We start from the raw sequence: 72,089 nt of genomic DNA, 5'->3' as shown, positions 1-72,089 counted from the left end.
TCGCTGAAACGCCGCCGGCCAGCTCCTCCTCCTGCGTGCTAGGACTCCGAAGCCGAGCTCCCTACACATGGAAGTATCATTATTGTTTGTTTAGTTCAACCGAAGAAAAAATCACATGAAAGAATTCCATGAGTTAGAACTAGTGTTAAGTATCATTAGCTCCCTACACATGGAAGTATCATTATTGTTTGTTGAGCTTCATACCGCAACATTCTATCCTAGAAACTTTATGTTGTTTGACAGTACTACTTGGCAATGAGCAACTGAATTAGATTTAATCTATATCGTTTGGAAGCGGCAGCATAAGACTATCTAGTGATAATCAGAGACATCAATGTTAACAAACAAGCTCTGAATACAATGTGTACCTCAGGTTGCTTGTTTTAAGTTAAAAAAATATTGAGAGACAGTACTAACAAAGTATATGGGGTATAATTAAGCTGCTTAGCCTAGAGACAGTACTAACAAATTCAGAAGCACGGACACTCCAACACAAACAAATTCAGAACACAAGCTCAAGTACTCCAACAGTTTATGCTACAAAGAGAGAAGAGAGGATGTACCGAGAAGAGAGGATGTTTGACACCGCCATCTTCTCCTGCACAACCTCTCTGTGCATCAGGTTTAATAATAACACCTCTTTGCAGCTGCAAATACACACAACAGAAAAACAATTACTGCAGGCCACTGAAAAACCGGATGGACTCATTCAAGATTGATCAACAAAATAAGAATATCATCTAAGTCTAAGGCATGGTGGAGGAACTCTAGGTAGTTCTCGCTGTGTGTGTATACCTGAAGCGGAGAAGTAAGCTGCGCATGGATGCAAGGCTGTGGTGGAATCTCCTCTCCATCAAGGCTGACGATGGGAGGGAGGCGGTGAGGCGGGCTGTGCAGGCGAAGGCCACTGCAGCGGCGCCCTTCTCGTTCTCACCCGCTTCAACGGACGAGACAGCTCGACATACGCCTCCGTTCCCAAGCTATCGCTGCAGATCTAGCAAACAGATCTAGCAAACCTGCCCACCTCCATGCCTGTCGGGAGGCAGCAGCTCGCGGAGGAGCTCAGGAGGAATAAGAAGCTCCTCCGCGTCTCCCTGTCACAAAATTACGTTTTAAATAACCAATATTTCTATCATTGCAGGTAACAACAAGAACTTGTAGAATTTGCAAGTAACAAAACAATCAAATGGAAAATTGCCTAGCTACTCTGATGGTACTGAGCTATAATCACACACAAAACTATGATAATCGGGTGTCATTCCAATCACAAGGAGTGTCAGGAGCATGCCATAAACAAACACCAGAGATAGTAGTACAATACTTAGGATGAAAGAGGATATTACTACTATGCATATACTAATTCATCTTTTTTGCCTCCCAAGTAAAAAGCTACATAATTAATTAAATGAGGTGTCATGATTCTGAAACCCTGCAGAATTTTCAAGTTAAGAAAAAAATCTACAACAAAACAAATCTTCTAACTATATATATGGTAATTATTTTTATCAAAGTATTCCTGTCAACAGAGTTAAAGTAGATGAGGTACATGCCAGTATGAACAATGTAAAAGACCCTAGACGGACATACAGGGAAAAGGTACACGAAGAACTCGAGCCATTCCAATTTCCATGACACCCAAGAAGCCCCATACACGAACAACTGCCACAATCAGAACCAATCTACAAATCACTATTGACCACAAGCGGGCAAATACTATTTGCATCACAGGCAAGCATCACACCCAGTCCCCAATTGACGCCGCACGTTTAATCACTGCCGCCCTCAGCTCCTCAATCGCCTGGATGCAGAGCAAGAACCCTAAACCTAGAGAGGGGAATGGGGAGGTGGGAGGAAGAGCAGCTTACCGGCGAGAGGATTCTGTAGTGGGCGAGGAACGATGGTGATGCGGAGGCGCCGTCACTGCCGCCACCGGTGACGCCAAGGTCACCTCCTGGTCGCGCCGCCAAGTTCTCTCGGGGTAGACCTGCAAGGGAACTTAGATGAGACCACCGTGAGATCCACCGAATCGGGCGGAGTGGAGCAACTGAAGATGATAGGAGGAAAGTCTGACCTAGGTCGTGGGGAAGCAGCGAGCAAAGTTGGCGAGCTCCTGGTGGCTCCCCTTCCGCGGCTTGGCGATGATGCGGTAGGCGCCGACCCGGCGGAACCGCGACGGCCGCCGTCGCCTTCGTCCCCAGCTCCGAGCGTGCAAGCAGGTGGCTCCGTCGCCGGATCTAGAGGCCCAGCCGACGGACGGTGAAGACCGCGGTCGCCGGGGACGGGGGCGGCGTCGGCGACCCGCCTTGGAGTGAGCTTGGCCGTCAGCGGCCGCGGGCCGCGCTTGGATGCGCCCGTTCTTTGCCTTGCTGCTCCGGACCTCAGGCAGAGCTCTGCGGCCAAGGGGGAGAGGTCGACGGCGGGGAGGAAGGGAGATCGAAGGAGGTGGCGCGCAGGGTGGGGTTGGGTGAGGGAGGAGGGGAGGCGGCGCTAGGAGTTGGGTGAGGGGAATCGTCCCTTGGCGCGACGGAATCGGCCAGAACGGCGGCGAATCGGAACCTGTGGGGAGGGAGCGTGTCCGCGTGGGGAAGGAGGAGGATGAGACGGGGGCTCGTGGTCTCCTTTTCCCCTGGGTCATCTTTATCCCAGGCGAAAACAAATCATAGACGCCGGCGATAATTTTGGCCCAAATGGCCCACATGACCCCACTTTTCCCCCGGCCCATGCGAATTGATTTCGCCGGCGGTAATTACATTACCCCCGGCATCTTCAAAACCAAACCGCCGGCGGTAAGGGGAGGCCCATCCGGGTGCTCTCGGCCCAACTTACCCCCGGCGGTTGCATTTCCTACTCGCCAGCGGTAAGTGCCTTATCCCTGGCGACTACATATCAACTCGCCAGCGGTAACGCGAGGAGGGCCTAAAATGTCTTACCGCCGGCCACTTCAAATCGTACTCGCCGGCGGTAAGGAGTGCTGCTATAAGCCTTTCCCTAGTAGTGACCTGCCTGGGACGAAGGGGCTCTGATGATCTGAAACCAACACTGGAAGGATCACTTTAAGTCTGTTAGTAACAACCTTTGATGCAATCTTGTACAACACGTTACAAAGACTGATGGGTCTAAAATTCTTTAGGTGTTTTGGGTTCGTTACCTTGGGAATAAGAACAACATCCGAATCGCAGAAACATTCTGGAATATCTTCACCCATCAAAAAACCCCTGACATCTGAGCATATATCATCCTTCAAAAAGGTCCAATGCTTTTGATAGAATAAGGCAGGGTAGCCGTCAGGATCGGGAGATTTAGTAGCTCCCATCTGGAACAGAGCTGTTTTGATTTCTTTCTCAGAACGAGGCTTAGTCAGCTCAACATTCATATCAGACGTGACTTTGCCTGGAATGGCCGCCAGAACATCATCGGGATTGTAAGGTTCGGCGGTAAAAAGATTACCATAAAAGTACTTCGCCATAACCTTGATTCATGCATGTCCTCACATCGGGACCCATCCTCCCGGGTAAGAGCACGAATCATGTTCGTGCACCGAAAGAGCCAATGCGCGGGCATGGAAGAAGGCTGTATTCCTATCACCCTCACGAAGCCACTCCACCCGAGATCGTTGTCGAGCCATAATTTCTTCCCGTTCGAATAATTCACACAGCCGCCTTTCCAAATTGCTGGCAGTTGTTGACATATTGGCTCGCCAGGGAGAGGTACGTAAGTTTCTTAGCTGCCGCTCCAACTTCTTTATCTTTGCTTGGACTGAGCCAAAACTAGCATAGCTCCAACTTTGAAGGGAACTAGCAACCGACTGGAGTTTAGCGCATGTAGAGTGCAGCGACCTTGGTCCATCGTCGACATTTGTCCATGCCTGCTCGAGAGTTTGACATGGTAGTAGATCTAGGCAAGGCTAAGGAAGTAAGGCCATCTCCAGCGGGGCGACCCAAACCGCGCTCGCGCATCCGGATGGGTCCAACCGGACAAAAACGCGGCCCAGCGCGCGGACCCATCCCTAAAACAGAATACAACCCACAACCAGTTCGACGATTTGTCAGGCGAGTGCGCGCCGTCATCTATGGAGGCAGCGACCATGATGCAGGCCCCTCCGTCTTACCCGCCGACGATGCCGACCACCAAGCAATATCCGTCGACCTAGCAGGCTCTCCCGCCACCACCCCCACCACCTCCCATTGACATAGAGGAGGACACCACTGGCCATCCTAGCACCATGACCATCGACCAGGAGCCGTTGTTCGGTGACGAGCTCACACAAGCCACAACTGCATAAGCTTGAGGTCGTCGGCTTATCAAAAGAACCAGCAACTACACGCAGCTGGAGGACAAAATGATCGTCAGGGATGGTTGGCCATTGGGAAAGATCCATTGACATGTGCTGAGCAGAAGTGGACCGCATTCTGGCGCCGGATCCATGACTACTTCCATGAGCATCGCCGGTACGGGGAGGAGAAATTTGATAGCGACCACAACGAGTGCTCCCTCCAAAAGAGGTGGGGAACAATTCAAACGGAATGCAACAAGTTTCAGGCGGTGTATGATCACGTGAAGCGGATTCCCGTTAGCGGCATCAACACGAAGGACTTGGTATAGTTCTTAACCTCAACATGTTCTTTCGTTGTTTGTACATATATTTGTCATTGTTGTCTCGCTTTGCTCTAGGTGTGGCAAGCTTTGGATTTCTTCAAATCGACGAATGAAGGAAGCACCTTTGGGTTCTCTCATTGTTGGAAGGAACTCAAGGTCACCCCAAGTTCCAGGAGGAGTACGAGGGGTACATGGCGAGCTTTGTTGACAGCATGACTGCCAAAGATGCCATGTTCATTGACCTGGATGGTGGCCAGCCTTGCAGTAGCTCTGCTTCTCGTGCAAGCCGTCCTCGAGCCCACAAGGCAACCAAGGCCGACATGAAGCGTGATGCTTCGGCCATGCATTTGGTCAGAATCTTGAAGGAGATGTATGTTGACAAAGAGGTGTCCACGGAAAAGAGGGATGAAAGGAGGCGCCGGGAGAAGGAAGAGGACATGAAGACATACTTCGATGTCCAGAAAAGGAAGCTTGAGATTGAAGAGGTCAAGATCAGGACGAAGGCTAGGGAAACTGAGCTCAAAGAGAAAGAATTGGACCTCATTGCAGCGGCAAGGGCCAAAGAGGTGGATCTGAAGGAGAAAAAAGTTGAGCCAAAACGGCAAGCCGAGGACCACATGATCATGACCGCCGACTTTGCCGCCATGAACGAGGCGAAGAGAGCTTGGTTCGAGAAGAAGAAAAAAGAGATCCTAGAGCGCATAAATTGAGTTAACAATCTCAATTTGTAATTTTTATATTTGTTCAAACTATGACACATTTCATTTTTTTGTCTTGCTACATTTTATTTGATATTATTCTATATATTTTTAGATATTATTTATAAATCTGTGTGGCCAAATGGCCTATTTCCCAAAGAAATAGATCAAATGGCCAAATGGGTGGCCACTACGTTGGGCGCAGCGTGCGACCTAAACGGACACTCGGACTTGGGGAGCTGTCCGTGCGGCCACCCAAACGGCCCAAAACAGATGGCCTAGCGCGTCCATTTGGGTCGCCGCATTGGAGATGTCCTAAGAGCATGCACAATGGAGACACACCAACATTCCTTTAGACTTTCCACATGATTTTTTTGCTTAGTTCAATGAAAGAGAATGACGGAAAGAGTGTTGCTTTCCCTTAACTAAAAGATGGTCTGTGAGATTCTCAATTTTAACGACAATCCCTCTTTGCAACCGTGCATTCCCACCACCGAGTTAAACCCTTGCCTCCATGAGGATCATCCGTGCGCCCTTGCCCTACCTCCAAGTCCTTAACGTCCATTGATGCATGGTCGATCTGGTGCGAGCTTGCCGCCCTCTCTCCGTTGGAGCACGGCAGCGACCTGTATCTCGTCCATTCGGGCAATTAATTTGACGGTAGCAGTAGGAACCATGATCTCAAAGAGAATGTGCTTCTAGCGGCCAGCAATCGGGAACCCTAATATGTCCGGACATTCAACAGACCAACACCATCAGCTAGAGAGAGTTGCTGAGAGCACGCTGATAGATTTCTCCTATGTTGTATCGTCATACGTTGCCCTCTCCTCTCTCGGTTTCTCTTCATGTGACCCTCCCGAGAGTCCTCCATCTATCCCTATCTCTCCTAATTTTTGAATCCTCCAGAGAGGATGCCATGGAGCCGATGCTAGTTCTCTCCATGAGGGCGGGGTAGCGAAGACCACCAGCAGCACCTACGGCAGGCGCCGACAAGCTTCTCCTCGGTACATCCCCGCCGCCATTCATGATCTATGGCAAGCTCCTCCCGCCCATTCCCCTCCCGCTGGCCGCGGCCGTCACCGCCACCCCATCTTGGTCGCCCCCGTCATCCACGTGAGTTGCACATAAATCTTGGAAGGCAAGATATTTTATCTGCAACCGTCCATGGATCACTTTGTTTCAACGATTCGAGGATATAATATCTATAACCGCGATACTCTAAGGTGGAGTAAAGCTACAAATTGTTTTATGCACAACCCGGTATTTGTTGAAAGCAGTTGTATTAAATTTCCTGCAAATTCGAGGTCTAGGCGATAAAAAAGGTTGTACATCTAGCAACATATTTTCGATTTGAATTTGATAGGATAAACCTAGAAAAGGTGATGGATTATTTATGTGGATCGAGCCTTGGGACAACATTTGCGGAGCGTGAGTCGAGACTGATGATCTCCTCAGTCTTGTGTGGCGTTGAGCTACGTGCAAGCCGTTTCATGTGCGTGGCAGAGTGTTTGGTGAGAACTGAGAAGAAGAGTGGGTGATGCGCCTCCAGTCCGTCTGCCCAGGGAGAGGGCGATATCAAGGTCAAGGCGGGGCAGTCCGCATCCTCCCCTCGAGAGGAAGGCGGCATGTTGGGGGAAGTCGTCCATCTCACATGACAATAAAGGGAGCTGGTCGGCGTGCAGACGGCACAAACAGGATGAGGGCGAGGAGAGCTGGAGGCGGCATCCGGTTTAAGGGCACCTTAGGGTGATGAGGTGGCGGCGCGATTGGATTGAGAGGGAGAGGTGCAACGACATCAAGATGGTTGTGACTTGTGAGATTTTTTTTTTCTCGGGAGTGACATAAAAGGAACTGTATTGATTCCAGTTATACTCCCTCCAGTCTTGAGGAGAAAGTGTGCGGTGATTAAGGAGACGATCCACACACGATGAAATTAGTAAGGCGAAATTATGTATTCTTTCCTTTTTTAGCCAGGTTGGCCTGAAAAATTACACCATAAAATTGTTGTAACCTGGGCTGCCGAAAACGAGGCATTATGAAGCTGGAGCCTCCAATTACATATTGTAGTATGAGTAGCATTTTGACAACAGATCAACGGATCAGCAGTCACATAATGTGCATAGGAAGTATCAGTATAGTAGTACTATATTTTGCAGAATCACAAAAAAAGTACTATATTTTGCAAGAAATCCTGCATGGCTCGTGTCTCTTTTTTTTTGAACATACATGGCTCGTGTCTTGGTCGAGTCCAACACAGCAGTTAGCTCTTGGTCGTCCGGACATCCCACCGAACTCATTTTGTACTGCTCTGATGGTCGAAGTCTTATCGGAAACAAATTAAATCACACCCGCGCCGCTTCCCTCAAAAAAGAATATCACAACCGCGCCAAATATTCGGCTGTGTCCTAGACTCCTAGCCCAAAGAAATTCCAGATGGACTCCAACTCCCTTCATAATTTCCTCAGCGCAAAGACTGCACAGAGTTGATTTTGGGCAGCACAAAGACAACCCCAATCATCAAAGGAATTAGCTAGTTCTTCGGAGAATCGAAGTACGTTGGTCGCACGAAACATGACGTCTAAGGAAACCGGCGACGACGCCGTCGTCTTCGGAGACGAGTTCGTGGCCGACGAGATCCTCGCGCGTCTGCCGTTCCGCTGCGCCGCGCGCTGCACCGCGCTCTCCAAGCGCTTCCGGCAGCTCCTCGTCAGCCCGCACTTCTGGCTCCGACACCGCCGTCTCGGCGCGCCGCCGGAGCTCCCGCACGTCGCTCGCCTCTACCGCCACTTTAGCTGCAAGACCTTCGATTTCCATGTGGCAGGCCGCGCGTTCGCCATGAAGCACACCCTCCAAGTCGAGCACCGCAGCTTTTACGCCAGCACGTGCAACGGGTTAGTCCTCGTATCCAGCACCTCCAGAGGGCAGTCGTCCGTCGACTGCGTCGTCTTCAACCCGGCCACCAGGGAGGAGGCACGCCTGTCCTTGCCGTTGCCGCACCCTCAAAACAAGCGCGTGGAGCGCTACGTCTTGGGGTTTGGGTACGGGCCATCGAGCAAGGTCTACAAAGCTCTCATCAAGGAGGATGACACATGGTTGATGGTGGTATCGTTGGATGGTAGCGACGGTGGCCAAGAACCGAGGAAGGTGTTCTCATGCAGCGACCACGACGGCGGCTTTGCATGTAATCACAGTCTAGACACGGGCGACGGAAAAGTGTACTTCCTTACCTATACAATCTACTTTACCGGCGAGGACGAACAACAAGTGGACAACTGGGAGGCGACGGCGGTGCTCGCTTTCGACGTCGACCACGAGGTCGTCACCAGCATTGCCGTCCCGGAAGGGCGGGAGAACATCCATTTGGAAAAGATGTTGGAGATACGTGGCCGCCCCTGCATCTTCGAATACGAACGCAAGGGCCAGGACACCGTGATCTGGTTACTCACTACAGATCACATGTGGGAGAAGCTATACATTCTGGTCAAGGAAGCTGACTCTCCGTTTTGCGATTCTCTGGTGGGCGCCTGGGACTGCGGAGGTGGCCTTCTGTTTGCTATGTTTACAACTAGCGGTGCCTACCTGTACAATCTCCACCAGCCTGCTGCAGTGGAAGAAGAAGGAGGCGGCAAGAGGCTGCTGGCTCTGAGCTCAATGCCAATCGAATACAAGTGGCCAGACCAATTCAATAATATATGGCTTGGTAATCCGACCAATCTATTGGATTACCAGCCGACGCTCATATCACCGGCGAATATCTTCGGTGATGCTTGCATCTCTGGCCGTCCGCGTGAGAGTGTTGCACTCACGCATGACTTGGATGGTTTGTTCTTTGAGATGACAAAGAAATTCATCGTAGATCCGGCGATGCAGATGCTCTCTAATTTGCACGAAGCTGGTGGACTTATCGATTCGGAAAGAATAGGTGCGGGACCTCTCACAGAATAGCAAGGGGAGGAATAATTAATTACCTCATTCCCCCATATTCATTCCGAGATCTAGCACAAGAATTGAATGATTGATCATATTGTTATCATTTTGATAGACGCACCACAGTTCTGGGGCTTTTATCATTTTGCTACACGGATCCAGTTTAATGTCGATATTTGCATACCAAATCTTGGCTACATCGTATGTAATTGGTATCGCTGAATTTGTATTGAAAAAAACACTTTTTAATGATGCTAAGTTTATTTCAAGAATTTTTATACATTTTAAGTAATTCTTAGTCAAAGAAAAAATACGCAAAACGAGGGCGCCTTATTCTGCATTTAATTTCATGTGGGAAGTAAATAAAAGACATGGATTCTAAAATGTGTATTGGAATTCCAATCTGTTTTCACTACTGGACCTTTCGTGACGAGTTCTTCGAAATTAAATCTCATTTGTATATCTTTCGATAAACTTTTCCCCCAAAAAGTAACTTTAGTATTGAGAGTTTGAGACCAACAATTTTGTATTCGAAGTTGCTTACACTATTTTAGTTCTTCTAAGTAAGAACAGGGTTATCTAAGACTACAACTTACTACTCCTACCTTCCGTCCCGATTTATTATTCATATGCGTATCTCTAGATCATCAATTTAACCAATTTAGTGTATATTAAAAACATATCATTATTTTTTAAATGTTGTACTTTGTAATGGTATAATTATTACGTTAAATAATTTATATTATATACATCAAATTCATAATCTAGGGATACACACATGATTAATAAACTGGGAAAAGTATAGGGTAACTGTAAACTTCTAAGTAAGTTCTTCCCCGATCGAAACCAACAATTGCTTCAGAAACAACAGACTTGAATGGTTTTAAACAGGGTCATTGACAAGGAGATGATCACCACGCCATGACACCGTCACCACCGTGATACCATTGCACAGAAACTACATCATGCTGTTACAAGGATTGGCTCCGACCACAACCCACTCCTGCTGGACAGTGGGGAGGCAGTGAGGTGTCCACCACCACGGTTCTTCTTCCAGACCTGGTGGTTTAGTGTCCACGGCTTCGGGGAGCTTGTGGCGTCTAAACTCAACCACTTTCTGCTTGACTTTGGTCCGCATCGGGATGCGCAAGCCGACGGTGTTGGAGCTACTGCGGTCGGTACCGCCCTGGTCGTTGTAGTAGGACGAACTGCTTGCGGGTACCTCGCTCGTGGCATAGCATGCCACGACATAGGAACCACATGGATGCTGCTCTACTCGATACATGTCCACGTCAAGGGTCAAATTTCCCCATCGGGAGAACCGAAGATTGAATCCCGGCGGTGGCCATGGCTGCCACGGCTGCCCACGTGGCTGATTTTTCACCGGCACCACAACCGAAGATAAATCGGAGCCACCGCATTGCGGAGGCCGCCGGCTTTGAACACATGAACCATCCGCGAGTTCCTTGCATCCATAGAACAAGTGGTGAAGCAACATTATGATTAGATAACTTAAGTGTTCCGGGGACAGCATAACAGACATGCATAAAGCATGATCAGACCATCCAAAAACTATATATTTCTGAATCCAAGTGATGAATTGAAGGCTTGAAGCATCGTATGCATCCATAGAACTGAAAATGATGGTATAATCCATTTTTCTCACTAATTGCCCAACTTCCATATAATCCCTAGGGAGACTACTGTAATTATCTAATTCATTCGGTAACCTTTAATAATAGAGAAACATTTCAAACATTTAAGGATTATGGATGCATAATAAACTTTACGAGGACGAAGCATAATAGAGGATTATGGATGCATAATAAACGCCTACCTCCAGAGGAACTCTCTCTCTCTCTCTTTTCTCGATTTCTTCCATCTCTGCAAACCAAACTGCTGGGCATCATGATTGCTGGTGTTTCCTAACAGTTACATACTGTAAGCAAATGCCTGATCCATGAAAACCACACAAAAACGATAAAGATGAGCATCACAAAACAAGGGTCCAGTCTCGTAAAATCCTCTTAAGATGCATATCTATACACGGATCGGAGCTCTCTCACGGCCACGGATCTTTTTATGCATGGAATTTACAAGCGACAAGAAACAAAAAGCAGATCGATCCTACATACTCTAAAAGAAAATCAGCTGATCATGCGTACCTATGGTTGACGACGGTCACGAATCCACCACAAGTCTCTGAATCTTCTTGGTGGTGGCGGCACAGGTCAAGCGAGCATGGCGGCCTCCTCTAACACTCCCCAATGCACCCTTCACTCTAGGTGGCGCCGAAGCCAGTGAAGCGAGCATGGCGGCCTCCTCTCCTCTCCTCTCCTCTCCTCTCCACTAGTGGAGAAGTGGCCTTTGGACCCAAGCAAATGACCCACTGCTGAACCAAACCGGGTCCAATGCCCCCATTGGACCCGGTTCGTTTCTGCCCAGGACGACCCCACCCGCTGGCGCCTGTCCTGTAGCGGCCTTTGGACCCGGTTTGTATGACAAACCGGGTCCAAAGGTCCACCCGCAGGGCGCGCCAGGCCGTGTCAGCCTGGGGAACCCTTTAGTCCCGGTTTGTATGACAAACCGGGTCCAAAGGCCCCGTCTGGCTATATAACCTTGCCCCTGCCCAAGTGTGAGCCACACTTAGCCATTTTTTCACTATCTTCACAAGAGGGTGTATTGCTCTCCTCTCTTCTTCACATGCACAAGAGGTGTTTGATGAAATGCTTAAGAGGATTTGCCACTTGAGTTTACACAAATCAAGCCACACTTAACTTGCTTTTTTCTTCTTCATCGAGGTTAACAACTTTATCCTTTTCATCTGCAATTGATAAAATGCATGTGTATATATACATCGTGATGTTCTGTAATGGTTTTGATCAGCTTAATTATATCATGCAGATGAATCGGCAATGGATGTACATTGACCGACGGTTTGACGAGTTCACTGCGGGCCTGGATAATTTTATGGCCGTGGCGGAGGCAAACAAACATGGTGGCTTCATGTATTGTCCATGTGTGGACTGCAAGAATACCGTAAATTACGCTCGCTCGAGTCTCATTCACAGCCACCTTCTCGCGATCCGGTTTCATGCCCGATTACTATTGTTGGACCAAGCACGGAGAAATAGGGGTTATGATGGAAGACAATGACGAAGAGGAAGAGGATGATGACGGTTATCCCAATTTCCCTGAATACGATGATATCTGCAGAAGGCAATGAAGACAATGAAGTAGAAGATCAAGAGGCACCAGATGAGCCTGCGATGATGATCTTGGCCGGGCCATTGCTGATGCAAGGAGAGAATGTGAAACTGAAAAGGAAAGGTTGGCCTTCGACAAGATGATAGAAGATCACAACAAATTGTTATACCCAACTTGCGAAGATGGCCATAAAAAGCTAGGCGACACTGGAATTGTTGCAATGGAAGGCGAGAACGGTGTCACCGACTCAGGATTTGGAAAGTTGCTTGACAATAATTAAGAGGAAGCTTCCAAGGGGTAACGAATTGCCCGCCAGTACGTACGAAGCGAAGAAGATTGTCTGCCCTCTAGGATTAGATGTGCAAAAGATACATGCATGCATTAATGACTGCATCCTCTACCGCGATGAGTACGAGAATTTGGATGCATGTCCGGTGTGCACTTTGCATTGCGGTATAAGATCAGACGAGATGACCCTGGTGATGTTGAGGGCGAGCGCCCCGGGAAGAGGGTTCTGCCAAGGTTATGTGGTATGCTCCTATAATACCACGGCTGAAACGCTTGTTCGTAAATAAAGAGCATGCTAGGTTGTTGCGATGGCACAAAGAAGACCGTAAGAAAGACGTGATGTTGAGGCACCTGCTGATGGCTCCCAATGGAGAAAAATCGATAGAGAGTTCCCAAACTTTGCACAGATGCAAGGAACTTACGGTTTGGTCTCGGTCTGAGATGGCATGAATCCTTTTGGAGAGCAGAGCTGCAGCCATAGCACTGGCTTTGTGACTCTTTGTATATATAACCTTCCTCCTTGGTTGTGCATGAAGCGGAAGTTCATTATGATGCCGGTGCTCATACAAGGCCCGAAGCAACCCGGGAACGACATTGATGTGTACCTGAAGCCATTAGTCGAAGAACTTCTACAGCTGTGGTCCCTAGCAGGTGTACGTGTGTGGGACGAGCACAAGCAGGAGGAATTTGACCTAAGAGCGATGCTTTTCGTAACCATCAATGACTGGCCTGCTCTTGGTAACATTTCAGGACAGTCAAACAAGGGATACAATGCATGCACACACTGTTTACATGAGCTCGAAGGTGATTATTTGGAAAAAGGTCGAAGGTCGTGTACACGGGGCATCTTCGATTTCTTAGGCTTACCCATCCCGTAAGAAAGAAAGGCAAGCATTACAACGGTGAGGCTGATCACCGGAGGAAGCCTCCCCATCGTGATGGTGTTGATATATTTGGTATGGTCAAGGATCTAGATGTAATATTTGGAAAGGGTCTGGCGGACGGTGCGTTCCGAATGACGATGCCGGACACGCGCCCATGTGGAAGAAGAAATCTATATTTTGGGATCTACCCTATTGGGAAGTCTTAGAGGTCCGCTCTTCAATCGATGTGATGCACGTGACGAAGAATCTTTGCGTGAACCTGCTAGGCTTTACGGGTGTGTACGGGAAGACAAAAGATACACCAGAAGCACGGGAGGACCAGCAACGTTGGAAAGACCCCAAAAAGCTGCATGAGAGAGTTAAAGGACGTCATTTATCCAGCTACGCTCTTACAAAAGCAGAGAAGGAAATATTTTTTGAATGTCTTAGCAGTATCAAGGTCCCGTCTGGCTTCTCCTCCAATATAAAGGGAATAATAAATATGGAGAAGAAAACATTCCAGAACCTAAAGTCTCATGACTGTCACGTGATAATGACACAATTGCTTCCGATTGCATTGAGGGGGCTTCTACCGGAAAATGTTCGACTGCCCATTGTGAAGCTATGTGCATTCCTCAATGCAATTTCTCAGAAGGTAATAAATCCAGAAATTCTACCGAGGTTGCGTAATGATGTGGTCCAATGTCTCGTTAGTTTTGAGCTGGTGTTCCCACCATCCTTCTTCAATATTATGACACATCTCCTCGTTCACCTGGTCGATGAGATTTCCATTCTCGGTCCTGTGTTTCTACACAATATGTTCCCCTTCGAGAGGTTCATGGGAGTCTTGAAGAAATATGTTCATAACCGTGCTAGGCCGTAAGGAAGCATCTCCAAGGGCTATGGAACAGAGGAGGTCATTGAATTCTGTGTTGACTTTATTCCTGACCTTAAGCCGATTGGTGTTCCTGAATCGCGGCATGAAGGGAGACTAAGTGGAAAAGGCACGCTAGGAAGGAAATCAATGATATGTAGGGACGGGATTTCTTTGACTCAAGCACACTACACAGTCCTACAAAGTTCCACATTGGTGGCTCCGTATATCGGTGACCACAAGAACTGGCTACGCTCCCCGAGAACCCGGGCGATCGAACGATTGGATTAGACGTGAACACATGTCGACTTTCGGCGGTTGGTTGCAAAAACATCTCCTGAATAACGAACATATTGAAGATCAGTTGTACTTGCTGGCCCAGACACCATCTTCGACTGTAGTGACTTTCCAAGGGTACGAGATAAATGGGAATACATTTTACACGATCGCCCAAGATAAAAAGAGCACCAACCAAAACAGTGGTGTCCGCTTTGATGCAATAATGAATGAAGGCCCAAATGACACATATTATGGTTACATAGAGGATATATGGGAACTTGAGTATGGACCTTCTTTTAAGGTCCCTTTGTTTAGGTGCAAATGGGTCAACAAAACAGGAGGCGGGGTTCAGGTAGACAAGTTGTATGGAATGACAACAGTGGATCTCAACAATCTTGGGTATAGAGACGAACCATTCGTCCTAGCCAAGGATGTGGCCCAGGTTTTCTATGTGAAGGATATGTCTACCAAACCAAGAAAAAGGAAACATAAGGAAACAAATACATCAAACGATGAGCCAAAGCGCCACATAGTTCTTTCTGGAAAAAGAAACATCGTGGGAGTGGAGGACAAGACAGACATGTCAGAAGATTATAATCAGTTTGATGAAATTCCACCCTTCAGAGTGAACATTGATCCAAGCATCAAGTTAAATGATGAAGATGCTCCATGGTTACGGCCGAAGAAGATTAATTAAATGATGAAGATGCTCCATCATCAAGTTAATTGAAGAATGTTCATGGCACAAATGAGTATCTCAACATGGCAATCAATTTCCCATTTATTTTTGTGTAATCATGTAACTGTATGTAAGATATTAAAAGTGGAGATGCGCCACGGGAGATTTCCCAACCCTTTCCCCAACACTGTTAGATGAGATGTAGTCGTTCAGGGGCTTGGCAAGGCGTATCGATGCTCTACATGCTTTATCTCATCGAGCAGTGCGTCCACCCATGCGTTCTTATCCTGCCGACATCTTTAGTCCCGGTTGTACCCACCAGCCGGGACTAAAGGTTACCCACACGTCCTTATCCCACCGACAGTTTTGTTAGATGACACAAAAAAGGATCTTTAGTCCCGGTTGTACCCACCAGCCGGGACTAAAGGTTACCCACACGTCCTTATCCCACCGACAGTTTTTGGCGCCACTGCGTTCCCGCCTATTTTTCTTCCCGCGCTTTCCACTGCTTCCCGCCTCCGTCCTCCCGCCATTTTTTCACTATATATATGTTGGCTTGGCCTCCATTTACATATCACATCTAGACTCATATCTGCAAACCTCATCACCAGGTCACATGGCTTCCATCGTATCTCTAACCCTCCGGGAGGCGGAGGCGCTTTGCGCGTCGAACTACCCCTGCCCGCCGGGCTACCGCGTCCCTACCGGCTGGTTGCTGAGCGTCGGAGGGGTACCGGTCCCTCCTGTCCCTCTAGGTGTGGCGCGCGAGATGGCCATCACGAACCACTACTACTTCGAGCTCACGCCAGAGCAGCGGAGGAATCCCCAGTGGCATCCCGACTACAGCCCGACTTGGGAGAGCTTCTTCATCAATCGGCGTGAGAGGGCGCTCGCCAGGCACGAGGAGGGCGGCCCGCCTCCTTCGAACTTCAACGAGGCCGGCCGTCGGCTGTGGTGGCGCGACCGAACTCTCCAGGGCGTCATGGCCCACCGTGGCCCCCGCCTGCGCTACCCTCAGTCCCAGCCCACGCGTGCTCTCCCGCCGAGGTTTGACTACCGTGACCCCGATGCCAGCGACGATGATGACGGCGACTACGACGACTACAGTGGCGAGTACTATAGGGCTAGGCACGAGTATGACTGAATGACTCGAACAGTCGAATCTGGCCATGTATCTTAATTAATTTTCAGTTGAGCTAGGCACGAGTACTATAGGGCTAGGCACGAGTACTATCTGGCCATGTATCTTAATTAATTTTCAGTTGAGTTATGTACTTTAATTCCACATGTAATCTGGCGAAACTTTTCTCATCATCAGCGTGCCACAACGAATTTATTGAAAATACAATAAAATAGATAAACAACTAGTCTAGTCGATCTACTCGTCGTCGGAGGTTGTCTCGGTCCAAATGTCGTCCCACCGAGGGTCGTTGTCGGCGCGTCGTAAGCGCGCGCCGCCAGCTCCGGGGTGTTGTACGTGCCGAGGGTGAGCCGGAAGCCACCGGCACGCATCTCGGCGTAGAACCTACCGTTCGGCCGCGCTCGGACGCCACGGAAACCGGACGAGCCGCGACGGCGCGGCGGCATCCCGGCGACGAATGAACGGAGGCGACGGCGACGTGTGGTTCCGCGCGCACGCGGCGCTTTATAGCACAGCGACGCGGCAAGTTGGCCGACCGGTGGCGCGGGGCCGCGGCGGGGCGTGGCACGTGGACGCGGCGGCGACAGGTGGCGCGGGGAAGCGGCGGGGCTTGGCACGTGGAAGCGGCGGAGACAACTGGCGCGGCGAAGCGGCGGGCGTGGCACGTGGAAGCGGGATCTACACGCCGCACGGCGGTGGCGGCGGGCGAGGCACGTGGAAGCGGCGGCGACACGTGGCACGGGAAGGGACACGTGTGGCGGTGGCGGTGGTGGGCAGTACACGGCGGTGGCCCGTACATGGCGGTGACGGTGGTGGCCAGGCGGTGGCGGTGGCGGTGGTGGGCAGTACACGGCGGTGCCGACGGTGGCGATACACGGCGGTGGCGGTGGTGGGCAGGCGGTGGCGACGATGGCCACTACACGGCGGTGACGGTGGTGGCCAGCGGTGGCGGTGGCGGTGGTGGGCAGTACACGGCGGTGCCGACGGTGGCTGATACACGGCGGTGGCGGTGGTGGGCGTACACGGCGGTGGCCCGTACATGGCGGTGGCGGCGGGCGAGGCACGTGGAAGCGGCGGCGACACGTGGCACGGGGATGGGACACGTGTGGCGGTGGCGGTGGTGGGAAGTACACGGCGGTGGCCCGTACATGGCGGTGACGGTGGTGGCCAGGCGGTGGCGGTGGCGGTGGTGGGCGTACACGGCGGTGCCGACGGTGGCCAGTACACGGCGGTGGCGGTGGTGGGCAGCGGTGGCGACAGATGGGCCACTACACGGCGGTGACGGTGGTGGCCAGGCGGTGGCGGTGCGGTGGCTTTTTCATTTGAAATAAGGCGGGAATGAAATTTTTAAAAAATTGGCCTTTGGACCCGGTTTGTATTACAAACCGGGACTAAAGGCCTTTTTTGCGCGCGCAAAAACGCAGCTAAAAAAGACCTTTAGTCCCGGTTTGTTTTACAAACCGGGTCCAAAGGGGTCTTTGGGCCCGGTTTGTAAAACGCACCGGGTCCAAAGGGGGGCACTATAGCGTCGCCCCTTCGTCTCCGCGGAGATCAATCCCGCGGAGACGAAGGCAAACGACGCCGCCCGAGGCTGCCGCCGTGCCGCGCCGCCGCCGTTCGCCTCCTCACCGCCGCCGCCGTCCGCCTCCTCTCCGCCGGCCGCCACCGCGCCGCCGTCCGCCTCCTCCACGCCGCGCCGCCCGCCTCCGTCTCCTCCACGCCGCGCGCGCCGCGCCGCCGCGCCGCGCCGCGCCGCCGCCGTCCGCCTCCTCTCCACCGCCGCCCGCCGCGCCGCCGCCGTCCGCCTCCTCTCCACCGCCGCCGCCGTCCGCCTCCTCCACGCCGCGCCGCCCGCCTCCTCTCCGCCGGCCGCCACCACGCCCCCGCCACCGCGCGCCTCTCCTCCTCGGCAAAGGTGAGCCCGGCCCCCCGGCCACATCCCCTTTTTTTTTTTTTTTTTTTTTTTTTTTTTTTTCATTTGTTAGATTATAGTGTAGTTAGTTTGTTAGAAAAATTAGTGTAGTTAGTTTGTTAGTAAAATTTAGTGAAAAAAATAGTGTAGTTAGTGTGTTAGAAAAATTAGTGTAGTTAGTTTGTTAGTAAAATTTAGTGAAAAAAATAGTGTAGTTAGTGTGTTAGAAAAATTAGTGTAGTTAATTAGTTTGTTAGTAAAATTAGTTAGAGAAAAGTTAGAAAATTAGTTAGTTAGTGTTAGTAAAATTAGTGTTAGTAAAATTAGTGTTAGTAAAATTAGTTAGAGAAAAGTTAGAAAATTAGTTAGTTAGTGTTAGTAAAATTAGTTAGAAAAAGTTAGTAAAATTAGTTAGGAAAAAGTTAGAAAAGTTAGAAAATAGATTCATTTGTGTCGGCGCCGCCCCCCGCGCGCGCCGACGACTTAGACCGTGGCGGTGCCGAGTCCGTAGCGGTGCCGCCGCGACATAGACTTAGGGTCGCGAAATAGAGAAAGAGCGAGCGAGGAGGAGCGCCGAGTCCGTGGCGGTGCCGATGCTGCCGGCGCCCTGCCGATGCCCCCAAAACAGGGTCGTGGAGTTTTTATTTAGCACAATATCATGTTTTTTATTTATATTAGTATACATATATGATTTGTTTTCGTAGCTACGATGCCGCGACAGCGACAGCCGGCGGGCCGTGGTCCGACTCTCACCGAGGAGATGGAGCGGATGGGGAGGTCCGGGACCGGGCTCCGCCGGGGTGGCACCGGGAGGTCTTAGCTTCCGGTCGCGCACCTTGGTGCGGAATCCGGGTCCCGTTGTCGACCCGGATATTCTTTGGTGGAGGTCTTATGGGCCACGGTCGTTTCGAGAGGAGCCGGCCCCGCCGGAGGAGGTAGCTCAGCGCATTGAAGCGGAGGACCAGCACGTTCGCCGTTACATGTACGCGTTAGACAACATGTATAGGACCGGATGGAGCGTTATGCGGGGATCTCATGTTAGCTATGCTCCCGTTGTTGGTCCGTGGCTTTGGGGCCACACCCCGCGCGGCTCAGGACCCGGTCGGCGCCCTCTAGGACCCGGTCTGCGCGGTTGAGTGGTTGTAGTAGTGATTGATATGTATTAGGGTTAAATAAACATGAACCCGATCTATGTATGCATGTAACTGCGATTCTGCTTTCAGCACTATATTATCGATCCTTAGTTAAGAACTACACATATGTAACTCCATTTTCAGTTTTACGCATTATCCTTAATTTGATCATATGATGGTTCCTATATATAGCTTGCAGGTCGTTGTAGAAAGCATGGAGAGAGATGAAATTCAAGAAAATTTCATGGAGGAACTCATAGCAAACGGTACTGCGGATGATCGCGACGACGACGTTATTCCAGGATGATGGCGGTGACGATGTCACCGCAACTTATTTGAATGCCTCCGGTGAGGGAGCGGAGGATATTGAGGAAGAAGATCCTAGTGGCGCCGGTGAGGAACAAGATCATCATAATGGCTCCCGAACCGTAGTTATCACCGAGGTATATAAATTAATTAAGCCGCTGTTGATCGACTAGATGCATTAACTAATGAAATTGTGCGACTATGAACTATTTCTTTTTAGCCCTCCGGATCGAGCACTTCTTACGTAAAGTCGAGGAAGCGAGGCCCGGCCAAAAAGTTGGATGACGGTGTTAGGCACGACATCACCCACATCGAGAATGATGGTAAACCGATTGCTCCAGAGAAAGGTGCAAAGGCATTTATAGCTCAATGCGGAGTGCTTGTTAGGGACCACGTCCCGATCACCGTTCGAGAATGGCACAAGCCGAAGGGACTAGTGCTGTCTGCAGAGGAAGAAGCTCAAGGTCTTTATATCGATGATGTAGCCAAAAACAGCATTATGAACAAGCTCATGGCACATTTCAACATAGTACCCGAAGAGGGGGTGACGCTGAGAAGGCCAAGATGGAGCAGGCCCTCCGCGAGTTTGGCAAGAAGAAGATGGCCGAACTATTCAAGAGCCACAAGAAAAGATTGCGCCGCCTTATCAAGTTAAAGAAGACTCAGGACGGTGAGAAGGTAAAAAGTCGGGACGAATTCGTGAAGTACAGCACGGAGTCGGAAGAATTTTTGAGAAGGTCGGAAATAAATAAGGCAAATGCTGCGTTGAAGCTATATCACCAAATTAAGGGTCCAGGTGGATACAGGGCTAACCGTCCTAAGTGGGAGGCAGCTGAGGCGGAACTGACCAAGAAGGGATCAGATTATGTTCACACGGTTGGATCGAACGGTTCAAGGAGTGGTTCTACGGGATTGGGGGAACGTTGGATCCAGAAACAGGGAAGTGCATCTATAAGAAAGCTCATACGAAGGTTCCCATTGATGCCCTGGAAAAGGCACATAGGGACGTGGAGGCGGGGTTGTTCCAGCCCGAAAGAGAGAACGATGAGCTGACACGCGCCCTTGGGAACAAAGAACACGGCGGACGAACACGAGGCACGGCAGGCTCCGTTCCGTGGAAGTATGGCTTTCTGCGGAAAGGAAGAGATTTCCTGATAAAAGCCATGAGAGGAGGAAGGCAAGGGAAACAGACCGCCCGGCTAACTTAGAGGAGGGTATGAGCACCATGCAAGCCCAATTAACCATGGTAACCCAAGTACTTACATCTCGGATGGCTCGGGGGCAGGCTGTAGATCCTGCACCGCTCAATGCCATCGCCCCGCTGCAATCTCAACCACACCGGAAAAGCAGCGTGGCTTCCTCTCGGCAGGTGGATAATGATGACCAGGTGGTCGAGCCTCCTCGCTACCCCCGTGGATGATCTCACCGAGAGCCGTCCTTGTGAGCTGCATGTTAAAGTTTTCAACCTATCCTTCAAGGCGGCGGTCGGCATCCTCTTACCTACAAGGTCTTACCATTGCCGTCCGGTCCAAGACGACTTTCTTTGTTGTGATGGTGGATGAAGTGTTGAGAGAGTATGAGGGTTGGTGCTTGAGCACCTGCAGGTGAAGATGGGGAAATCAAAGAACCGGGAGAAGCCCGTAGAACCACCGTGCAATGGCGGAAGGAGAACATTGTGTTTCCGGTGAGAAGCCAACAAGCAGGCCACCTCCGCCTCCTCCGCCACCTCAGTCTCCTCCGCGTGATGATTCTCCTCTGCGCGATGATGATTCCCCTATCCATGACCAGTCTCCTCCGCGTGAAAATACTCCGCCGCCTCCTCCTCCTCGTCAAGAGACTCCGCCGCTTCCACCTAAGCAAAAGAGGAAGCGGTCCGCGGCACCTCCTACAGCTCCGAAGAGATCATCAACTCCAATGAGGGAGCAGACTCCGAGTTGTTGCCACATGAGCAGATCGAAGAGCAAAGGCGTTTCTTGCAAGCTGCGCCGAAGAAGATGTTTATTCCACCGCAGACGGTGAAGCACTTTGCCGAGACGAGAATGAAGAGACCTGAGCCGAGAGCTGATTATGACCGCTCTCTTGGACAGTCCTCTAAAGCGATGAAAGAAGCAAAAGTCGCCCGGCTTGGACAGCGGGACATTCAGGCCGCACCCCACTTCATCGTGGAGCCATATCATGATCCAGAGACGGCATCGATGATCGAACGGGCGGCTAGAGCTCGTGGAGCATCGGTTGAGTACGAAGATTACTATCCGACGGCTCAAATGGTAAACAAGTATAGATACGGATCTGATCTCGTCAAACCCGGCGAGCTCGCGCGTCTAGGGACTCAGATGCGAAGGTTGCATGACCGGTACCCGAAAGCTCGTCGAAGAGGTGATCGCTACCTCACGTTGTATCTTAGAGATGAGCATTACTTCCGGGGAAGACGAGATAAACATTGACGTAGAAGAAGCTGTTTCAGTTATTCAATCAAGACGCCTCGACAAAGCTGTCATCGATTGCTACTGCTGTAAGTGATTTATTTGTGTAATTAAGTTTGTAGCTCATTCATTTGCACTAACAATTATCCTCATTATATTCTTTGTGTACGCTATACATTTAATTATGCGAGAATGAAGAAGCTGGAATACAAAAGAGGCAAGCTCCTACCGCTGGGGTTCATAGACCCAAACACAGTTCATGAAGTTACGGTTCGAGACTTCGCCAAGGACACAGAGGACAACATCGTAATGTTTTTAGAGAAGCAAGCAGACAAAGAGGATATATTCTTTCCCTACAACTTCAAGTGAGTGTTATATATAACATACATTATGCTTGTGCACCTTCCACTTTATTCTCGTAATCATTGAGCTATGCTTGTGCAGTTTCCATTTTATTCTCCTAATCATTGATCTTCACCTTGGAGTCGTAAACGTCATGGACTCGAAACGTAAAGAATATGCGGAATGGGCGGACATGGCTGCCATCCTCGAGGTAGTTTCAATCAATTTCGTATTGGCATCTTCATCTGCTCTAATTCGAAGATATCATCAACTAATCAATTACTCATTTACTCATTATTTTTTGCCGGGCAGGGCTTGGAAACGGTTCATCAATACTGTTCCGGGTGAATGGAAACCGGAGCTTACATTTAGAGATTACCACTGTAAGTAGTACTATATATATAGCTATGTCCGTGAAACTTTATATATGATATTTACTTTCAATACGATGCTTGATTATTAGTTTGATCGAACTATTTTTTCGTAAAGTGTATGAGGCGGAAAAAGGGAATAACTTATGTGGATACTACGTACGCACCTTCATGCGTGACATGTCCTGTCCCAAGGGTGGGGATGCCCAAATACACCACACTCGTGTACGATAACAAATTTTCACAATTAATCTTAATTAGTACCATCTATTGTATTGAGTTCCATTCATATATTGATCTCTTTTTTTAAATATAGATGACACGCCTGCGGGACACTCTCATAACAGCGGATCAAATAAAAGCAATTCAAGAGGAAATCGCGGGATTCTTTATTACCGAGGTCCTTACCCCAGGTGGAGAGCACTATCGGAAGATCGTGACGTCGGACGATATTCGTTCAGGAAAAGTTGTATTGTAAATATGCATGCATTACGTGTACTGTGTTGACTATGTCGTGTACTGTTGACGATGTCTATATATATTCATGACGATTTTTTGTGGTTTCTTGAATGATATATATATGCATTGCTGAAACTCTGCCGCGGCAGAGAAACGCCCTGTTTCTCTGCCGCGGCAGAGAAACGCCGTATGTAGCCTAAATCTGTGCCGCGGCAGAGAAATAGCAATTCTCTGCCGCGGCAGAGAAACATAGGCCCGGTTCGTACCACGAACCGGGACCAAAGCCCTTCCAGCGCGAGCTCCCTGGTCGCACCACGTGTTGAGGCCTTTAGGCCCGGTTTATCTTTGAACCGGGACTAAAGGGTACCCCCTTTAGTCCCGCCTAGTTGGTCCCGGTTCAGGAACCGGGTCTAAAGGCCCAAATGGACCGGGCCTATTGCCCAGTTTTCCACTAGTGCTCCGAGCAAGAGTTAAAGTCTAAGTCACACGCGACGCACGCGTTAGACTCACCCCCATCTCATACTTATGGACTAGCTACAGGAGACGAAGCAAGGCGAGGAGAGAAGAAAGAAAGGCGGGAAGAAGCTGAAATCTGGGAGTTTCATTGCTTGTTAATTAGGAGGTACAGTTGATGAAAAGCACAGACGGCTAAGATGGCACTGTGCCACAGATTGGTGACCTGGACTATGGATTAATTGTTTACGATGAAATCGTTTCTATTGCCCCAAAAATAAATGTGATGCCTTTTTTATCTCCCACTTCCTCGGGACGGGATGGGATACTGTATCATTTTATAACGTTCCTTAATTACTCGCCCAATAATAATAATGGCATGCATGCACGGACGGCACAGACGGTCCAAAATACGGTGTGGCACAGATTGGTGACCTGGTCTATAAGTAACTCCACCGGATTAATTTTTGTGATGGAATCGTTCCACTGCCCCAAAATAAATGTGATGCCTTTTTTCTCTCCTAGTATTTCCTCGGGACGGGATGGGAATCCTTTTGTAGCGTCCCTTAATTGTCTTGACCAGCAATAATAACCGCACGCATGCACTGCTGGCTAAATCATGTTGAGCTCAACCTCGAGCACCCTAGCGGCAAAATCCATGCGTGTACAAATCAGCTAGTACAATTATCTTTCCTTACCTCTAATTTGCTTGCTACATCAATCAGCCAATTGAGTAACTAGGAATTAACCAGCAAGCACGTGCTTGGCCATGCTAGCTTGTTGCTTCATGCCCTGGTTGGTTAAATTTTATTTTTAGCAGTTAATAACCAATATATGCCGCCACGCATGACAAATGGGCCTAAACAAATGCAGTCAAATTATAGTATCTACCAAGTTTTTAGAATCAGCACAATATCAACAATGTGCTCGAGCTACCTCTTGGTGACTTGCTGTGCCACCAGCCAGAGGAATATGATAACCCGACTTGTTAGTAATTGCCACTTGGACATATCTATTCAAACAAATGGTGTGTGCGCACTGGTGGTAGACCAACCAGGCTACATAAGCTCTATTTTACTGGTAGCATAGACTTTTAACATGCACAGCTGTATTGCATATATTTGCACTTCCAAATGGAGTTCAGCCATCACATATCTAGATCGTTGCTCTAGCTAGCAGCAAAAGCTCAGATTGATTATGGACGACAAAGTACCAATTGAAATTAGCTAGCAGAGTGTTCACAATTCCCAGCACACAGCAAACAATGATTTGCACTCAGCACAGATCATATCATTCCAAATACACCAACCCAGACGACTCGACAGTATGACCCACATTACAAGAACCAAAAATACAAAAGGAAGTAGCTACACAATACCACTACAACTCCCTGGCCTGGAGCACTACAAAGCCCACATTACAAGAACCGAAACTGCAGTATCACACAAAGGCCACAGCCAGCACATCACCAGCAGCAGACCTGGGGCGAGCCAGGACCGTGCACCAGACTCCAAAGCGGCCTGGGGTGAGCCTAGGCGGCCTGAAACATTACAAGGACCTCAACTAGTTACTTCAAGGTCGTCTTTACCATCTCAAAACAAAAAGGTCGTCTTTACCTGAAAATCTTATACAAGAAGATAGGCATCAAATGTGTAAACCAAGGACAAACTAAGCAACTAGTTGGGATGTAAAGCTGAAAGAGTAACTCATAGATTATTTTGTAAAATAAAATCAAAACTAGACAATGGATAGGATAGCACTTGTGCGCATAATACATCATGATCCCACATATGAGCAGGTCTCAAGTAAACCATATTGCTGCACATAGCTATCTGGAGTACTACTAATCAAACATACTTAAATGGACATATTGGATATATTTTAACTATAAACAGGTAATATATAGTACATGAACAGTCTCCGCTGCATCACAGATTCACAGTACATATGAACTCTATCAAAAATCATGTAGACTGCCACATCGAACAATGGTAGGTGTGTAGGATCAGCATCTGTAGGCTAATATGTATCAAAAGTGTCAACTAGCAAAGGAAACATGATAGTCAAGTCTGAAGCTATGATCCTGGCAGCATACGAATTCATCAAAGTATAGAGAGGAGAAAGGGGTGGAACAAGAAACTTCCAAAAACCCACGGACTCGAAGAAGAAGAAGGCCACCATCCAGTCATGCATCAGACAACAGCCTTCTACGCTCCCAGGAAATGAAATATTGTAGCACTGCAAATTTAATCAACAGAAGTAAGTTCAAAGCAAGAAAAAATGATAGTACAACTCTAATTGGAACATTGAGATGATAGCGCTAATCAAGCTTCCAATCATAGAGGAGCTTTCTACTCTTATAAAGCAGAATACAAAAAAACAAAATAGGGGAGCTAATGTACATGCCAGCGTGGTGGCATGGTAGTGGAGCCCACTAGTTCACGAATTGAGATGACCAGAGTTGGGGAGGAGAGAGGTACTTGTGTTATTTTGAAAGTGAAATGAAATATTCATTGACAAGTTAAGTTCCTAGATGTTTCCCTATTTGCAACATCATTCATAAGTTGATGCATCTGCTCTAATAAATATCCCACATGTATAACAAAGCACTGCACAAATGAATTGCTGGATTCCTGTACTAAAAAATAGTGGCGAAAATGTATATAGCTAGGAAAGTGTACCCACCCAAACCCAGGCCAATTTGGTCTATCTTCGGCTCTTTGTTGCCAGCAAAAGAAACTCAACCGAATTTGAAGTAATTCATCCCCCTCGGAAATATACGCCCTGATGATCTTCCGAAGAAAAAGAAAAGACAGCAGTCAGCTTCCATTAGATCTCAGCTCAAAGTTTGATAATATTACAACTTTCTAGTGACAATGTCGACAACTACGGACCATCAGAAGGATCAAAACACTAAACTTTCAGCTAGAGTCACATGGGAAGTTGGTTATGCTTTCATCTTACCAACCAAGATATCATACACAAACCAGTAGAGGGTAAAAAATAAGTTCTGAATTTCGATGAAAAATATATTGGTTCACATATATCCCAAAAGTTTTGTCCAACATGAAAACCTGTTATCTGAATGACTAGACCCCTTCCTGTTTCTCGGGCAGTAACTATAGTAACTAATAAGCTCATGGCTGTTGGAAACCTGCTGGTGGCAACTGAGCTGGTTGACAACTAAATCTTTCCAAAACCTCAAGTAATTGATCTTCATCTTTGATTATTTGGAAATTGTTGTATAAAGTAGAGAAGGTTTCGTTGACAACACTCAAAACAGTAAGATAGAAGTCCATACTTGGACATTATTGTATAAAATTCTACAATAGCAGAGAGGAACCAGAAATATACCTAATAGGGTTGAAGACGGCCGCTCGTGCCAGCCGACTTTATCTAACAGTCATGGATACCTCCTGGCCAGCTCTACCTCCACTTCACCCATGAAATACAAAAAAGAAAGTAAAAGCACTTTTTTCAATCATTCGACGAAGTAGTCTGGTATCAAATTTCTTTCTTATTAAAACAAGGAATTGATAAGGCAATAATCAGTTTAGGGGCATCAATAAGGCAAACATATATTCGAACAGGAGCACATGAATCAAAAAGGCAACCATATAATTCATCTTTATCAGACATCAACATGGTATTTTTTTTGTATTACAAAAGAGCAGTACGGGTATAAACGAGGAAAGCTATACATTTCCATCTTCAGAACTGGATAGGATGTGATCCAACAAACATACACCATAGCCACCATGGTTAAGAGGCAATAAAAACTACGAGTGCACCATATTTACGCAAACATAAAACGAAACATCTAGTTCCTTCATTTGGAGGGTCAAAAGAAAAAAACAGTCACAAACGCTCACAGATGTAGCATCAAGTGTGCTCTCGTAGAATTATTAGCATCCATGAGCACACATTTTTCGATTAGCCTTGAGAAAAAGACAAGAGAAGCAACAATATTTACGGTTGTATATTACCTGTTAGATAAGCCCTTGGCGACGTCGTTGATCAACTCATCAGCGAGGTGCACTCGGTAATGGTGTTGATGTTCTTGAAGGAGCTCTCCTCGGCACCATCGGTCACCAGGTAGACGGTTTGGTTCGCACTACTCAGGAGGGGAGATATTCACAGCCTATCTCCTCACAACACCAGCAAACTCAATATGGTGGGCATCATCACGGGGCCCACTGCAACGGATATTAAGCACAACATCATGCAAAGTTTAAACAGAATAATAAAACAACCAGAACATGCCGTGGCTAACAAATATTACAAAGAAAATCAGTCTTCACACTAACATATTCAAAGCTCAACCAACCAGTAACTCACAACTTCAAATAGAAGCTAAAGTATGTATACAATGCCAGCAAAAACAACTGGAGAAATATACTGGGAAATTAAATATTCCAGCAAATGATAGATCATGAGATATACCGATTGCCTATTTGAAGCACAGAATATGGGTGTTTGTACATGCCTTTCACAAAATATGACATCTCATACACTAACCTAGAAAATTAGAACAACCCTTCAATAGAAGCACAAACTTGTCATCTCCCTTAAGAAATGAGCAAAATCGGCTCCATTTAAAAAACCCATTTCATAAGATAATATACTTTTGCTACCAAGCAAGCTGCTAACAGAACACATATCTATAAGCTCCATCCACATCAAGAAAGAATCACAGCCTACAGAGTTACAAACTACCAATAACCTGACTTCGATTAACAAAAGAACAAGAGATGAAGCAGACCTAGGAGAGTTATACCTTCCAATGGCACAACCACGTCGATGAAGCCAGACACCAGCAAACTAGGGACTCACTGCACCTAGGCAGCGGAAGGGCTGCCTCTCAGCTGCTGGTTCGTGATGCGGGAAGGCCCGAGCAGCATGGCGCATGGCATGGAAGCGTCGCTGATTGTCGTCATTGGCAAGAGCTACGTTGGACGTTGTCACCACACAAGTACCATTTATGCAACAACACAACAACCGGCTCGAGACCTCCTCCTTCCTTGAAGTACAGGTGCAGCAACAACAACAGCGGTATCTCCTCCTGCTAGTACCGTCTCGCAGCTGACCACAGAATTACAAGGTTCAAGTTAGGTTCAAAAACAGAAAGGAACTAGTAAATTATATTCGGCGTATTATTCTCGCACTACATTCTTCTTGCACTTAACACCAATAACTTGCAATAAACAACATACTAAGGGATTTGGCATGGTAAGTAGAAGTTGCAAATAAGCATAGACGGTAAACTATGCACTAGACTTTTCAAGATAATGAGGTGCATGACTAAAACTCAAAAAGATGCAATTTGATTCCCAACAACAGCAGCATGACTATGTACCAACTTCAGGGATTCATTTTCGAATTTCTCATGTCCAATATCACAACGTTAATTGCCAGTCACAGCACCCAATCCATTCTAATTTTATTTAGAAGAAAAGGCTGGAGGCCACGCACACAAACACTCAAACATTAACTGAAGGAAAGTAAGCAAAATTGAGAGGGGTTGGGAACCGAAGGAAAATACCACATGTCAGTGGGCTTGCGGCAAACATGGAGAGAAAGAGTAAATCATATCTGCAGTTGTAAGTACCGTAATGCATCCAAGAAAAGTAAGCGATCTGCATAGAATCAATCAGATATGAGGAGGGCGCTGTCCACAGTTGCATCTGCCGGTTAGGGATTATCCTATGCGGGGAGAAGACAAAGGTTAAATAGAAAGGCTTGGATAGTTGGATTTGAAGAGCTGGATGGTGGATGCAATGAGATAATGGAGTGTTTCATGTGTAGTGAATTAATGCGGAGATGGTGGGGAGAGGAACAGAGTGTGCCGTCGCACATATTATGCAGAGAAGAAGAAGCGCCAATGCCTCGATGGTTGGAAGCGGCATCCTGCAATGTCGATGGCCGGTTCTTGCGATTTGGGGTAATTGGGCTGTATGTGGGCTGGAGGACTTGCTGAAGTTATGGGCCATGGGGACTTGGGTGCAATTCGATACAGAGAACAGAACGCACGGAACAAACGAAATGACTGGACGGAACGGTAAAGAACGGACAATTTCTGCTAAGGTGGCGATTTGCTGATGTGGATAGGCTGCATGTGAAGAGAAATGGGATCACCTATTAAGAATAGAAAGATTTGAAAAACAGCCCCAATTGGTTAAAGCAAGTAAAATGGTCCAGGTTTCATTAAACCACTATGTTTCTTTTGATAGCCAATATATCAGCGATAACATATCAGACTACATCAGGCTTTAGTTCAGTAGACCATAAAAGTTTGACAGCAATCCACATCTGGTACAAAAAAAGATGCAACACTGCATCAGTTTGAAAATATATTATATACTTAAGAGTACTTATTGTTGCTACTTGGAGTATTTATTGTTTCTACTTGGAGTTCACTGAATTATCTACCTCACTAATTATCACAAATTAAGCAATCATTCACATAATTATCTACTCCATTAATTATCACAATGCAATCGTCACAGAATTATTCCAAGGCAATATACTCCACTAGTTACTGAATATTCACAGTACAAGCAAGATGTGTTCACAGAAGAATTGATGGTAAAAATAGTTTACAACATGTGATCTCCTATTGCACTGCATGGTTAAATGGTGCAAAAGACAACTGTACACTAGCAATCCAGTTAGTGATAGTATTTCATCAGGAGTTTCAAGCTTTGGTTTCAAGCTTGGCCAGTTGGTGATAATATTTCAAGAACTCATTCCCACATTTCAACTACTCCATTTCAAGCACTACTCCATGTTCAAGTGTTAGCGTCCTAGCATGCTACTCCTCTCCTGTCATCTCTCTGTGTTAGATCTAGCAGTAGCTTCTCCAAGTTACAAAGAAGAAACACATACTCCAGTTATAAATAAGGCACTCCAAATATACAAATGCAATTATATCAGCAGCACCATCATAAGAAATGATGAATAAGAACATAGCGATAAGCACAAGATATATGAACAATGGAGTAGAAGGCACCTCTATAAAAGGGGCAAGGCGATTCCACATTCAGGGTATGATTCTTTACTGACGGCTCAAGAGAACATAATCATTTTCTTTGTCAATTATCAACATAATCACAACCAGCAATACACCAAAGGGGTTAAGAAAACAGCGAATACACCAAAAGGGGTCTACAAAAGAAACACATTACAAAGTAGCACCCTTCGATGATGTCAAAACATTTGGATAGGAAAACTTGTGTCTCCAGAACTTAGCCAAACAGAAAAAATGCACAGCTTCTCGAGCCCAAATGTTTGATGTAGTGACAGGAGTAATAATGCAAGTTTAACTGAATAATCCAAGAAAATGACAACACCAATCAGTACAAATGACAACAACACAATAAGCAACACTGCAAGTGCATATGACAAAGGTAGATTTATCACTTATGTAGGGGAAATAATGATAGTTGAGGTAATGACAGTAACTAGCTGAAGTTTATCTAAAAAGCGGTGTATCCGTACACACAAAGCGACACTAACTCAACTAATAGACTCTCAGCGTGAAATCTAGAAAGGACACCATATACTATACATGAGAAAGGACAGAGTAGAGAAAAAAAAAGCCTGGCAGTACAACCAACATGCCCAAAGCCACCCTGTTTCGTTTATGCAAGGGTAAAGATAATAGAAATCAAACGCACTCCATGTTTCCATAATGGGTGACTAAGAGCGCCACCTTTTTTAGAGCATGACAGTACAATTTCGCTCACAAACAGATATTCACATGTAAGACTAAAGCGAACTACGTGAAAAAAAAACATGGTTTCTCTTGTGCTTCTGCGCTACCAACATACATATAAATATCACAGGGTGATTCAATGATGCAAGGCTCAAGCTAGCATCGATCTAGTAAGCCTGAAGACATGCAACCTCCGTGACGCTATGTCAATGGGGTTGGAATTGTGGCTCGTGGCAGAGGAACGCGGCCTCCGTGGCGACGACACGCATCCCCCATGACGGCAAGCAGGAGGCCTCGGGCCATGTCCCAGTCACCGAGGTCCGATGCAACAGCAGATAGCATCAGGATGCTGCCTTTGTGTGGAACTGGTGCCTAGCCAAGGTAATTTAGGCTATACGAATTGTATTTTAATTCTGAATTAGGAATTGTGGAGGGGTCAGTTCAATAGCACTGGTCGCTTGACATCTAACTGACACACAAGTACACAGCAATGCAAAGGAATTTGAGGCAAAAGTATCAGACCAAGTTCAACACCACAATTTCCATAACACTATGCATATCATGCTAAGTCCCCAATAGGTTAATAAAAGTCTCTCCGAACTTCTCTCTAAACCATACTAGCATCGGTCTAGTAAGCCTGAAGACACATACATGAACCAAAACATGGAACCTATCACAATCAACCTGCACCGAAACACTGTCAAACCTAAACGAATTCCTATAAACTAAACATCAGAGCACAAAAATCATGATGGATATTGAACTCCGACATCCAACAAGCTACCTCCATAGATCTGGCTATCTACATCCACTTGCACATCAACGTCACCATCAATGAACAACATGTCCAACAACCTAGCACCAAATAATTGAGCGGTACAAAAACAAAAGCTCCACTACCTCCACATATGAATCATCAACATCATCTGATGCAGCTCAAAAACAAACATAAAATCCTAGCGCTTACTCATCTAATCCAGCTCCAAAATAAACGATGAATCAAGAAACAGAGAAGGCTGAGGAAAATTACCATCTCGCCGGCAGCGAACATTCCTTCGGCACTAGCGAGTCATGGACCTCTTCGCTGTTGAGCGGAGAAGGACACGAGCCGCCACTTTCCACATCACCGTTAACGGCGACCACGACATCCACGCCGACCGAGCAGGACGTGGCGTCGCCGCAGCAACTGCCGCCATCACCGCCGGCAAAGCATGGCACACCGCCCCAACAGCGCCCTCCGACGCCAACCGAGTAGGATGCGGCGACGCCGCGGCATTCTCCGCCATGCATCCGCCTCCTCATAAGACAAAGCTATAGGAGACAAGGAACAGTCAGAGGCTTGGCCGCTTTAGACAGGTAATGAAGTTCAAAAAAAGACTAAAAAGGAAAAAAACAAGACTTGAGAAAGAACACGCGATAGACAAGACAGACTGCGAAGACTACATCAGACGGCCCAAAAAGTGACAGTTTACCAATTGCAAAGCAGCTAGCTGTTTTTGTTAGGAAAAGAGATGTTTTATTCAAAAATCATATCTCAAATTTGGTACAAACCATACGGCTAACAAGGTAAGCACATAGATCCTTGCAAGGTACTCTCAAAGTACGCTGTACAAGCATAATCAATGTGGACTAATTGATGATATAACCAACAAAATCAGAGGAATGACAAATCCACTCTCTACTAGAAAATGGTAGCACATAATATGTCAAAGAAATTAGGTTCCCTTCTCCCTAATTAGCTAAATGCCAAAATACTTATAGTAACAAGCACCGATGCTTGAACATGAGCAAGTAAAAATAGGAGTATGTATCCTAACCTCACCAAGGAACATAAGGTGTACTTTTTTAGTTCACAAATAGCAACTCCATAGTTGGTGCTATTTAATGCATGCCTTACACACAGTAATAACATGTGTAGATCATTTATAAATCACGGAGCAACATTAACTTCAGATCAATCAAGCCAACAACAATCAAAACCATCCATGGACCATAGATTAACAAGAGCAATGATCACACGCATCATGCATTCTTCTAGGGCAAACAAAAAAAATGCATCTTTCAGGCTGCAATCAGCTGTACATGTGAAATGTGTATCTATCCATGTATTGCAAGTGAATTTGTCAAGAGCATTGTGACCGCGAGACAAATACAGAGCACCACTCCTCATATGAGCAAAAAAGAAAAGCCAAGTTGTTTTCTCTGCACAGATTTATTCATTGCATGGTCCAGGAGTGACCATTGATTGGGCAGCAAAAACTAAATCAAGAACGACCACTGTGCCAAAACTTTATCTTACACAACATATGTGGCAGGGCAAGCAGGAGAGCCACGATCAGCAGCGGCGGTTCCTGCAACCCAACCCAACCGAACCACATCAGGATGTTCCCACGTAAATGGGTTGAATCGAATCGGACAGGAAATGGCAGGCTCACCTTGCAGAGCACCTGATACTCCTTGTGGAGGCGCTCCGTTGTCAGCCATGGCAAAACCCTAGGTGGCCAAATAACTCGAATAAGATCACATACTAGGTACCAAATATAGGTGGAATTAATCGGCTGCTGCACTAGGTTCGAAACCGTGGTCCGGACTAAAGCACTTGGACGGAGGAGGGGCCGGGTCAAGAAGCTACCTTTGAAGCCGAGGCGTCGAGGTGGCTTCGGTACGAGCAGCACCGCACCGCGCCGCGCTCCCTCATCCACGCGCGATGCAGATCGACCGGCGAGTTGGACGGAGCCGCGCGCACCATCAAATCGATTGCACCTGTGTGGCGCCTCGTGTTTCAAGGGCGAGGACGGGGCGGCGCTTGGGATTAACCCGGCCGGCCTAGTCCAGGACCAGAAGGGAGGCGTGCGTTTCGACGGCCGGTAGAGGTTAAGACCGCGCGACGCTGGGCTCCGCCGTCCTCGACGCCGGCCTGGGGGGGTTGGGGGGTGGGGGGATGCGGCGTCAGCGAGGAAATCAGGCGGCAGGAGGAGGCGGAGTTGGTGCGCCGGCGGGCGGGTGCGGAGGCTGTGGGTGGGAGCGGCGGCGCGGGCGGAGAATGAAGATCGACGAAGCGAGGGCGTTGGGTGGTGAGCGGCGTGAATTTCGTTTCCCATTTTTATTTGATCTTCCACCAGTAGTATTGTGTTTCCTTTTTTTTTTTTTCTGAGAGAGAGAATCCTGTATTGTGATTGGCTGCATGCGGATCGAGCTTTGGTTATCGGAGCCGGCCGGAAGACAAGGCCTTAATTTTGGCCCGGAAATTCTGCCCGTTTTAATACGTATTTTCAATCAAGATTACTGTAGAATAATAGACGCCTCGTTTTCTCACTAAATTTTAATTCATGCGCGACTCATGTAGGCAAGGTTCTGAGTGCAACAATGACTAGACGTTGCAATGGACACTAGCTACTTCACCCGTACTCATGCCCACCCGGTATATATATACTACACACACTGCTTCATTAGCTTGCATCTGCCATGGAATTGACTAGCTTCTTCATTCTATCTCTATCTATGGATGCATGAGTCCTTGCTTATACCTATTTCATCCACTTCAGATCATCCGCGCGAAGGTTGTTCCTGAAAGGTTGCTTGGTGGGGCTTTATTGATTTGCAAAGATGGCTATGCCACGAATTACAAAGGGCATTATGAAATTCGGAAGATCGTCATCCCAAGCTAGACTATTTCACTCATGCGCCACCCCTTTGGCATCCTTTGGACAATGCTTGAAGGAGATAACCGTCCTTGTACTCGTCTTCGAAAAACGCTCGGCCATGATTACACCATAAGGACTCCCTACTTCCATCTCTCCATTCCAGGATTATGTCAGCTCTAAAGTGTCCGATTCAATTGTCGCCGAAGTGCATGCTAGTTGCTCAATGAACTCCAAACCCCTTACCAGAGCAATTGTGTCCGTTGTAGCTGCACTAATCATATGATTTCGGAGGACCGCTCCAGCATCCGCAAAACTATCAAGATAGTACAATGCATCAACGTTTAGTTTCTAGGTTCCAGTGTTGGATTTTGACCAAATATATCGTCGTTTAAAAGTTTGTATTCCTCCTACAATGATTTGCCAGACAAAAGATGAGTCATTCTCCGGACCCGCCTTTAGCAACATCCCATCAAGATAGTATTCAGCTCTTACTACACATCCACAAACGGGTATCACGATTTGAAAAGCGATCTCCAACTTTGCTTTGCAATCATATCTAGATTAAAGTAGAATGAAGATCTCTAAAACCTATAACTCCCAATCTCTTAGGGATGCACATTCTTCACCATGCGAACCAATGCATTTTTCTTTTCTCATCTGTATCTACCCGCGAAAAATTGGCCATCTAGCCATTGCAACAATGATCTCTTGACATAATGTTTAGAGATCTTGAAAACTCCCATAGAAAAAACTGAAATTGACTCAATGATAACTTTCAATAAAATAAATTATCGTTCCACCCATTAATAAGTCTCTCATAATTATTTTCAATAAACAGACAAAACTTTCAGTCCGATCTAGGCTAATCATTGCAGGACCCCTGGATACTTGTCCGGTCAATATATTCAATTATTAACACACTTGGGCATTCACATCAACATTCACAATAGGATCGAAGAAAATACTACACTTTGCTTCACTAACCATTTGTCCGACACTTGCACATTGCACAATATGGATCCAGAACTTGTCTCAATGAGGTAGCATTAGTCATATTAGCCTTCAAAAGTATTAGGAAAATCATCAACAAGTCATAAGTGAGAAAATGATGCTGCATTTCTACACACCCAAACACCTGCAGTACCAAGCACATTTTCTACACAAATTGAGAATAAATGTGGCGATAGGTAATTCCCTTGACTAAGGCCCCTAGAGTGAAACCCGTATTCTCCCGATCATTGTATCGTACCTTATATTTAAATGAAGGAAAACAAGCCATAAGTAGCTCCACAAAATCACTACGAAAACAAAGTCGATTCATCATTCTTTCTAGGAAGACCCATTCTACTCAGGCATATCCAATTTCACAACACAATAACCTTCTCTCCCCTTATTTGTGTTCTTTATTGCATGCATGATCTCATAGACGCTAACATTCACCAATCAATCTGCATTGAACAAAAGAACTTCGGACTTGAGAGATAACTTCATCCAAAAAAAACTTTCAGCCATAGAGCAAACATTTTTTGATAACTTTACAAAAAAAAACATTGCATAAACTTATTGGCCTAAATTGAGTGATCTTTTGTGGACACTTAACTTTAGGAATGAGTATAACAATAGCATTCCATCCCTCTGGCATTACTTTATTGTATATCGCATCAAGAACCTTTACCCATCACTAGTGGAGAACATGCCTTTCGTCTCAAGCCCATGGGAGCAACAGTCCCGGTTTTAAACCAAACCGGGTCCAATGAGGGGTACTGGTCCCGGTTCATCGTGGAAATCCTTTGGTCCCGGTCCTTTTGGGGTCTTTTGTCCCGGTTCGTAATACCAACCGGGACTAAAGGGGTGGCCTCTAGGGCAAAAGCCTTTAGTCCCGGTTCGTATTACCAACCGGGACTAAAGGATTTTTGGGGTTTTTTTTTGGCTCCCCACGCACCTCCACACACACACACCCCCCCCCCCCTCCCCCGTGGATCGCCTTTTTTAACACTGTAAAATAGAAAAGAAAATGATAGAAAATTCAAAAAATAAAATGTTTTCAGATTCTTATATGTTATGCAACCTACTATTAGGGAAAATTAACAAATTTGAATTTTGACTTTTTTTGCAAAAAAGATTTGAAAAATGTTAAAATTCCAAATGAAAAAATGAAAGCAGGAAGATTTTACTTTTTGCCTGAAATTCAGGATTTTATATTTTTAAATTTTAGAAATTAATAATTTCATCACGCATAAAGATTACTATTACTTAACCATAAATTTAGCCAATTTTTTAGATTTTCAAAGTTTGGCAAAAAAATATTTAAAAAAATAATATTAAAGAACAATTATAATACAAATTTAAAAAATTATTATTTATAAAAAATAAAATTATAATATAATCATCACAACATGTTATTACGTCATTAGTTTTGTTTATTCAAATAATTATTTGGAATTCGAACAGTAAATAAGTGTGACATCGACCAACATGTTAATAGGATTGATATGATACTAGTATCACAACATGCGCGCGAAACACTTGAAAGCGGGATGGGAAAGGAACTTGAAAGTGAAGCGTGCTAGTGCTGGAGTAGTGGGAGGAGTGACCGAGCGGGAAGTTAGACCACGGGTATGTAATTTGACTAGAGATTATAAGCGTAGTTAGAGATTAAGTGTAGTTAGAGACTAAACTAGTTAAATAACTGAAATACTAGAAATTCTGACGAAAAAAAGGAGGATCAAAAAATAATTGAGCATAACAAAATGAATTAAAAAAATTAACAAATAACCTTTAGTCCCGGTTGGTGTTACAAACCGGGACTAAAGGTCATTTTCTCGACGCGCGCCAGCAGCCCACTTGGCGGGACCTTTAATCCCGGTTTATTTTACAACCGGGACTAAAGGGGAGGGCCTTTAGTCCCGGATGGTTGGTCCCGGTTCCAAAACCGGGACTAAAGGCCCTTACCAACCGGGATTATAGGCCCTTTTTCTACTAGTGCATTAATGCATCACCAAGAATCCCCTATAATTTTTAGAAAAGAACCAGGCATGCAACCCGCCCGAACCATGAGCTTTCATATCTCCAATGGAGAATAGTGCCACTTTTACCTCCTCCGCAGTGTGCAGTTGCAACATGGCATTGTTTATTTCAGGCGACACCCCTAGGGGTAACTTTTGCAAGATCATGCCCCACCCAATTGGCATCCGTTGGACAATGCTTCATGGAATTCAATGGGGTTGGGAATTTCACATTTGCACGAACAATGGTTCTTGTAATCCTATCTAGTGATTTTATGTCTCTGATGTGAGACATCTCAAGAACATAATGCAACCATAGTTCACGCCTCCATCGCCAAACCCCCATTCCAGGGAACCCAGAGGCCCCAGCTCAAAATCTCGCACACGACCAGAACAACCTCGATACCACGATTCCATTCGGGCGATCGATCGCTTGACCCACCAATCACAGCTCTACGGTTTGTACATCTAGAGAAGCTTGGTTGGAACTTCTTTGCCCTAGTTCACCGCGCTCTGTAAGAACTGATGGGTGCGATTCCCAACACCTAACTCCTCCTATATATCTCATATGACTTGTAAACAAGATATTTTATTTATTATTACTAATACCTTGTGTGTTCTCTGGACCCTCACCAACATGGTAATACATCGATCGGATCGGTTGACCCTCGCATGTAAGACCCGCCGTTAGCCCTGACGGCCCGGGCCGGCACCGCCTTCGTCGTGATATCTCGACAGCTTCAAGATATTTCCAAAGACATAAAATAAGGTGATTGCGTTGTCCGACGCGGCCACAAATAGCATATCGATCCTACAAGAAATATATATATATATAGAGAGAGAGAGAGAGAGAGAGAGAGAGGGAGAGAGAGGGAGAGGGAATATACATTCTAGTACATTAGTTGCTCTTACCAAATTAAACTAGATGATTTCCCGCGTGTTGCTGCGGGGACGCCTGTAAACATGTAGCCATAGAATACTTTTACTGTATGCCCAGCAATAATTATAGAATTGATAGAAATTCTTGATGAAAAATGAATTTAGTAATCAGTAATAAACACCATTTTGTCAAGCACCTGTAAGGCAAAAGCAACATCAGCACGTACTACAACAATCTAGGATACCAAAATTTAATGTTGAGCATCAAACATGAAGGTGAATGTGTATGCATCGAGCTTTTACCAAGCGACATTTTGTCAAGCATCTGCAAGGCAGAAGCAACATCAGTAGCATAGCACGTACTACTGCAATGTACAATACAAAAATTTAGTGTTGAGCATGAACCATTAGGGTGAATGCGTATGCATCGGATATGGATGAGTCGCATGAATGAGTCACAATATGGACGAAAATAACAGACTACCTGGTCATGGACGCTGAAGAAAAAAAAAGAATAGATGTGCGAAGGCACTGCTAGACGATGACGTTGGAGAAAGGAGCTGCACCATGGGCAGGCCAGTCCGGAAGCAGATGCCCTCTTGGAGCCTAGCAGGATGCTACCAACCCTGTTACTGACAATTTCAGGGTCAGCGATGATGTTTTTTACAACCAGAGATAGCCAGTAAGATTGGACTTCTAAAGTGTCGTCCCAAGCCAATACCTGAGCAGTAAAGCACGGCAGCAGAAACTTCCAATCATACCGGAGCGGGAAAAAAACTCGGATCTCTTGCTTGAGAAGACCACGGGAAGAAGAAGGAATGAAACGCTAGAGCAGCTTCCTATTTATAGAACAATCCCCTCAGTTCTCCTTGGAAGACGAAAGGAAGAAAATCCATGAATGCTTGAATAAATGGAAGCCAAAGGTAACTGAAGATGGTGCGTTGGAAAAAGGAAAACCATAATTTGATGACGCCACTATCCTTCCGCATGTCCGTCAGTTAGGAATCAATTTCTTTTTTCAAATTAGTGGTGAAAAGATAAATTGTACTTAATGCAAACATGTGGTCGTAGAGGAAGGAGATCAATGGGACTTTGAAGTGAAAGAAATTTAATTGGACCAACTGATGACGTGGCTTAAAGCATGACGTGGAACATTGATGAGGTGGCATAGCTGCATGTTGAGAGAATTAACCTTAGTGGGTTGTTCCAATTTAGTTATTATAGATTAGGTAGAATTGTTAGGCAGGGTACATGAAATAAACCTCGGCATGTGTGGAGGACGTGGCATGCAATCTGTCCCATTAATTAAATTAAATCAAGTTGCGTGTAAACGCAAGCGAAAATTCCCGCGCAGAAAACGAATTTGTTTTGGTTTTGGGCCGAGACAAAATTTCTGAGCGCCATCGTCCAGAGTCCAGCGAACGACGGACAGAGATCACGTGACATGCAATAGGCATGTCACCGATGAACAGTGCTGTGACATGCAACCATGTTCTGATCGTTGGATTGAAAATGGATGGCCAGATGAACATGAACAGTAGCCGCTACAGGAACAATCCACAGTGCATCGCTACAGGGACAAATCTACAGTGCGTCTCTACAGTACATCTGCTACAGGGTCATCTACAGTGCGTCGCTACAGTGCTTGATCTTGTCTACTCATTTTCGCTCCAACGGCCTGGAGTGCATGTTACGATACTGTTCATGGGTGACATGCCACCTGATCTCTGTCCGCGAACGACGGGCCATCTCACTGTTCAGCAGGCCCGTCCTTTTTTCAGATCCTAACGCCGCCGTCCACGGCCCCTCCGGCTCCGGCGTCGCCGCATCTCCCCCCTGCCCCCGAACTCCTCCCCTCCCTCTGATCCAGTTCAGGCCGCTCCCGAGCCCCCCGCACCATTATCGACCCGCGCCGCCCAAGACTTGCCGGCGGGAAAGAACGGCGCCGCACAGACCAAGGCATCCATGCGCGCGGCTCCGTCGAGCTGGCCGGACCGGGTCTGCAGCTTGGTCGAGGGCGTTTGGAGGTGCTCCACGCCGGCGAGGTGCCTCCGGCCACCAGGACGCGCACGGAGCGCCCTCTTCCTCGACGTGCTGTGACGAGACGGTGGAGGCGGTTGTTCGGTGGTCTCCGCCTGGCCGCCAATTCCGTCGCCGCTCCTCGCCTGAATGCTCCGCCGCTCAAGTGCCTCGGCGTCTTTGCGGGAGGCCGTGGACGCGCAGGATCTGCAGCTAGCGCCGCGTGCAGGAGGCGTCCACGTCGTCCAGGATGTCGCCCCCAGGCACACCACCGTTGCTACCTCGATGCCACCGCATCCAAAGGTCGATTTTCCATCTGTACGTCGGCAGTAGATCTCCATTAGTCATGTTTACCACGCAGCTTAATTAGAGTGCTGTTATTAGCATTAGGATAAATTAGACTCATTTCAGCGTTAGGGTTATTTACAGATGCGGCTCAATCATCATTGGGCCTCTCTAATTTATCTGTGCAATTAGCATCTATATATCCTGATTTGCTGACATAAAATTGCCTCTCCTTTTTTCTGTGCAATTAGCATGTAGCATATTCAAAATGTACTGGCAACAGTTCAAAAAGCTGTTAGGACTTTATCAGTACAACTCTGTCTTGCCATCTTGGCAATTCCTTCATCATAATACTTGGGTCTTTTCATGTTCCATTGCTTATTGGTTAAGTTTTTGTTTATTTATGTTGCTATTACCATTGCTTCTCGACTTGCATTTAGTAGAGTTGATAATGATTAAAGATTTACCATTTTCTTGAAGTGCTAATGCTTAGGCCAGGGTAGTGTTGTTCTTTTCAGCTGGATTGTTTCAGGCATTTGTGATGGGCAAAAGTAGAGCTTCAGTCTTTCTGTTTTCCTTTTTTTTCTATTGCAGTGGAGGTTTGCTTCGGGATCTGTTTCTTATGGTGTCTAGTTGGTTTCTATTGTGGTTGGGCTGCTAGAAGTTGTATAAGCTTTTGGTTTATGCTTCCTGATGTTAAGCTGGGGATCTCCAGCTTTTTGAATTAAAAGCATAATGTTTTCCTAATGTAATGCACTTTGGAAACATTATGTTGATAATCCAAAGAGCATGCCCTAGTGCATGATAATTGGTGTTCCTCTTTTTTGTAAATATCATTAGATAAGAAATATCTGTTCTACACTTCAGTGTTAAACACCTAGGATTCCCAAACTGTTGTTAAATGTGTTGTATTATGCATCTCTTGCAGATCACTGAACTCGGATTTCATGATGTTGGAGCTACACGGCCGCCCGTGCATCTACAAGCAGAACGGCCAGGGCGCCGTGATCTGGTTACTCACTACGGATCACCGGTGGGAGCAGCTATACATTCTGGCCAATGAAAGCTCTCAGCGGGGCGATTATTTCGCGGGCGCCTGGGACTGCGGATGTGGACTTGTGCTCGCCGTCTTCAGAATGAGCGGCGCCTATTTGTACAACCTCCACGACGAGGCTGCAGCGGAAGGCGGCGACGAAGGCGGCAAAAGGCTGGCGGCTGTACGCTCACTGCCGATCGAATACAAATGGCCGGAGCAATTCAAGGGTATCTGGTTTGCTGAACCACCGAGTCTGTTCGATTACCGCCCGACACTCATATCACCCGCGAGTATCATAAGCGATGTTGCTAATTTGTCTGGCCGTCCTCGTGAGTGTGTTGTACGGGAGCAGGAATTGGGTGACATGTTCTTGGAGATGACACATAAATGGGTCCTAGGTCCAGCAATGCAGATGCTCGCTAATCTGCAGGAAGCTTGACTTCTGAATTCCTCTCAAAGTGGAGAGGAATTGCCTGATTGGTCGTCTCATAACGATGACATAAACAGCAGTTTAAGCTTCCTTGCCAGGTGCAGTTGCGCTATGCTTTTTTTTTTAACAAGCAGTTGCCTTTAAGGAGGACATCCTTATCGAATGTACCATGTATTTTAAAAATAATATGGAGAAAATTTCATTTTCCAAATAATTTGTTATTGTTTATTGACATCTCAAAATGTACGTGCTCGTATTTCGTTTTTCGAGGAATCTATTCCATAAGTGTACGAGAATCACTGGACCACCTAAACACCACTACTGCCGCTACAGCGAGCTGCCAAGGCGCTGGCTTGACGTTGTTGATGACAATCGGGAAGTCTTCGTGCACGTGTTCCTATGGATGGTCCTATAGCCGAAGTCGTGGTCACTGAACCTTTGAATTGATTCGAATATTCGAACACCAAACGTATAACACACACGTAGACTGATTGAGATCCACCACTTCAGGTAAGCGGCGACCAGGCGAATATCCGCCCTCCTCAATGCCACGAGCGAGATCACCGCCGCCGCCGTGGACGAGGAGACACTTTATTCTTGTTTCGCACCACCCCACCGGCGAGATCGCCGCCGGCGAGGAGACGGGTATACCTTATTCTTGTCCTGCACAACGCTACCATAGCCACCAGAACGATGATGTCGGTTGACCAAACTCGAAATTTAGGGACCCTCCTACAACGACCAGCGCAGGTCCGAGGTCCCCACACCTCCTGCCGTCAGAGCGGCTAGCAGAAGAAGCGGGGACACTGCGATTCCAGTTCATGATGGCGAGAACCCTAGCAGCCGCCTATCTTCCTTTCACGGGAGGAGAGAGGCTGAGCTTTGTTAATCAATGTACAAGTGCTCTTTACATATATTCCACTAATAAATTGCCATTCTCATGTATATTTCAGCGGAATTCATCAATTTGAACCATTCACACATGACAACTGCCCTAATAGGATTGTTTAAGTGCACAGCGGATTTTGTAAAGCTCGGCCTTACATTTTACTTCTGCTATTCATTCAGACAAATTTATCTTGCACAACTGTCTCCTGTAGTATATCTTGATATTATTTTGACATATATTTTGTATTTACACTTTTTCTGAACACACATATTTTATTTTATTTTATGTGGCTAGGGAGTAAATGGGGGCTGGTTAGTCCAACATATCCCTCATAAAAAAAGTATTTCTGCATTTAATTTCATGTGGGAAGTAAATAAAAGACATGGATTCTTCCAATCTGTTTTCACTACTGGACCTCTCGTGACGAGTTCTTCGAAATTAAATCTCATTTGTATATCTTTCGATAAACTTTTCCCCCAAAAAGCAACTTTAGTATTGAGAGTTTGAAACCAATAATTTTGTATTCGAAGTTGCTTACACTATTTTAGTTCTTCTAAGTAAGTTCTTCCTCGATTGAAACCAACAATTGCTTCAGAAACAACACACTTGAATGGTTTTAAACAGGGTTATCTAAGACTACAACTTACTACTCCTACCTTCCGTCCCGATTTATTATACATGCGTATCTCTAGATCATCAATTTAACCAATTTAGTGTATATTAAAAACATATAATTATTTTTTAAATGTTGTACTTTCTAATGGTATAAAACGTTAAATAATTTATATTATATACATCAAATTCATAATCTAGGGATACACACATGATTAATAAACCGGGAAAAGTATAGGGTAACTGTAAACTTGTTGTTTTTTTTACAGGCATAAGGATTAATTAAGAGGCACCTTTAATTTCAACAAGCACTATGCATCAGTGCATTGGATTAAATATGTAGAAATGATGAAGCAGGTTTGGCAAGTCACGTGCATTGGAGTGACACATTCGTTATTAAATTTGTATAACTCTTTGCAAAACTTAAATCCAAATTCACAAATTGCCACATCTAGAGACATCCAAAAATTGGAGTGATAAGAATTGAGTGCAAATTAATGTGACACCGTAGAGCTTTGTGCGTCGGACTTTAATTAGTATAATATTCAGTAAAAATAACAACGATCAACTTCTTTCATTATATTAAAAAATGTCTCAACTTCGCATGTATCTACACCCTAAAACACAACTAGGCGGCTCCTTCGCAAAAAAAAAAAAAAAAAAAAAAAAAAAAAAAAAAACTAGGCGGCTGTTCTTGTACTATCCTACGCACAGGAAGCGTTTGGGCAACCACACCTTAGCGCACCACACCACTAAAAAACAAGAAGAATATTGTATACTATATGAAAGTGAGATAGAACATTATCATGCAACCAAAGAGTAGACGAAGTACCCCTAGCTCGTTTTCTTGGAAAATTTGAAAAATCATATTTTGAAGTTTCAAAAAATTCGAAAATAAATCTGAATATAGTTGGTGACATATATCACAAGTCTGTAAAACATCAGTACGAAATACGTTGTGATCTGGTCTATAAAAAAATGACAAAATGTAGAACTAGGAGTAGTGAACAGTACACATTTTCAAAATCCCCAAAAATGTCAGAATTTGTTATTTTCGTGTAGCCCAAATTACAATGAGTTTTAGATTGAAACTTTGCACGATTGTGGATTACATAATTACCTACAGCCAGACTTTTTTTCACAATTTTTTGGAACTTGGAAATACCTATTTCAATTTTGTTAGTAAAACGTTCTACGTGTAGCCCAAGCTACAAAGTGAGTTTTTGCCATTTTGTATCCACGATACATGACCACAATACTCTCCCAGAGCAAGCATGCTACAAAAGAATGGCAGTAATGTGTTGTAAGCATAGATTGTACTGAGATAATAGGCATCGCAGAACATGAAGCAGCAAACAAAACAGTACAAGACTCTAGATTAAACCTCAAGACCACCTAAAGTTTACAGAACGTAAGGATTTGCCGTTGACCTCATCATACGTGAAGTGAAGAATCAAAGTGTAAATTCAAGGGCAAGACACTTGGTACAAATGCAGCCTTCACAATTTGTTTGTCCTGCACTGGGTCAAAGATGGGTAACCCCCAAGTGAGGCAAACAAGGGCACATTCAGCTCCCAGCCACAGCAGGTATCGCGGCTGGCTTCGAATCCTCGACCTTCTCGTGCTCCTTGTTTAGCATCTGTGATCGCAAAATAATATTTTAGAAACTTTCCCACAGAGTGTGAAAAAAGAAGGGGACAACTTCATAACTGTGATCAGTGTGACAAAGATACTAGGCTACTAGCAGATCTTACCTTGTTGTTGATCAAGTTGTGGAGTGCAATGACACTTCGGATAAGGGAAGACAGGTATATGACCAGCATCATGTCATTTGTTTTCACTGCAAGAAATGATAATTAATAAAGTTGCTGCGGTTATAAAACCAAGGAAATGGAAGGAAACAATAAGTCAGTTATGTCAAATTGATGGAACATGTGTGATTACCTGCAAATGCTTTAATAAGCTCATTTACATTCAGATTGGGAAGCAGATTAAACACGTCCTGCAATGAAATTTCAAAATGAATAGGTCATTTACCCAATCAGTTAAAAATGCTAAATTTCTTCGGTAGCAGAAGTTGGGATGAAGTTCAATTTTTTTTGCAGATTCGGGCGCGGAATAAAAGATCAACCATTACCAAATGTGTTAAGGCATGTATATATCATCAACTATCATGTTTTTTCCTTATTCTACTATGCAGTTAGTGGTGAAGCAACATTATAAATAGATAAATTAGCGTTCTAAGGACAGAATAACAGACATAAATAAAGCATGATCTGACCATCCAAAAATAATAAATTCCGGATCCAAGTGATGTACTGAAAGGCTTGAAGCATCATTTTTGTATCCTATGTGCTTTAACTTGAACTTAAAATTATTCTACTATGCAGCTAGTAAGTGGTGAAGCAGCATTATGATTAGATAACTTAAGTGTTCCGGGGACAGCATAACAGACATGCATAAAGCATTATGATTAGATAACTTAAGTGTTCCGGGGACAGCATAACAGACATGCATAAAGCATTATGATTAGATAACTTAAGTGTTCCGGGGACAGCATAACAGACATGCATAAAGCATGATCAGACCATCCAAAAACTATATATTTCTGAATCCAAGTGATGAATTGAAGGCTTGAAGCATCGTTTGCATCCATAGAACTGAAAATGATGGTATAATCCATTTTTCTCACTAATTGCCCAACTTCCATATAATCCCTAGGGAGACTACTGTAATTATCTAATTCATTCGGTAACCTTTAATAATAGAGAAACATTTCAAACATTTAAGGATTATGGATGCATAATAAACTTTATGAGGACGAAGCATAATAGAGCATTACTGAGACACAAGCGGGAGAAATGATCAAATATAACTCCCAAAAATATACATATAACATATAGCAAGCGAAAGCCAAACCTGCAAGTGGTACAAAATCTCATGATTCAGCGGGAGCTTCCCTTCAATTACATGATCTAAATAGCCTCGGATTTCCGTAAGCCTTGCATCAAGTCCTTTCAGGGCTGCAAGCTTGCTGCTGACCTTCATTAGCAGATTAAAAATTACGGTCACGGTATACATAAAGAAAGCTACAAATTGTACCCTCCTGTCTTAATTGTATACCTCTGTTGCAAGTGTGCTTATCGTTGTGTCTTTCACATCCCTCAGAAGGTGCTCAACTCCTGAAGAGAGCATAAAGCATACATCAGCTAACAGTCAGAAGTGAACTAAAAAGGTGATCATATTTTTTGCACAGAGTGAAATAGCCAAATGAATTATAACTCATAAGTGCCACAGATGATGCCCCTTTCTCATACAATTTCAATCAAACAAGTCTTACCGATCTCCTCGACTTCATGAGCAGCAATTTCTGAAGGCACGTGGACAAACACCTTTTGACTTTTCTGAGTAGCATTCTGCACAGGACAGCCGAATACATTAGTGAAGCTGAACAAGCAAACATAAACCTCCAACTTCTTAGATCACACACCCACCTCTTTAACCTCTTCTACAGCGTAGTATGCTTTTGTGGGTATTCCCAATTCCTTGGGTTGAACATCGATAATCACCAGGACAGGATTAGGAACATAGCTACACGATGCAAAGCAAGAATCAAAATTAACTGTATTGATAGTAAGTACCATAGGGAATACAAGACATGCATCCTAGGAAACAAAATAGATAGTTTAAAGGGGGTAAAACACAATGATACTTCCATCAGCAAACTCAATCTGCATACCCAAAGTAATGTATACAAAGGGCAGTGAACGGTTAGAATGTTTATACATTAGAGTTGTCGACACTGCTTGTTACCACCAAAACATCACTAAACTCATGTGTCAGACTGTCAGTTCAAGTAAACAAGTTTATTATTTTCATTTGATTGTTTTACTGATGGAATGTGAATGAGAAGACACATAATAGCACAACAACCTAATGTAAATATCAATAAGCTGGCTATTCTCTGTAACGCCTAAGATCGCTATACTTTCAAAAAAAACTCTATATAAGGTAATCAGAAAATCTCTATTGGTTTGTCTAGGAGATAAATTTAAGGATAAGAATAACTAATTAACTATTAGCTATATGATTAACCCATAGAGCAAACATTTGTGCTCAAGCGATGTTATTTGTCCAGACATGTTTCACTAACAGTACGAAATCAAGCAGGAACCGAAACAAAACAAGATTATGAATGGAGCTCCGTACAGACAGCTAGCCTCCTTGAAGAGTTCACGCTAGCATTGTAGCATTGGACATTACGTATAAAGTTATAACCTCACTCTACCATTCTAAGACACTACAAGCTGCGCGTACTCATATCGAGCAATTGTGTACAAACAGAAACAGAGCTCCTAAATTATTGCAGGACATGTGGTTGTAGCGCAGAATCATATCATATACTTACTTGTTAAACAACGCATGGACATCCAAGTCGTTCTCCTTTAGCTTTGGACCGGTGCTGTACCAGCCAACAACATGCTCCTTGGCTGCATCAAACAGAAACAGCCCGTCGGAACAACAGAACCAACTGCACAGGGCGGGTCCAGCATATTTAAGAATTCTAAAACAGCATACCGTTGATCCTCTTGAACATGGAGAACATGGACTCATGGTAATTATGGTCGAGGAACCAGATCCTCGGGTCCTTGTCATCCTCCTCAAATGGCACTGCAGAATCCCAAGTTGCAAAATGAGAAAACTACCACCGTGCCAGCACTGGCGCATATCTAATCATGCAAGGCCGCAAGAGTTACAGCAATTGACGGCGATTGATCTAACTACGTCCACATAGACGGCCGATTCCACGAAACCTTAGGTCCACTGGCGGATCCTCCAGAGACAGACTGGTGGACCAGAACCACACAAACCCTAGTAGGGCAGGGACGGGGTTGAAATTTTAGCCACATGAGTAGACTAATAATCAAATCAACTGTAAGTCTGTAACGCAATCCAAGGCCACCAAGACATTTTCATGTGTATTACTTACTTGAATCCATGAGAACCTAGATAGTTTTCTCAGTATGTTAGCTTTTCCTCCTTGGGGCAAGTCTCTTATTAAAAGCTCATTCCACAGTGGTCATCATGAATACGAATTTCCAGTGGTGCATAACTATACATGATCTTTATAGCTAACACAATCCAAGTGCAGTGAATTGAAGTAATATCAGAATTTTAACAAGCAAATTGGTAAACCGGAAGTCAAGACAGCAAGATCTGATACAAAAGGATCATGAACATTATACATGAGAAAGTGAACCCATTAATTATTAATAAACTTGAGTTGATATGTCATAACTGAATTAGTATACTCATTTTGGCCACATGGGGATACTAATGTAAGAGCGATGAAGTTGAAGCAGTTCATGGTGAGATATGACTAGCCTAATAATGATATATAGCTCATAGAGGTTCCCACAAGATGGTTCCTCGAATTTATGATCCAGTCAAGCTAGATGCAGCAATATATGCATGAAACGAATGCAAATGAAGTCAGCAATGCAGAAATTTAGCTGTATGAGTGAACTAACCAGATCAAACTGGTAATAGAATGCAAGAGCAGCAAGCAATACAAGTATTTTTCCAGGTAAGCACTAAGTCCCCCGAACTGTGCCATGCATATGTATGCAAAGTAGAACATTTCTCACTGGCTTGCTTGTATATCAATTGGTGCGGCAAAACCAATCTTGCCAATGTATATACTGAGACTTGGAAGAAATCTTCGTCAAACATACACACCAAAAACACATCCCTCTAGTCTGGCGGCAGAATGAAACTTATTCATGTATCAGGAAGGAATGATAGCACGCAACGATGCCCAAGATCTGAGGATTACTATCACGATCTGCCGCTAGAACCCGCAACTGTGTAGACACACAGACGCACGTAACTACATACAAGTCATTCGTGCAACCTGCGTTAGAGCTGGGTTCTACAGATCGAGCTAGGTCGACACCCAAGGCCGATTCCGCGAAAGGCGAAACCCTAGGTGCGCCAGGGGGGCAGATCCCCCGGAGACCTGCGGGCGGGGCAGCGCAAACCCTAGGAGAAGACTAGGGACGGGGTGTTGGGCTGGCTTACCGGCGTATGAGTTGGTGACGTCGACGGTGCCGCGGGAGGAGGTGCCGAGGAGCACGCCGACGACGCGCTTGCGGGTGTCGCGCGCGACGCGGTTGTAGTGGTCGACGATGCTGAGCAGCACGAGCGGGTGCACCACCACGCGGTCCAGGGTCCGGCCCGACAGCTGCGCCGCCTTCACCACGTCCATCTTCGATCTCGAGCTCTGGCTAGCTAGCGCGGCGGCGGCGGCGGCAGATCTGCGGCGTGCGGCTGCGGCGGCGGGGCGGCGTGTGCGCTTTGGTTGGGGGTTGGCTCGCGGAGCGGAAGGCTCTTTTCTTTCTTGGTGGGGAGGGGAAGCGGAGGGCTGTTTTCGGATTTACGGGTTTTGGCGAGGGGTGAAACGGGAAAAAGGACTGGGTCGCACGTGGACGGCTCAGAACGCCGATCGCCACCATCCCACCCTAAACCAGTCTCGCATTCTCGCCGCCGCCGCCGCCGCCGCCACGCTCGCTCGCCGGTGGATCCCCCGGCGGTCCTCGAGGTACGCGCCCGTGCCGGTCTACCTCCACCTCTCCGGCAGGGCGCCACGCTCTCTCGTCCGGCCGCGCAAGTAAGCCCCCTCCCCCCTTCTCTCAATCTCCTGCGCGCCCCCCTCCGCGTCCCCCATCTCGCGCCGCCGACTAGAAAGCCGCCGAATTAGTTGTTGCTACCTTTTTCTGGACGACTGGAGTGCTAGAACTTGTGCCCGATTCGGCGCTCCCGCCGAGAACACCGGCCGGGCCGACGACGCCGTGCTCGACCACCTCCTGCAGGACAGGAGGTCGATATAAAAAAAATCAATCAATGCTTTATTTGTGCTCTGAATCTGACCGCCAAACAGTGTACTGCCCTAGGAAAACTTTTAACCACATAGCAGAAGCTCGGAATCAAGGAAATGGGGCCTAGAATTTTGAGTTCAGAATGCTCCTTACTTTGATTGGGGTCGAAAACTTTTGACCACATAAGCTCGGAACCATATGTTTACATGTCTGTATGGCATTATGAAGCCATTCCATGTTAGAACTGGAACCCTTTTCTTTTCTGACGAAAGAGATGATAGCCAGCGGGAGATTGTTATTTGGGTTGACTTAAACTGAAGTAAGACGGTTTGTTGGGGTGATGTTTTCTTTTTTGAAGATACGCCATGTAAATATGTTCGACAGTAAAAATGGGTATATTGAAACGATGTGAACTTCCTTCCCGTATAGGTTAAGAAGCTGTTCTTGTGTCAGTTATTATGTATTACACCTACATATCATTGGTTGCAAGTGCAAATAATAAATTGCATTAACGATTTGCTTCTCCTCGAGACGCTACATCTCCAAAGATGCTGTAACTGACTCAAACGTAACCCTGGTTCCTCTCGGGGCCCGTCTTGGTCCCTCGTGCGCAGATTAAGGCGAGATGGCGATGGCTTCGTCGTCGGCGTACCCTCCGCCCCCTCCGTTTTACCGGCTGTACAAGGATTTCGAGCAGGACCCCTCGTCTGCGCCGGAACCCCCACCGCCAATCGATGGGGCGTACCAACTCTTCGGCGCTACCTACACAGTATGTTGCTTGTCACGTTCTTCTCTGTGGTGTGTCATTGCTTGTGTCAAAGCTGACTCTTGGGTTTGCCTCTCTAGACAGATGTGGTGCTCCCAAGTCTGGAGGATCAAGGTGTTCGGCAGCTCTATCCAAAGGGCCCAGATATCGGTGTGTGTCATTCCTATTGTCATGCATTTGCTTATCTACTGATTTATGTATACTTCAGATGGTTACGTTGTAATCTGTTAATGATTGTGGCTGCCATGGTAAATCCACTTGCAATTTTGATAAACCCAAGTGGTTGTTCTTATAAAGTTAATTCGAGCGCATAATAAATATTTGTCTTATTTAATTTAATTTATTGGGCTGGCTATTTGCAAAACTGATTCACCTGCAGACTTCAAGAAGGAACTAAGGACACTCAACAGAGAGCTCCAACTCCATATCCTGGAACTAGCAGATATTCTAGTGGAGAGGCCGTCTCAATATGCTCGCAGGGTTGAAGATATTTCGCTCATTTTCAAGAACCTGCACCATCTTCTTAATTCCCTACGACCACACCAGGTGTGAGCCATGTTTTTTGTTTCATGCGGCGGATTTATATTTCTTCCTATTCACTAGCACCACTCATCTGGAGTTTTCTTTAGGCAAGAGCGACATTGATTCACCTTCTTGAGAACCAGATACAGCGTCGTAAGCAAGCAATTGAGGATATAAAGCAGTGAGTAACTGAACTTCCTTTAGGTTGACTTGGTTGCTGAACGAACATACTGTTGTTCTTACATTGGACATGACTGATTCATAGGCAAAGGTAGACATCTAGCTCGTGTGTCTGTACTCAGTACCTCTTGGGGAATACAAGTGTATTATCATTAGCTTGATTACATTAGCTGGTCCCTGATAGTGCTGCACTATAAACTGAAGCAACCATCTTATAACTGTAAATTCGTAATTATCGCAAGGGGAAATGTGTCGTGTAAACATTCATGTTATTCTATCATCCATGTTTATAAGCAGGAAATTGTCAACCAGCAATGCTTATTGTGCTATAATATTAGTCTCTTGTTCTGCACATACCTCTGATTGGGTGAAAGCTCATGCTATAGCTAGTTGCTGCAGTTTAGAAGGCCGAAAGATGCTTCCATCTACAACTAGCTGCTCAGTTCGAAAGATAAAATATAGTTGAAATGATGGTAACTGGTAAAAATTGAATATCAAATCAAGTATTCTTGATTGATTTGTTCATGTGGTGAGCATATGCTGTTACGAATATCAAAACCACTGGTGTATATTTGAACAGACAGTTTATATGGTATGATGCATATTTGTTTGGATCTTTTAACGGGTATAACTATTTAATTAACTCTCCTGATGCTATTGTAGCAATGATATTTTAACATCCCTAATAAGTATTTTCTTTCTGTTAATTCAGGAGGAGAGAGGAGGCACAGAGGCTACTTGGGGAGTCGCTGGTTATTATAGATGGAAGCCAGCAGGTTATGACTCCAATGTGAAGGCCTCTGAGAAACTGGGTTTCTTGGTGCCAGGTTGGCTGGATAAAGATGAACGTTTTAGGTGGTGAATGCATTCCGCGGGTTGCCTGTAGAAATAGCCTGGATTAAGACATTTCTGAGATACTTCTAGCTTGTGAAGGTGGATGTGTATGTTGTGAACCTTCTAAGCACTGAATATGGTTAGCTCAATGTTGGATTACTTACATTTTGTAATGTTTACAATCCTTGTTTCCATTTTTTTTTTATTCTATGCGATGTACCGGAATGCGGCTCTGGCATGCTCCACGCCTCGTAACCAGCACCAATGTTGCATGTTTAGGAGTCACTGGGTCACAATGATAGTTGTTGAGGACTTATGATTTAGTCATCATGTGTACCTCTAGTCACCGTAATCTGGACATATTTCCGTTGGGTTTGTGCTTTATAGTCGTGGGTCACTGTTGTAGCAGATTAATGTTGTTGGATGTGCAGTTGTTAGTTTTTGAGCTGAAAATTCAGTTGTTGGTTGATCTTATTGTCACAGTTTGTCACCGTTTATAAGAACCTGAACTTGCTTCAGAGTTTTGTGCTTCTTTTGATCCCATGGTACTTAACTTCTTATTGCTTCCTGAGTTCTGAGCAAACTCTTGAGGCATGTGTAGAATCAAAGAATTCCTGGCCTTCCAACCAAGGTACACCCCGACAGCCTGCTCGATTCCGCTCCCCCAGCTCGGTCCGTCTTGATTGCTGATGGTGCGTGTTTTGCTGTGTCCCAGACTCCAGAGGCGGCCAGCAGCGAGCCCTTTGGAGTTTTGGACTGGCAGCAGTGGTACACGGTCCTTGTGTTAGGCAGAGCCAAGGTAGGGTGTCTGCAGATCTCATCTTCTTTGGCCAGTTCTCTCCAAAGAGATATTCTTGGGCACTGTGAGGTGTGCTCCGTTCAGGAACTCACGCCACATGAAGGATAAGCAGTTCTGGACAGTATACTTCCTGCTCGCCAGAAGCTACATCTTGCCGTAAGATCTTACCTCGCTTACCTTTGGCCTGCGTGTAAGTGTTGTGTTCCCAGTCGAAGAGCTGCTAGTACTGATCGATGTCTAGGAATGAGCCACACAATTTAACATCAGACACGAGCTACCTTGAGAATAAGTATCTTGTTTGATTTTGGAAATATTCAGTTAGGAATTGTAGTCCATATTGTTCCTTTTTGTGACGCATAAGACTTGTGTATGGACAAACTGAATTGTCCAAATTCAGCAAAATGAGGGGTCTAGACTAGATCTTTTGAGATCATCATGTAAAGTCAACCTTTTTACGCCAGTCTTTTTTAAGTTGTAATGCTTCCACCAGAAATAATGGTGATATGGTCCTGTTGATTTTCAAGAATCGTCCCAATATCTCAGTAAAGTGACTAGTACTATAGAATTCTGTAGCCGATTATTCATTACCATAAGTCTGTCACACATAGTAACATTTTTCTGTCCATGTACATGCAAGTTCAGCAAAAGTGATTTGCATCTAAAGAAATTAATTTATGCCAAATGTGAGTTCCTCTGTTTTTTTTACACAGCAAAATGGTATCCTGAGTTTTCAAGATTATCATGTAAACCAGTGCCTCTGTTTGCTGAAGTATTCATTGAGAACTAATTCCACTAGGTATATCTATAATATACTACTCCTGTTGATTTCATGAATTTTCTGATTTTCTCCATCGCACCAAAATCATCTCAATGAAGCCACTAGTATTATGGAAGGTTGTAGCCATGGAGACCGTTCAGTGCAAATTCGCTTACTTTTACTGCATGAAAGCCAACATTGAGTGGACTTTTTAAATGTATAGGTAACCTGAAAAAAGAATTAACCATCCTTAGTTGGCCTTGAAGATTTAAGACCTTGTTGTGTTCTCTTGGCATGCAGCCATTTTGCCAACGCAATGCTGGACTTCCCTAATTCATGCTAAGCATAACTGGCAATCATGTATGATGATAGACCAAAATGTGTACAGTTAGACTCTTTGTAACCTTGTGCAAAATTTGCTCCTAGCTACCGACAGCTCTTTGATCTGCAGTTGTCAGATAGACTTAGCTCCAGCAACTATATGAAATAGAATAGTCTCATTTTCTCCTACCATGGACTATTGACAGCATCAACATGTTAAATGCATGTTGTGTTCTTGCATGTACGAGTTACTCGCTATACAAAAGGAAAAGGTAAGATGGATGGAGACAGAAAAGGGGAAGCCAAAAGACATGATTACTGTTAATGTGGAGATGCAAGAATCGAAATGGAGTAGGGGATCTAAACGTTAGCATGTCCTCCACCAGAGAGAGAATAAAAAAAAGATGCATATTGTCCGAATTCAATAAATCTAGATAGGGGAAATACAGAAGAGCTATTGGAATAAAATACAGTTTATATTCTGTCCCGTGAAGGAGAGTTGCCTATTCTGCTCGCTGTTATTGAAGTTTATTTCAGTGTATGCTTTTACCATTCTTACTATGTATGACAGAGTTAGGAGTTACATGGTACTACTTTTGATGCTTCTTGGATACTAAAAGTTATTGGATCACCTTCATTATTATGACCCTAATGGTCTTGAGAAAACAGCCCCTTCTGTCCTGATAAAAAATACAGAACTCATTGATTCAGTTCACCAGCATTACCAAACTCTAGTCTTTTTTGTTCCATGCGCTAGATGCTATCAGTGGCGGAGCCTGCCTGTAGTTAGAGCCTGGGCAAATTCTAGCTGTAGTTGCTTTGTGGAGTATTTGCCCATTCAAGTAGCTTCTCTAATCACTATTCCCTACTAGTATTGTAATGGAGTTTGCCAACTCAGCTGCCCGGGCATGCCGGGCCGTGGCTCCGCCACTGGATGCTATACTGTGGCATGTACCACATTGGTAGCAGTAGGAGGGGTTGTGTGACTCTGTGAGTAAGGTTTGATGTTCTCATAAGACCTAAGTTGTTTTTCTTGCTTTTTCCTATGCAGCTGTCCTGATCCTGGGCCCTGAACTATTCCTTTTTTCTTGAATTAATACAGCATTAATTGAGACAAGGATTACAAGTCTACCTAGGCCACGAGAGAAGTATGAACCGCCACGGAGTTCTTTCATTAAGAAAAACTGTTATTCTCAGCTTCAAAGGTACAAGACCATGAGGTACAACTTCAACGGACAATCAAATATATATTTATATACGTATATATATTGGCTAGAAAGATCTTCGGGGAAAATTTAAACATACTTCAAAGGTACAAATATAATATTATACAAAAGCCAAACTCCATACTTTGAATTTCTTCTGCTCCTTACATGTCTGTTTCACCTTGGGCCAGATAATATGGATGCTTGAGATGGAACTGAAGATGTTGATGGATTATCTTGAACAAACATGAGTGAATTTGCATCAAAAGTTTCTATGCTGATTGCACCTTCCAATACCTTGATCACGGTTGACATTGAAGGTCTTTGAATGTTGTCATGTTGCAGGCACCATATTGCTAGCTTCATCATCTGAATTACTTCCTGCTGGTCTGAGGCCATATCATCACTATTCTTGTCAATCAGATCAATCAACCGGTTTTCTTGAGATTTTTCTCGTAATAGATTTATGAGCGGAACATTCTCCTTGGGATGAGAGTTGTCAATATTTCTTCTTCCACTTATTATTTCCATGATGACAACTCCAAAGCTGTAGACATCAACTTTTTCAGTGATCCGAGACGTCAACCATTCAGGCGCCAAATACCCAGGTGTTCCTCTCATTCTAGTCATTACCTTGCTTTGGTCCCTATCTATTAGCTTGCATAGTCCAAAATCAGCCACTTTGGCATTAAAGTTGTCATCCAATAGAATATTTTGCGGTTTTATATCCAAGTGAGCAATTTTGCGCCTACATTCCTCATGAAGATAGCACAGGCCCTTGGCAATATCCAGAATGATCCGACAGCGGGTGCACCAATCAAGAGGGGCAGTATTATGGTGGTAATAAATCCACCTGTCAAGTGACTTCTCAACACAAAAGCCAACCAGCCTGACAAGATTGATATGTTCAATGCTGCCAATAGTCTCGACCTCTGCGAAGATTTCTTTCTTTCCTTGTCTAGCACCTTCCAAACGTTTCACTACAACTCTGTCTTCACCTAATTTTCCTTCAAAAACCGACCCAAATCCACCTTCTCCAAGCTTGGTGACGAATCCTTCAGTGCATTCTCTCAACTTCTGAAAAGAAAACCTCATTGGCATTCCAGGTAATTGATTAAAATCAAATTCTTCACCTTTCTCTTCATACTTCCGCCTCTTTTGAAGATGAAGGATGACAACAATGACAAGTAATGCAAGAGTAGTAACAGCTCCAAGTGTAGCACTAGCACCTACAATGACCTTCTTTTTGTTTCTGTTGGACGGATTGAGCTGCACCTTGAGGTAGACAGTGGAGTTATAACCACCATTTTCAGGTAGTATCGCTTGCAAGGAGAAGACCTTCGTCACCCACACACATTCTCCAGCTCTAGAAACAACGGCCATGCAGGAACAGTTCTTCAAGCAGGCTTTCTTACAGTCATCTATGTTCATTGCATTTAAATTCAGACCTGTGTGCATAGCATCAACATAATAGCTTTTATCGAAGTAAGATATGTCAGTAAGTGTCAAGAGCTGATGGCGGTGCATTTGTTCACAAGAGATTGGAGTTGCTGGTGAGCAACCAAGGTTTGGCCTTCGTTCATTCACTGGTCTGAAGTAGCCTGAATTAGAGTTATTCTGAAGTGGACAAGCACATTGGCCGGCAGTGCATATGCCGTACTCCCCGCAGACTGTTGGATAAGCACAATCATTTATGTTCATTGCGTCAGAGAATACAATGGGTACTTCTACATCAGACAGTCCATAGAGCCTCAGGTGACCATCTGACTCTAGTCTCATGTACTGGGTGGATCCAGATGGAGGAAATGAGATGTTTAAACGTGGTTGGCCTGGCTGCCCAAATAGCTCGAGGCTTCCATTCATAAAGGTAACCTTTGTCAAATGAGAATCATTTCCTGCCTTCTGGTGAATCAACAAGTAGGGGTAGAAACAGTAGAGTTGTGGTGGTGTGGATTCAACGTAAGCATATAACCCACTTGAGAGTGCAACTATATACAGCTGATTCTCAGTCCAATTTGTCGGGGAGGTATTTGCAATGAGCCTCATACCTTCTAGAAGTGACTGCCCGGGAACCAATGTGTCAGTAGGATGATCAAAAGACTGCCATACTGTTGCGTTCCTCTGATCGAACAACAGCAGATTCCCGATTTCGGTGATCATCATGCCAGCTACAGACCGTCCCGAGCTGCTGGTTGACCAGACGGGGCTATCATCAGCATCACGGAGTTCCAAGTTCCCATCTGAGGTAAACTTAAGTGTGGCGTTCTCCCTGACAGGGCGAGCCCGGTTCGTGGACCAGACGATCCTTCCAGGAGAAACGGGGCCCAACTTACGCTGACAATGAAGACAGCAAAGAAGTACAAATTACATATCGCGCTGGATGTGGAAGCACAGGTGAATCCTGCAGTAAACACAAATGCCAAGCCAGAAGTTTGTTGTGGTCGTACAGAGCTGGTGACGATTGAGTTCACGGTGGATATATCATAATGGTACAAGGAGGCGGCGTTGTTGATCCACACCATCGAGGGCTTGGCTGTTGTAGTTGTATTTTTATAGGATGGCTGACCCATGGATGGCAACGGTGCTGCAGTTGCAAGTATGAGGATGAAGGTATATGCAGCAACCATGGTGCTTGGATGGAAAGGGAGACTGTAAATATTTTAGAACCTGTTAGTTAGCTTATGAGGTCTATCAAGAAACTGGGGGTGAGCTTTACAGAGTAGAAACAGAAACACAAGGTCATACCTGCTGATATTTAGCCGCTGATGCAGAAGCTGACATCCCTTGTGAGGTGGCCTGATGATCCAAACATTGTTTTGGGATTTATGGAGATGCATTGGTCCGACTGGTTCCAGAGCGCCACTGACTTGTGGCTGTGCAAGTGCGCATTCTTGTTAGACAGGATAGCATGATGCACCCCATTAGCAAAAAAAAAAATTATGAGTAATTACGGGCAAAATAAGATGCATGATAATTACTGATGCCAAGACATTCCGCAAGTTATTCTGTTGTGCCTTCCATGAAAGCGAGATAATGACAAATGGAAAAACTAATCAAGCGAATCTGGTAAGTACACAAATTTCTTCCTTTTTTTCCTAATTTTTTTTGTGAATTATACTTTAAGCACTAATGTGTTCCCCGGAACTCAAAGTTCTGTTTAAGGTCCTGAACTACGACGTAGAACAGAAAATATGGTCTCAATTTGACCTATGGATTCAAAATAAACTTTACCTTACACACAAAACAAAATAAAGTTGTGTATGCTATGAATGTAAGCATATTACTCCTACACAGAAAACAAAATAAATTTATGCTGTGGTACACGGTAAACATGGTTTCAACACACAAACAGTATTAATCCTTCAGGGACTATATGAAAAATGATCCTTGAGGGCTACTGGCTGCCACTGCTTCTGATCAAGGGCAGGAATCTTAAAGATTGCAACCCAAGCAGCGTATGCTATGAATCATTCTCCATGATTTTCTGGCAATAAAATTAATTGTAGTTTAGACATCAGTCAGTATAAAAAAATATCCAGATGGTTTGTCTTTTTCAGATTCATTCATACCTAGTTTACTCGTTGCTACACAAGAACTCTTCAGATTTTTCTAACACGGCTTGATTGGTTGGTCCGTCGTTGCTAAATGGAAATTACGTTTAACAAGGATGCAGAAATTGTGCACCGTGACTTCTTATTAGACGTTTATTTTTCTTATATTAATTTTCCATTTAATCGTATGAGCTGCCTATCAATACTGTATCATGATCGAGTGGCATATCAATGCACAACTCAACCACAGATCCGTATAGTAAACAACTTTCTCACATAACTGAAAGAGTTCGGCAGTGTTCTGCAGACATTCCATTCAAAGATGGTGTAGTGTCCGTTAAGAAATATATCTTTTTGAAAGGGATGAGGTGGGGGGAACACTACAACAATTTTGCTTTTGAAATAATGAAACCTAAATCTGCATCCAAGAGGACTTTAACCTGTACATCCATTTCCCTAACAAGTGAAGCTCACTTCAAAGATGGTTGTGGTGAACTGGCCAATGCGCTATTAATATATGCTGGTACACAGTTAACACTCATACCTACTTTACTCTTACATACATAGACAACTCTTCAGAGTTTTTTAACACTGCTTGATTGGTTCGATTGTGTTCTGCAGAAATTCCATTCAAAGTATGTGCCCTATTGTCCATCCAACGAGTCGCCGAAACCTACTGCCCTGCAGAGCCAGCTAGGCTCGGACGCCATGGTAGCAGTTTGAAGGTGAAAGCTGTTGGTGCCAGCCGAGGAAGGAAAAGGAAGGAGAGACAGCAGAACACATAAAGAAAGGGGGAAAGGCGAGGGAAATTGCTGGAATTTTGGGCATTTGGCCTTTGGCCCATAGCCCATTATTAAATTCTGAAACTCACATGGCCCATTCCAATAATCAGTGGCAGCACTAGTGGGGGCTAAAGTTTAGTCCCACATTGCTAGTTGGGAGATAGTTGGAGTGGTATATAAGGTGGACTGTTCTAGTCCTAGTAAGTGAGTGAGAAGAGAGAGCCCTCGCGCACTCCTCCTCCTCCTCCGCCCGCCTCGCCACGCCACGCCACGCCACGCCACGCCACGTCCCGACGCGCCGCGGGTTGCGGGAATCTCGCTGAGCCGAGCTTATCTTTTTGCTGTTTGAGAAATTAATTGTGTAATCAATTTCGAGTCATTAACGGACGCGTTACTCAGCCGTTTTGCCTTCCGTTTTTTTCTGGATCGTGGCTGTGCCGACTCGGACGTGGGCTGCGTCCCACGACCTTCCCGAACCGCACTATATAAGCGCGGACGCCAACCCTAGTCTGTAAAAAAACGCACATGCGACTACCTGTTTCCAGTTCATTGCGCCGCCGCCTTCGTTTTCCTCATCCCGTCCGTCGGCGTGCACCGACTGCCGGGACAGTAGGCCTCCGGAACCCTGCCTCTCGTGAACCTGTACGGGTGAGGGGCAATCAGGTTTTTGGGGAGCGCTCCGGCGCGACTACTGGCATCACGACGTCGTCATCGGACGACGAGTTCCTCCACACCGACAACTTCTTCCCGGACCTCAGCAACTTCTTCGACAACCTCAACATGGGCGACAACGACGCTGCTGCGAAGTATGTGATCTTGTCGTTTCTCTTTCAGTTTCCGTTAGAGTTCCTTCTTCTAGTTTCTGTGGTAGATGCGATCGGTTTATCTTGTTTAGACGTGATCTGTTCATCTATCTTACTAGTCTACATGATTAGTTTATTTGTTATTTTCATAGTCATGATTTATCAATTACTTGTACGGATTATTTCATATGGATATTTGCTTATATATTCAACAATCCAAAAACCTGATTATAGGCAAATCAATTCAAGCAGCGTTGCTGCCGCTACTCGACCTCCCCTCTTTGATGGTATGCATTACAAGAGGTGGCGCACAAAGGCAGTTCTATGGTTTACAAACCTAGGCTGTTTTAGCGCCACAGATGCAAGACCTGAGGGGCCTCTCTCTGCAGAGGAGCAGCAAAAGTTTGAGAAGGTCGACGCCATGTTTAAGGCGGCCTTGTTCAGCATTCTTGGGGACAACATTGTTGACCCGTACATGGCTTTCGACCATGGCAAAGATGCGTGGGATGCGCTCGAGGCCAAGTTTGGGGTCTCGGACGCTGGCACTGAATTGTATGTCATGGAGCAATACTATGACTACAGGATGACTGATGAGCGCTCCGTGGTTGAGCAGGCTCATGAGATTCAGTCCCTTGCCAAAGAACTCAAGCAGTTTAAGTGTACCTTACCGGACAAATTTGTGGCCGGTGGCATTATTGCCAAGCTTCCTCCTTCATGGAGGAACTTTGCTACTTCTCTGAAACATAAGAGACAAGAGTTTTCCGTTTCGGATCTCATTGGCTCGCTTCATGTGGAAGAGAAGGCGAGAGCAAAGGACACACGCGCTCGTAGTTTTGAGGGAGGTTCTAGTGCCAATGTGGTACAGAAGAAAAACTTTCAATCCCACAAGTCTAAGAATAAGAACAATAGAAAAGGCAAGTTTGAAGAGAAGAACAAAGCCTCAAACTCAACCAACTTCAAGAGGAAGACTCCTTATAAGAAGAAAGGGAACTGCCATGTTTGTGGCGCTCCTGGACATTGGGCTCCTGATTGCCCAGAACGCCATGATCGGCGTGGGAACAGCGGCAAGTCCGCAAATGTTGTTATTGTTGTTGATACTGAGATGAAGGACGTTGGGTACGGTATTTCCGATCTTGTCCTTTCGATATGTAATTCTCCGATTGGTGGATAGACACCGGAGCCAATACACATGTATGTTCTGATGTGTCTATGTTTTCTTCTTATCAGGTTGCAAGGACTTCCTCCGTGCTGATGGGAAACGGCTCACGTGCTTCTGTTCGTGGTGTTGGTACGGTGGATCTGAAGTTTACTTCGGGAAAGACCATCGGTGAAGAAGAATGTGCAGCACGTTCCCTCCATTAATAAGAATCTCGTTAGCGGATCGCTTTTATGTCAAGATGGTTTTAAGTTGGTCTTTGAGTCCAATAAAGTTGTAATTTTCAAGTGTGGACAATTTGTTGGAAAGGGTTATGTGTGCGGAGGCTTGTTCCGCTTATCTCTGTCAGACATATGTACTCAAATTATTAATCATGTTTGCAATTATAGTGAGTCCGATATTTGGCATTCACGACTTTGTCATATTAATTTTGGGTGCATGACGCGGCTAGCGAATATGAATATAATTCCGAAATTTGCTATTGTCAAGAAATCCAAGTGCCAAGTATGTGTGCAAGCAAAACAACCACGTAAGTCTCACAAGACTGCGGAGGCAAGAGACTTGGCACCGCTGGAGCTTATACATTCGGATCTTTGTGAAATGAATGGCGAATTGACAAAAGGAGGAAAAAGATACTTCATGACTTTAATTGATGACTCTACTCGATATTGTTATGTGTACCTCCTGAAATCTAAAGATGAAGCTCTTAATTACTTCAAAATCTTTAAAGCTGAAGCAGAAAACCAACTTGATCGAAAGATCAAGCGGCTAAGGTCTGATCGTGGTGGAGAGTATTTTTCCAACGAGTTTGATTCTTTTTGTGCGGAACATGGTATTATCCATTAGAGGACGCCTCCCTACTCACCTCAGTCAAATGGGGTGGCCGAAAGAAAGAACCGTACTCTAACTGATTTGGTTAACGCCATGTTAGATACATCGGGTCTATCCAAGGCATGGTGGGGGGAGGCGATATTGACTGCATGTCATGTCCTAAACCGTGTCCCGACAAAGAACAAAACCATTACCCCGTTTGAGGAATGGGAAAGGAAAAGGTTGAAACTCTCTTACCTACGAACTTGGGGATGTATGGCGAAAGTAAATGTGCCAATACCCAAGAAGCGCAAGCTTGGACCAAAAACCGTGGACTGTGTTCTTCTGGGATATGCATTTCATAGCATTGGCTACAGATTTTTGATAGTAAAATCTGAGGTATCCGACATGCATGTTGGTACAATTATGGAGTCGAATGATGCGACTTTCTTTGAGGACATCTTTCCTATGAAAGAAACGTCTAGCTCATCAATTCAGGAGATGTCCAGTTCATCTACTCAGGAATTATTTCCTGAACCTACCATGGCTATAGAACACTTTGATAATCCTGTGGAGGATGACAATGAAGTTCCCAGAAGGAGCAAGAGACAGAGGACTGCAAAGTCTTTTGGACATGATTTCATTGTGTACCTCGTGGATGATACTCCCACTTCTATTTCAGAAGCCTATGCGTCTGAGGATGCTGACTACTGGAAGGAAGCTGTCCGTAGCGAGATGGATTCCATCTTAGCTAATGGAACTTGGGAGGTTACTGATCGTCCTTATGGGTGCAAACCTGTAGGATGCAAGTGGGTGTTCAAGAAAAAGCTTAGGCCCGATGGTACTATTGAAAAGTACAAGGCACGACTTGTGGCCAAGGGTTATACTCAGAAAGAAGGCGAAGACTTCTTTGATACATACTCACCTGTAGCTCGACTGACCACTATTCGAGTACTACTTTCCTTGGCTGCCTCACATGGTCTTCTCGTTCATCAAATAGATGTTAAGACTGCTTTCCTAAATGGAGAGCTTGAAGAGGAAATTTATATGGAGCAGCCTGATGGATTTGTAGTAGATGGTCAAGAAGGAAAGGTGTGTAAATTACTGAAGTCTTTGTATGGGCTTAAGCAAGCACCTAACCAGTGGCATGAGAAGTTTGAAAGAATTTTAACCGCGGAAGGCTTTGTTGTAAACGAAGCTGACAAGTGTGTATACTATCGCCATGGTGGGGGCGAGGGAGTTATTCTTTGTCTCTATGTCGATGACATATTGATATTCGGGACCAGCCTTACTGTGATTAAGGAGGTCAAGGAGTTCCTATCTCGTTGTTTTGAGATGAAGGACTTGGGAGTAGCTGATGTGATCTTAAACATCAAGCTGCTGAAGGATGACGATGGTGGGATTACATTGCTTCAGTCCCACTATGTGGAAAAGATCCTGAGTCGCTTCGGGTATAGCGACTGCAAATTTTCTCCAACGCCTTATGATCCTAGTGTGATAATTCAAAAGAATAAAAGAATTGCTAGAGATCAATTGCGATATTCGCAGATCATTGGCTCGCTTATGTATTTAGCCAGCGCCACTAGGCCTGACATCTCCTTTGCTGTAAGTAAACTCAGCCGTTTTGTGTCTAGACCTGGATATGTTCATTGGCATGCTCTTGAGAGAGTTTTGCGCTATTTGAAAGGCATCGAGTTATGGCATTCACTATCTTTGGGTATCCAAGGGTACTTGAGGGTTATAGTGATGCAAATTGGATATCTGATGCTGATGAGACTAAGGCCACAAGTGGTTATTTGTTTACACTTGGAGGTGGCGCTGTTTCCTGGAAGTCTTGCAAGCAGACCATCATTACGAGGTCAACTATGGAAGCAGAACTCACAGCATTAGACACAGCCACTGTTGAAGCAGAGTGGCTTCGTGAGCTTTTGATGGACTTACCTGTGGTTGAGAAACCTATACCCGCTATTCCTATGAACTGTGATAATCAAACTGTGATCGTCAAAGTAAACAGTTCTAAGGATAATATGAAGTCATCAAGGCATGTGAAGAGGAGACTAAAAACTGTCAGGAAAATGAGAAACTCCGGAGTTATAGCGTTGGATTATATCCATACGTCTAGAAACCTGGCAGACCCCTTCACAAAGGGACTATCACGAAATGTGATAGAAAATGCATCGAGGGAGATGGGTATGAGACCCACACTATGAGCTGCCCACGGTGGTAACCCACTCTATGTGATCGGAGATCCCGTGAATTAGAGCTGGGAGACAAGCTGTTGGTCAGCTGAGAGGAGAGTATCTATCCCTATAGCAATTTTACCACTCCGTAAGATGCAATACTCTCCTAATCTGCATGGCAGGTTGATAATTATCTTAATGTGTTCTAAGTGGCTTATTTTAGCAGAGATGTTGTCCTGCAGAACATCTTTTGAAGAACACACCTATATGAGTCTGATTGTTAAACGTCGCAATCTATGAGAGTTGGGTGCTCTCTAGTAAACTCATGAAAGGTCCTGGAGTATGACGTATAAGCTCCAAACCGCGAGGAAGTCTCGTGGCAGCCTAGTATCGGTCTAGGCTTTGTATGAAGCTAGTGAGCAGAAAACTTGTAGTTCAAGGCATAGTCCACTATCCAAGTTGCAATCTAGTGTAATATGAAGCTTTAAGTGGAAGTTCAACTTAACAGTCTCCACGACATACCGGTATATAAAACAATGTTCTGGAAACTTACCGATGAGATGTGCCAATGAGAGTTTGTGGGGGATTGCTGGAATTTTGGGCATTTGGCCTTTGGCCCATGGCCCATTATTAAATTCTGAAACTCACATGGCCCATTCCAATAATCAGTGGCAGCACTAGTGGGGGCTAAAGTTTAGTCCCACATTGCTAGTTGGGAGATAGTTGGAGTGGTATATAAGGTAGACTGTTCTAGTCCTAGTAAGTGAGTGAGAAGAGAGAGAGCCCTCGCGCACTCCTCCTCCTCCGCCGCCCGCCTCGCCTCGCCACGCCTCGCCTCGTCACGACACGTCACGACGCGCCGCGGGTTGCGGGAATCTCGCCGAGCCGAGCTTATCTTTTTGCTGTTTGGGAAATTAATTGTGTAATCAATTTCGAGTCATTAACGGACGCGTTACTCAGCCGTTTTGCCTTCCGGTTTTTCTGGATCGTGGCTGTGCCGACTCGGACGTGGGCTGCGTCCCACGACCTTCCCGAACCGCACTATATAAGCGCGGACGCCAACCCTAGTCTGTAAAAAAACGCACATGCGACTACCTGTTTCCAGTTCATTGCGCCGCCGCCTTCGTTTTCCTCATCCCGTCCGTCGGCGTGCACCGACTGCCGGGACAGTAGGCCTCCGGAACCCTGCCTCTCGTGAACCTGTACGGGTGAGGGGCAATCAGGTTTTTGGGGAGCGCTCCGGCGCGACTACTGGCATCACGACGTCGTCATCGGACGACGAGTTCCTCCACACCGACAACTTCTTCCCGGACCTCAGCAACTTCTTCGACAACCTCAACATGGGCGACAACGACGCTGCTGCGAAGTATGTGATCTTGTCGTTTCTCTTTCAGTTTCCGTTAGAGTTCCTTCTTCTAGTTTCTGTGGTAGATGCGATCGGTTTATCTTGTTTAGACGTGATCTGTTCATCTATCTTACTAGTCTACATGATTAGTTTATTTGTTATTTTCATAGTCATGATTTATCAATTACTTGTACGGATTATTTCATATGGATATTTGCTTATATATTCAACAGAAATTGGGGTGACCTGATGATGGAGCAATGCTATCGACCACCATGGAAAGCTCTAGCCATGGTTACACGGGAGCTCGAGCTACCGATGGATGTGAAGCGGGAAGGATGTGTGCCGTTCTTTTTGCAACCTGGGATATGTGTTTGTGTTTCTTTGACAGGAAGAACAGGGGAGTGGAAAGAGAAGGGAGTGAAGGTTGGATTGGAAGGAAAAGAATAGGGTACAATGATTTTTCTGCGTGTACAGTAGCTTCATTCCACTTGGAAGTTAATACAGTAGCCCTACGTTATAAGACGATACAGGTAGCAGGATCCACCCTACAGATGTGGGCCTGACAGTTACTTGACTCAGTTGCTTTTTCCTATGAGCCTGACAGTAGTGTTTAGTATGAATGAAGTTACAGCAATGATTTTCCCTTCAATCATTGTTAGATTCATTAAATTGTGCACTTATGATGGTGTAGATGGCGACATGCCAGCGGCACTAGCAGGAACCTGAACAAGTCCTCCAATCAGAGGTCCTACTGTTTTGGAGCTTCAATTATTCAAGCATTCATGGGGTACGTCTTTTCCAGGGATGGAAATGAAAATAGTCGGTTGGAACTGCCGAGATATGGGCAAGGACCTCGACAATAACTTTTGTTTCAGAGATAAGAACAACGAGGTAACAGTTCTTATCATCTTAAGACCCGTTTTTACACTTCTGATAGCTTTGTAGTTCCATCTGTTGGTCGATCGGAGGCCTCTGGTTGCTATGGTCTGATGACGTCTGTCAAGTTCTTGAGCCACTATATGATGTTAGCTATAGTTGTCGATTAACTTCTACTAATGTAGAATTTACTTTGGCTTGTGTTTCTGGAGATCCTCATCATCGCCATACTAAAATGATATGGGATCAGGTTTCTAGTTTTGTTAATGATAACCTTGGGAAACCAGTAATTTGTCTAAGTGATTTGAATGACATCATGTGTCATGAGGACACCACTTCTATCAATGCCAATAAGTATCGGATGCGTGCTTTCAATTCTTATATCAAACAATTTGGTCTGTTTGATTTGGGGTTTAGTGGACCGGCTTACACATGGACAAATATGCATTTCTCCTCTGAACCTATCTTTGAAAGGCTTGATTGTTGTATTGCTCATGCAGAATGTCTCTATTAAGGACACTAGCTAGTGATAATAATCTATTTGACCTCGCTGATATTGCAAAGGAGTTTGTTAATTACTTCAAGACTATTTTCTGCTCCACCACTAACAATGACAGGACCAACTTAGGGACAACAATACCGCAAGATACAAATGATTTCACTAACTCAATCCCCGACAAGCAGGATATATGGGAAATACTCAAGGCCATGAAGAAGAATGTCTCCCTCCCTAGGACCAAACGGATTCAATGTTGGTTTCTACATTTCGGCTTGGAGCTGGATAGGAGATGATGTCACCACAGTGGTAAAAAACTTCTACACCACATGCATTATGCCACCTCATCTCAATGATAATCAAATTGCCCTCATTCCCAAGAAGCTGGCTTGCCATGTACCTTCTAATTTTAGACTCATAAGCTTGTGCAATGTTATTTACAAAGTTATTGCAAAATCCTTAGCCAATAGATTGAAGGAGCACTTACCAGATTACATTCACCCTTCTCAATAAGCTTTTGTCGAAGGTAGACGAATTAGCAATAATATTATTGTTGCTCAAGAAATTGCTCACTATTTCTTGTTGTCCTTTTGGAATAGCTTTGACTTTATGCTGAAAATTGATCTAGCAAAGGGCTTTCGATAGATTACAGTGGCACTTCATTGTTTCGGCTCTTACTCGTAAAGGTCTTCATGATCATTTTATAAAACTTGTGCATGCATGCATTTCATCACTGACTTTCTCTATCATCATCAATGGTCAATATTTTGCGAAGTTTTAAAGTAGTGGATGAATAAGACGGGTTGTCCTTTGTCACCATATCATTTTGTCCTTGTTGTGAATGAAATATCTCTCCCCCCGCAAAAAAAAGTGAATGAAATATCTCTCACGCTACATAATGCTTGCAAGCCAACAACCTCACATGTATTTCCCTTGGATCAAACCGTCCTCCAATTCACTCATGCACACCGTCGCTGCTGGCCGTCGCACGGTCTTTGTCCGACGGCGGTGAGGGAGGAGGCTGGAGGGGGTGTACGGTTTCGCCCCTCGAGTCGCTGTTGCGGAGCGACGTGGGGGTCGGGTCTCCTTTCCTTGATCAAATTGCTTGGTGCTATATTAGCAAGTTCATGCTGCTAAGAATTTGATGACCTTGATGTTGGAAAAGGTTAGAACTGTGTCAGATGGAGGTGCCCTAGTGTGCACCTATGTTTGCATATGCATTTGATGTGATTCTGATAGCAATCGTTCGGTATTTGAACAAGAAGCCAACTTATTGGTTTCGTTATCCTCAGTCTACTAGAAATTAACTTAATACTCATTTGACTCCTAGACGTAGGATTATAACATGATTTATTCTTGCAATTGAGATTTTTCTAGTTATATAAGTTAAAACACACGTTTAGGGTTTTCGTGGATGGAGCAACGTGCTCCCCACCTCTTCTATTTATATACTTGGCAGGTTACAATACAAGGCACATACGATACAAATACACACGTATGTGGACCGATCTCTTAACACTCCCCCTCAATCTAAACTACTATTACGTACAAGGTTTAGATTGGTTCGAAATCGGTCTAGCATCTGCCGTGTCGCTGGCTTAGTGAAGATGTCAGCCAGCTGATCATTAGAAGAGATAAACCTTACCACCAGAGCGCCATCAGCCACCTGCTCTCGCACAAAATGGAAATCAATCTCAATGTGCTTGGTCCTAGCATGGAAAACTGGATTCGCCGTTAGGTAGGTAGCACCCAAATTATCACACCATAAAATCGGAGCTTGCTGCTGGGTAACACCAAGTTCTCGAAGCAATGAACAAACCCACATAGCTTCGGCTGCTCCATTTGCAAGAGCCTTATACTCTGCCTCAGTGCTAGATCTGGAAACCGTGGGCTGCTTCTTCGAACTCCATGAAATAAGGTTCGGACCCATGAACACTGCAAAACCACTCGTAGAGCGTCGATTATCAACATCTCCAGCCCAATCTGCATCAGTAAAAATACTAACACTCTGCTGCAGTGACCTCCTAATGCGAAGCCCTGTATCCAATGTTCCCTTGACATAACGAAGGATACGTTTTACAGCTTCCAATGTACTTCAGTGGGTTGAGACAAGAACTGGCAAACCTTGTTGACAGCAAAAGATATATCTGGACGTGTGAGAGTCAAATACTGTAGACTACCAACCACACTGCGATATCTGAAAGAATCCTCTGGACCAATAAGTGCACCAGTATCTCGAGCAAGCCTCTCAGTGGGCACCATCCGAGTGGAAGTGGGGTTACAATTCTCCATATTCCAAGGATACTTGCGCTGCATACTTGCGCTGCATAAGTGTCATGCCCCCTGAATTGTACGACGCTTCCAATCCAAGGAAATATTCCAGAACGCCAAGATCCTTGATAGGAAAAGTGGCAGACAGAGAGCGAACAAGACCCTCAACAACAGCAGTAGTGGAACCAGCAATGACAATGTCGTCAACATAAACCAACATGAAAACTTGAACACCACGCTGATTGAAGATGAACAAGGATGTATCAGCCCGGGAAGGAAGAAACCCCAGCTGAAAAAGGCGAGTACTCAAGCGAGCATACCAAGCACGAGGGGACTGCTTCAGACCATAGATAGCACGCTGCAACTTGCATACATGAGAGGGAAAACGGACATCCTCAAAACCAGGGGGCTGCTGCATATAGACATCTTCTGTCAGAAAACCATGGAGTTTATGATATTCACCGCCCCAATCGGATTGGACAGCTTTAATTTTGGTGTTCAAAAGGAGCTCAACATGAGCCTGAAAAGCATAAAACACCCGTTCAACATCAGATTTATGTTTAAGGAGATAGATCCAGCAAAAACGAGAATAGTCATCGATAAAGCTAACATAGTACTTAAAACCACCGGAAGAAGCAATAGCAGGACCCCAAACATCAGAGTGTATAAGCTCAAGAGGCATAGTGGTAACTCGATGAGACAAAGTATATGATAGTTGATGACTTTTGGCACACTGACAAGCATCACAAACCAAACGAGGACTAGTGGAAGTACAGGATAAATCATGGTTCTTAACAATAGTGTGAACGACATTATTTGTGGGATGACCTAGACGCTGATGCCACTGAGACGATGAAGCCTTGGCACCAGAAAGAGCACGACGAGTGGACGGAGAAGACGCACGGCTAAACGGAACGGGGTAGAGTCCGCCATGACTTCTACCGTGAAGCAGAATTCTCCGGGAGACCTTGTCCTTAACACAGAAAAAATATCGGTGAAATTCAACAAAGACATCATTGTCACAGACAAGGCGATAAACAGAGAGAAGATTCTGACTAATATGTGGGACATGAAGGATATTATTCAGTTT

The 72,089-nt window shown here is 45.2% G+C and overlaps 3 protein-coding genes and 1 pseudogene across 3 annotated transcripts; 2 read left to right on the top strand and 2 right to left on the bottom strand.

Moving 5' to 3' along the window:
- The first annotated feature begins 40,876 nt into the window (after positions 1–40,876).
- Positions 40,877–43,171, top strand: LOC127308823 (uncharacterized). Its single transcript, XM_051339727.2, has 2 exons — positions 40,877–41,515; positions 42,426–43,171. Exons 1-2 carry the CDS (start codon positions 41,463–41,465, stop codon positions 42,970–42,972), a joined length of 600 nt encoding a protein of 199 aa, XP_051195687.1. The 5' UTR covers positions 40,877–41,462; the 3' UTR covers positions 42,973–43,171.
- A 2,646-nt stretch (positions 43,172–45,817) lies between these two features.
- Positions 45,818–50,859, bottom strand: LOC127308824 (26S proteasome non-ATPase regulatory subunit 7 homolog A). The gene is made up of 10 exons (XM_051339728.2): positions 50,546–50,859; positions 49,043–49,135; positions 48,873–48,954; positions 47,959–48,055; positions 47,805–47,880; positions 47,588–47,646; positions 47,384–47,506; positions 46,409–46,466; positions 46,219–46,304; positions 45,818–46,103 (listed from the first exon to the last, which is right to left on the bottom strand). Exons 1-10 carry the CDS (start codon positions 50,730–50,732, stop codon positions 46,032–46,034), a joined length of 933 nt encoding a protein of 310 aa, XP_051195688.1. The 5' UTR covers positions 50,733–50,859; the 3' UTR covers positions 45,818–46,031.
- A 99-nt stretch (positions 50,860–50,958) lies between these two features.
- On the top strand, positions 50,959–53,845 carry LOC127308825 (mediator of RNA polymerase II transcription subunit 7a). Its single transcript, XM_051339729.2, has 6 exons — positions 50,959–51,134; positions 51,957–52,111; positions 52,189–52,258; positions 52,488–52,654; positions 52,738–52,811; positions 53,523–53,845. The coding sequence occupies exons 2-6, from the start codon at positions 51,968–51,970 to the stop codon at positions 53,602–53,604; spliced, it is 537 nt and encodes a 178-aa protein (XP_051195689.1). The 5' UTR covers positions 50,959–51,134; positions 51,957–51,967; the 3' UTR covers positions 53,605–53,845.
- Positions 53,846–56,755: 2,910 nt separating this feature from the next.
- Positions 56,756–67,813, bottom strand: LOC127308826 (G-type lectin S-receptor-like serine/threonine-protein kinase SD2-5; annotated as a pseudogene).
- Positions 67,814–72,089: the final 4,276 nt, after the last annotated feature.

The sequence above is a fragment of the Lolium perenne genome, chromosome 6, assembly GCF_019359855.2.
Source record: "Lolium perenne isolate Kyuss_39 chromosome 6, Kyuss_2.0, whole genome shotgun sequence".
Classification (NCBI taxonomy): Eukaryota; Viridiplantae; Streptophyta; class Magnoliopsida; order Poales; family Poaceae; genus Lolium; species Lolium perenne.
Note: the sequence above shows the minus strand (reverse complement) of the source record. Positions and strands in the feature narration are given on the sequence as shown.

Excerpts from the sequence above, each read along its gene's own strand:
- LOC127308824 (XM_051339728.2), bottom strand. The coding sequence starts at position 50,732 with ATGGACGTGGTGAAGGCGGCGCAGCTGTCGGGCCGGACCCTGGACCGC. Across the intron at positions 47,881-47,958 it reads CTGTAGAAGAGGTTAAAGAG|AATGCTACTCAGAAAAGTCA; the intron begins GTGGGTGTGTGA and ends TGTCCTGTGCAG. Across the intron at positions 47,647-47,804 it reads TCATGAAGTCGAGGAGATCG|GAGTTGAGCACCTTCTGAGG; the intron begins GTAAGACTTGTT and ends TGCTCTCTTCAG.
- LOC127308825 (XM_051339729.2), top strand. The coding sequence starts at position 51,968 with ATGGCGATGGCTTCGTCGTCGGCGTACCCTCCGCCCCCTCCGTTTTAC. Across the intron at positions 52,259-52,487 it reads TCCAAAGGGCCCAGATATCG|ACTTCAAGAAGGAACTAAGG; the intron begins GTGTGTGTCATT and ends ATTCACCTGCAG. Across the intron at positions 52,655-52,737 it reads ATTCCCTACGACCACACCAG|GCAAGAGCGACATTGATTCA; the intron begins GTGTGAGCCATG and ends AGTTTTCTTTAG.
- LOC127308823 (XM_051339727.2), top strand. The coding sequence starts at position 41,463 with ATGTCGCCCCCAGGCACACCACCGTTGCTACCTCGATGCCACCGCATC. Across the intron at positions 41,516-42,425 it reads CGATGCCACCGCATCCAAAG|ATCACTGAACTCGGATTTCA; the intron begins GTCGATTTTCCA and ends CATCTCTTGCAG.